We start from the raw sequence: 53,218 nt of genomic DNA, 5'->3' as shown, positions 1-53,218 counted from the left end.
ACAGAAAAACTGGATAGATTGCTGTAAAGGGATGGTCTGTATGCCAGACTTGTTTTGTGTGGTAAAACTACATGAATGGGTAATATTCTTGATATCTAATGAAGTTTTACCATAATGGTCACATTCCAGATACCTTGACTGTAGGAAATAAAAGTGGTCCTATATATGTCAGTATTAACAGGTGTAATTTAGTATTGTCTCCATAGATTTCTGATTTGAAGGATCTGGGAAAAGTGAAATCATTTGCTGTGAATCAAAAAGTCATTGCAGCCTTCCTTGACTGAATGTTAGACTGAAGTGTTTCAGCTGGGAGGTACCCAAAAGCCTGTCTCTCCCAGTTAGAGGCAATATGAGGATTCTGAAAATAGGTGCTATTTATATGACTTTTGTTGATGTGAATTTCTTTTCTTAAATTGGAGAGGACCATTTCTCAAGGTTTCTTCATGCATGCACTGTTCACATGGCAAAGATAAAGCAAAGTCTTTGTTTTCATAATCCGGTAGTAGAGAGTAGGTGGAGTGAACATGCATTTTCTGACAATGCAAACTGTGCATGCTGAGTGTGTGTGAGCACATTTTTCACTTGTACAAAGTTGTTTCTCCTTGATTGAGATATAATTAAGAACCACAAAGAGAATGGTATCCCCACAGATGGTTCCTGTTAAATGAGTATATAGATTGTCTGGGTGGCAAGGTAGTTACTGTTTTAGAAATTTGCTTTGTTGTATGCTCATCCACCTTCTTTGCAATTCTGTGTTATTAAAATATTTGAGCAGACATTCCAGCATACACCTGTAAAATAAAACAAACAATGCAAAATGGTTCCTATCTGTGACAAATTTAGCCTAAGAATGGGTATGGTGAACGCCTCTCCTCATTTGTATGCTAAAAACATCACATTTTTCTTTGCCTAGTTAAAACTACAGTGCACCATTTTCATGAGTATTGATGATGGATATGGAATTGTGTGTATGCTCTGTGACACTGGGGGCAGAAGTAATTTTTTAAAAATGTTGTGCTAACAGAGGACATTGTTCACTTGTCTGTCATCTGTGCACATTTCTCATTTAGGTTCAAACTGTTCAGAATGTGACATGATTCAGTGTTGACTTAGACCAGTTTTGTTGAATCAATGAAACAGAAACTACTTTGCTTCTTTTCCTGTATAGACCTGTTTTAACTGTCTATATATAATATTATATATCTAAAAATATATAATATTTTCAGAGAAATTGTTGGCAAAATGGAGGAAAGTAGAGGTTAAATTACTAACATTGAATCAATTTTTAAGTTCCAGGCTTTGTATCTTTTATTTACTGTCAAGAAACTTCTTTTCAAAACTTCTCTGACAAACCCAAAGTGTCTTGAAAAGAATTTCCAACGTGGTGTTACAAACTATCAAGATGATACTTTAGTGATCACAAAAATAAATAGCTACTGATCTTCCAGGGACTGGACCCAGTTTCTCATGGCTCAAAAATGAAAAAAAATCTATGTATAGAATGCTTATATTATAAGCCACCGAAGAAAGGGAAGATAGCTTTGACATGGGAGAGGAGTCAGTTATCTCTTACTGATGAGTAGGGTGACCACCTTGGGCTGAGACATGGGCAAGGAGAAACAGAAGAAAGGCTGATGAGAAATTTGACGATGGTTGAGAACCTAAGGCCGATGAGAAGAGGTGAGAGTTTGATGTTTCATCTGTATTCATTTTATAATTAAATCATGAGCTTCCTTTTTACTACAAATAGGCCCTCTCACCTTTCTTTCCAAAATCAGTGGAATTTAAGTTTTATGTAGCAGTCTTTAGTCTTGAGTTTTATTCAAATGTGTATTTAGAACTGCCAAGATAATATCTATAATATTTCCCATATTCTATGGATTTTATTCCCCATATCCACAATAATTTAGTTCCTAGGACAACATAGCCCCATTCAACTCCACTGTATATTGATTGATTGATTGATTGATTGATCCATTCGTTCTTTCATTTATAATAAATTTTAACCTTTCAGGAGAACCATAAGATCCTAGGGTTTTGGTTCCAAGCTACTTTCTGTGGTGACAGAGGTGTCATAAATAATTCAGTTTTCTCTAGAAGATCAAGTTTGTCTTGTTATTCTTTGAATCTTTGTGCTTCAAGGACTAAATGGCAAAAATTATTGTTGTAACTGCAAGGCAATAAAGAGGACTAGAATAATGTTGTTCATAGCGGTTTTTGTACATTAATACTGTGGAAATTCCTGCGAAATCAAATGGGTGTGTTAAAATAAATTTTGTAGAATAATTATGAAATTAAAGTACTTAGTGGCGATAAAAAATATCCTACTTTAAAGACATAAAATAGATGAAGTTTGAGTGGCTGAAAGAGTGAAATAGACTTTAAGATATCTTTCTGCATTGCACATAAATACACCAACTTTTTGCCTCTACAGAGAGGGACATATTCATCCAGACATAATATATAGGACTTAAATAACCACATTTAGATATATGTTTAGGTGTCTAGTCTTATCCTGTATCCTACATTTTAAAACATAGCATCGTTGGATTCATCCACAGATGGTAAACATATTTGCAGTTTTTTAATTTGCTTGTTTTCACAATTTAAATGCTGTGTCTCCAGGTTTCTTTGAATCAACACAGTCTCAAAGTCTTTCTCTTTTTGAGACTCTAGGGAACTCTTAGAATGTGAAGGACTCAGGAGGGAAGACTCCTCATGCAGACTTCATTGGTTCAGTGAGACAAATATTTAGTACAAACAAAATGAGTGTCTTCATTCTTTTCTGTAGACATTTAATCATATTAATGGCTCAATGTAAAAGGAATTTTTCTTGGGGTTTTCACAGATCAGAAGCTGAGCATATCTTAGAACTTCTACTCAAGATTCCATAAAGCCTAGGTGTATGTATTGGACTTCATCCTTCTGTGACTTTGTAAAGCCTGTAACAAATGGAAAATGTGATGGGACGGCATTCTATTGTCAGGCTCCATTATATTGCACAATGGTGGGATACCTATTTTCATCATTCCCAGTCGTCAACAGGAGCTCTTCCTATGGCATTGGAAGAGTAACTGCTTTAACTGGAAAAATTTGTGAGAGGTTACACAACCACATCTAAGGCTCTCTGAGGACTGAGAAGACTAGGTGAAAATCTCTATGAAAGCTAAAGTCTTGGTACTACAACTCAAAGAAAATATCAATATCTTCACATTATTAAAGGCAGAAACCTTCAAGTAAATTTAAATGGTGTGACCTAAGTCACATTTTCTTTGACTCAAGAATTGGAAAGCTTTATTTTAACCATGTTTGTATTTGCTCAAGGTCAGGGCCTAACATTTCCAAGACTATCTTTAATAATACCAAAGAAGAGGCAAAGTTATTTGCATTGGCCTTTTCATTTTAAATCTTTTTAAAAAAATCAATTTTTTTCTATGGAGGTGATTGTGATGACAGAATAAAAAGATCTTCTGAAATAACTTTATAATATTCAAAGTACTAGTTAAAATTTTCCTATTCAAGAGATTTATTCTCTCTCTCTCTCTCTCTCTCTCTCTCTCTCTCTCTCTCTCTCTCTGCTCCCCCCACTCTCTCTGTTTGTGTGTGTGTGGTATAAATATATTTTAATAAGGGAAAAGTATGTGCTAGTTAGTTCATTTTACATTAAGCATAGTAATTTTAGTTCAAAATGGCAAAATATTATTTTCATATTAACCAAAGTGTATCGATCAAATTAACACATAAGCACTATTCCAGTTTTTTTTTAAAGACAGATCTAAATCTATAGTTGTTGATGTATAAAAGATCTACAAGTAGATAATCTGTAGTTCATTTGACCTGTGACAGGTGAATCAAAGATGATTGTCTTCTCTGTGGCTTATAAGAAATTTTATGTTCATTGAAACCCACATAAAGAAGAAGAAAATAGATTCCAACCTTTGTGTTAATAGTAGAAGTTTACGAAATGGTTTTGAGTTTATAGTGTAAACATTCCTTAGTTTGACTGAAAACTGTGAGAGAGAGTCTTCTCCCTTCTATCTATTAGTCTAGGTGTGTACAAATTTAGGATTTTTATTCTATACTTAAAGACCTCTGAAGAAAACTTAACCATTCTGAGCTGTGTCTATGATACTATCAGAACTTCATTGATCAATGTAAAGTCTTTGAACTTTACATACCATGTAAATGCAAATGCCTCTCAATTCACATCATCATTACACAAAAATTTTTACCAAAGAAAAATATTGAGTCATGTATTCTTTTACTAACAGGAGATACAACAAAGTTTTGATTTGATTAGAATATCTTTAATCATTGGTATAATCTTTCTAATGTTGTAAAATCTCCTGATTGTGTTTTTGCAATATTAAAATAAAATATTATTTTTATTATTATAAATTAATATTGCAATATTAAAATAAAATAGTTTAAGAATAAAGGCAGAGAGCATAAGCACAAATTTCAGAAGACAACTAAATTAAATTGAGTTTTAGATACAAGAAATCCATGTATATCTCCTATGATTTATTTTACAATTCTCTGTTACACTCAGCTGACAATTTTCTTTTTGAGTATTTAAGTCCAAGCCATCTGGTAATCCTTTAGATAAATATTTTAGCTTTTGAGTAGTTAATCAGACAATCAGATAAGCTGATAGTTCTGGCTAGTAAGTTAATATGGTCGCTGAAGGAAACATCTATAGTTGATTCTGTTATTAAGACAAAAATTAAGCAATATTCAAACTAAGCAACAGGAAAATTATAAATTTTGGGTGAGTGGCATTATTCCATGCACAAATTTAGCAGGAAAATTCTACCCATGACTCTTGTAACTCAGGTGTTGAAGCTCTGTGACCTTTTGCTGACATGCTGCTGGTCATCAAGGATTCTCAGTCTGCCCAGGGAGTTGCAGTGGGCATGTGGTATGGGAGGATCCTTTCCATTACTGTCATCCATGCCTGGCCTGTGGGAGGAACCCACCCTACCTCAGCCAATGTCTATTTTTTGTTTACCCCTTGGAAAGTAGACTGACAAAGGAGACAGGTACATATGGCAGGGAGTTGTGGGAGTTACAGTGGGTCCAGGCCTGGGATCTTGTGAGCGAGAAGCTGGGTTAATTGTGTCTCAGGCTTGAAGCTGGTGGAAGTGCACTCAGTTGCACACATTGCTGAGCAGTGGAACAGCCTGTTTAAATTTTTAATCTGACTTTAGGGGAAGCCAGCCCCAGAGGGCTGGAAATCAATTGGAAATGCCAGGAATTCCAGAATAATCACAGAGTCAGGAGTAGAGGGAATGGCAGAGCTAGATGAGAGATTAATTAGTATTTTCTCTGATTCAGGATTGGGGGGGAAAGTCAAGGGGTTTTGTGGAATTACCTATTTTATTTTATTTTATTTTATTTTATTTTATTTTATTTTATTGGCAGAGTTGTGAAGAGTACACCTTTGCTGGCCAGAGGAGGAATGTGTAAAGGAAGCCCTGACTGGGGAATAAGGTATGTCTACTTTCTAATGGAGTCCTGCAGAGAGCAGAGTCCTTGGGTGACTACAGGGGAAGCAGATGGGACTCAGGGTCCATGTAGTATTTTGGTGACTTTCTTTATGGGTGATTTAAGAGGACCCATAATTTCCTAATCTGAGGAGTTTTACATTTGTTGTTTCTTTGGTTTGTTTTTGGTTTGGTTTGTTTTTATGTGATGAAGCATTACCCATGATGAAAAAGGAAAATAGACATCTGTTCCAAAGAAGAACTTTTCAGCAGCTTTTCATTTTTGACTTTTTGAGGAGAAAATATATAAATTTGTGCCAACACCTGGGCAGGCTAAGGGGTCAGGCACAGAGGTTAAGGGACCATCGGATAGTACAGTGAATACCATGATCAGAGGAATTCTGTTGGCCTTTCAACATGTATGAATTGAATGCCATGGCATAAACCAAAAACAGAGAACTAAGAAATAGTCTGCCACCCCTCAGTATGTGGAGACTTGAGCCTTGGGCTAATGCTGAAGACAGTGGGCTCTCACCTTTCCTTGCTCAAACAGGAAATCCCTGTTGACTCCACGTGGGTACCAGCTTCCAATTTTGGTTATGCTTCAGGTCTGGGGGTATGTAAGCTGGAATCTAGGTAATAGAGTATAGCTGGACAGGTGTGTTCCATTAGATCTCAGCAATCATGAGAACTGGAATAAAAAAATAGCCTTTTCAAAAATGGTTTTCAGTAAAATAGATCACCTTTATTGGGGGTAATAAGAGCTATATAAACCTTGGGGAGTTAGTAGGCATTTGGGGGATGAATTTATATTATTGGCTGTTGCGGAGGTGCTGGGAATGCCTTGTTTGTATGAAAAGGAATTCCAGGTGCTTTCTGGAAATGTCCTTACAAGAAGGGAGGAAGTTAAATCTATGATTTGGCCACCAGACTATGTGACTTCATCAAGGATGCAGAGGTGAGTGTTATCCCATCTCTGTTCACCTGATGAAATAGGATCAAAAGAAAGGAGGAAACAGGCCTAACTCCTGCCAGTCTAGGGATAATATTTCCTGGTTTTTGACAGGAAACTAGATGGCAGAAACCATCCAGAGTATGATGTGGCAAACAAGTGATCCTACTGGAGATGGCCCAGCATTTTTTTTATGGCTTCAAGGGGTGTGTTCTGTGAGGCAAGAACCCCAGGAACATCATCTTAGGATTGATTCTTGATGATATGCTTTCCATGTCTCCACTGCTGTATCCCTCAAATATGTGATATGGCCTAGTTTGTTTCCTGGGTTTATACCCATTTGGGTGGGCAGCTTTCCTGGAGATTCAAAATGAAAATGTACTTTCATGTAATAATGCTATTTAGGAAAAAAGGTCTAAATAAATGATGATTTCATAATTCCTGATAATGATATTATAGAACTGATGAAATGATTCAAGTAATTGTAAGTGTTCCGTATCATTAGCTAATTGTACTAGGAAAAGAAAATATTATTAGTACAAATTTATGGTCAAGGAAATCTTTTCTTCTAGGTTAGAAATGAGACCACTAATCTTGATAACTTCAGGTCATAAACTGGGAATTAGTATTCTTATGGGCAAATAAATGCAGAAAATAAATAATTGACTAATTTTCTAAGACTTCAGAATAATAAGGCACAGGCAAATGACCTCTCTCTAGGCAAATCCTTGTTGATTTTGACATAAGAACTATTGCTCTAAGCTTATAATTGACATGTCGAGCTAGAAAACAGATGAGGAATATATATCAAATATGATGACTCTTTTTTATTGAAAAGGGAAGTAAAAACACTTTATGATAACATTAAAGATTTACATGGAAAATATTTCAGATAAAATAGAAGAGATACATAGAAAAACACTTTAAAATTGAGAATTTTCATGGAAAATTAAACAGTAAAGTAGTAGACATGTAAAACATTGCTAAATTAATTGAAATACGAAATAGAAACATTTTATGATAGAATTGAATATTTACGTGGAAAATATTTCTGATAAAATTGTTGAAAATTTTAGGTGTTAAAATTTTTAAACATGTTAGAATTGAAGATTATCATGTAAAATTTTATATAGCTATAATAATGGTAGACATAAAAGTATTCCTAAGTTGATTGAAAGTGGAATTATAAATATTTTTCTGATAAACTTGAATATTTACATGGAAATATTTCTGATAAAATTGAAGAAATATATAGAAAACATGTTAAAATTAAAGTTTTTCATGGAAATTATACAGATAAAGTAATAGGCATAAAGATAATTCTAAGTTGATTGAATGTGGAACTATTAATATTTGCAGATAAATGAAAAATATTTCTGGTACAATTCAAGAAATATATAAAAACATGTTAAAATTGACTATTTCATGGAAAATTTTACATAAAAAATGGTAGATATAAAAATACTTTCTAAATTAATTGAAGGTGGAATTAGAAACATTTGTGATAAAAAAGATTTACATTGAAAACATTTCTGATAAAACTGAGGAAATATATAAAAGACATATTAAAATTGAAGAATACCATGAAAAGTAATGCAGATAAAATGGTACACCTAAAAAACATTACTAACTTAATTAAAAGGGTAATGGCAAACATTTTCTAATCAAACTGAAGATTTGCATGAGAAATATTTCTGTTAGTCTATGTCTTTTTATTGGGGAGTTGAGTTCATTGTTGTTAAGAGATATTAAGGAATAGTGATTGTTGCTTCCTGTTATGTTGGATGTTATTTATATGTTTGTGTAAGTATCTTCAGACATTGGGTAAATTTGATTTTATAATAGAATATCTTGGTTTCTCCATCTATGATAATTGAGAGTTTTCCTGGGTATAGTAGTCTAGGTTTGCATTTGTGTTCTTTTAGGGTCTGTATGAGGTCTGCGCAGGATTTTCTTGCTTTGATTGTCTCTGGTGAGAAGTCTGGTGTGATTCTGATAGATTTGCCTTTATAAGTTACTTGCCCCTTTCCCTTACTGGTTTTAATATTCTTTGTTGAGTGAATTTGGTGTTTTGATTATTATGTGACAGGAGGACTTGCTTTTCTGGTCAAGTCTGTTTAGAGTTCTGAAGGCTTCTTGTATGTTCATGGGCATCTCTTTCTCTAGCCTAGGGAAGTTTTCTTCTACAATTGTTGAAGATATTTCCTGGGCCTTTAAGATGTAAATCCTCGCTCTCATCTATACCTATGTTCCTTAGGTTTGGTCTTCTCATTGTGTCCTGGAGTTCCTGAATGTTTTTGTTATGAGCTTTATGCATTTTGCATTTTCTTTGACTGTTGAGTCAATGATTTCTATGGTATCTTCAACACCTGAGGTTCTTTCTTCTATCTCTTGTATTCTGTTGTTGATGCTTGCGTCTATGACTCCTGAATTCCTTCCAAGGTTTTCTATCTCCAGAGTTGTCTCACTTTGTGATTTCTTTATTGTTTCTACTTCCACTTTTAGATCCTGGATGGTTTTGTTCAGTTACTTAACTTGATTGTTTGTGTTTTCCTGTAATTCTTGAAGGGATTTTTGTGTTTCTTCTTTAAGGGCTTATGCCTGTTGACCTATGATCTCCTGCTATTTCTTTAAAGGATTTTTGTGTTTCCTCTTTAAGGGCTTTTACTTGTTGACCAATGTTCTCCTGTTTTTCTTTAATGGAGTTACTTAAGTCTTTCTTGAAGCCCTCTATCAGCATCATGATATATGATTTTAAATCCAACTCTTGCTTTTCTGGAGTGTTGGGGTATCTGGGACTTGCTGTGGCAGGAGAACAGGGTTCAGATGTTGCCTTGTGGCCTTGGTTTTTGTTGGTAGGGTTCTTGTGCTTGCCTTTTACCATCTGGTTATTTCTGGTGCTAGTTCGTATTGTCTGGCTGGAGTTTGTTCCTCCTGTGTGTCTGTAAGACTGTGTCCTTACCCTTCTTAGCTCAGAAGTGAAAGCACTCCTGGGAGATCACTCTCTCCTAGCAGGCTGTGCACTTATTTAGTAAATCATGTAATCAACTACCCTGCCATATTGATTTTACCTGTATTTATGCCAGAATAACAAGAGTTAATTGCCAAAAGCCATAAGCTTTTGGCTCTTGCCAATTTTACATCCCACCTCAGTGCATGAATGTCAAGGCTGGTCCTTGCACTCAGCCTCATTCATGTTCAGGATCTGGCTCCCCGAGTCACATGGCTTTCAGGCCCCATGCCTATGAATATTGTGAATGCCTGAAGGTAATGCTGAATGTCTTGCTCTGGAATGATTCTCTAATTGTGCCAACTTGCCACGCTGCTATGATTCTGCTGTGTCTTCCCAGTGCTGGGGATGCAAGCAGATACAGAGAAGCCCTGTTTTTTACATGGTTGCTTAGAATTCAAAGGAACGTTCCCAATTTTAGGAATCAAATTTTATACCCATTGAACCACGTGTGTTTGATAGTTCTATACCAATACCACACAGGTTAGTGTCATTTGAGAAAAGAAAAACTGAACTGAGAAAGGGCACCAATGAGAGCAACCAATAATTTAGACAGAAGTGCATTTTATTGATTGATGATTAATCTTGGAGGATCCAAGTAACTGTGGGTGGGGCAATCCCTGGGAAGGAAAATTTTGAGTTGTGAGAGAATGAAACTGCATGATGTTATGAGGATCAAAGATAGAAGAATGGTTCCTCCATGCCCTCTGCATTGACTCTTGCATCCAGGATGCTGCATTGAGGTCATGCCCTAATTCCCTTAGTGATAAACTGATATATAGGACTGTAAAGAACCAACCATCTTCTCTTTAATTTGCTGTTGGTCATGTTATTTCATCAGAAGATTAGAAACTGAGTAAAGCACCCAACCCCAAAGAGAGTTTTTGTTATTTTGTCTTGTAATATTTTTATCTTGTTTTATTTTGTTTTGTTTTTAAGAATGACTTATTATACTTCAATAAAAATCAATAACTTTCTGTTTTCTTGAAAAGAAAGTAGTAAGACACTTAAAGTGTTGACATCTGGAAATAATCAGGAGAATAACATGGGAGAAACTGAGAAAAGAATTCTAACCCAAGGGATCAGATGTTTTTCCAAGATCAAGGTATGGATTGTTTCTATGTATATTCCTGGAAATCTTCTTAAACAATCATTGAGAGTGTTCATAATATTACTCAGCTTTCATGAAGTTTTATAATATGAAAGCAAATTTATCCAATAAGTTGTTAATTTCTTGCCTTAAAAATTTAGTTTTATAATTACATATGCTTAACCCTGATTATTCATCCAGAAAATATTATAAAAATGATTTACAGCATTGGATCTCAACCTGTGGCTCACAACCTTTGGAGTTGTCAAATGAGCCTATCAAAGGGCTCACCTAAGACTATCAGAAAATACAGATATTTACATGACAATTCATAACAGTAGCAAAATTAATTTTGAAGTAGCAGCAAAAATAATCCTGTGGTTAGGGTCAATACAACATGAGGAACTGTGTTAAAGGCTCACAAGAACTAAGAAAGTTGAGAACCACTGATTCTGGTGGTCTTTTTAAAATTTTATTTATTTATTTATTTGTTTATTTATTTACTTAATTACTTTACATCCCAAAAGCTGTTCCCCATCCGAGTTGCTTACTCATACTCCTGTCCTCCATCCCCTCCCCTTCTTCACTATGAGGGTGGGCACCCCCTCTTGGGTATCCCTATACCCTGGGACATGAAGTCTCTCCCACTGAGACACAACAAGGCAGTCAGGAAGACTTAGCTTATTGTCTGATATATATGGGCTGGCAGCCTTGTTCCAGCCCCTGCCTGTTCTTTGGTTGGTGGCTTAGATTCTGAGAGCTCCCAGGAATCCAGATTTTATGACTCTGTTGGTCTTCCTGTGGAGTTCCCAACCCCTTTGGGTCCTTCAATCGATTCCCTAACTCTTCCATAAGTTTCCTTTATCTTCATCTACTTATTGGTTGTGGATATCTGTATCTGTTTCATTCTGCTGCTGGGTAGAGCCTGTCAGAGGACAGTTATGCTAGGCTCCTGTCTGAAAACGTAACAGGGTATCATTAATAATGCTAGGGTTTGCTGCTCACCCATGGGATGAGTTTCAAGTTGGGATGATTATTGGTTTTCCTTTCCTTCAGTATCTGAGCAAGGTAATTTAGACCTGAAAGAACATGGATGGTATACACTCACTGATAAGTTGATAGTAGCCATAAAATGCAGGTTATACATGAAACTCCCCACATGCCCAAAGAAGTTAAACAAGAAGAAATGCCCAAACAAGGATACTTGAATCACAGTTATAAAGGGAAGCAAAATAGTCATCGGAGGCAGAGAAAGGAAGGAAAACTGGTGGGAGAGGGAACAGAGCAGAATGGGAAAGCAGGATCAGGTCTGGGGGGAGACAGAAGGGAGAACCAGAGGGCCAAGATAAAAATAAAATCTGTAGCTGCAGGATATGAGAAGGAGGTCTCAGAGACCTGGGGTAGGGGAGGATTTCAAGAGTAAATTCACGTGAACTTAGCTGAGGTGTTTAACACTGAGAACATGGAACATGAAGAGGTTATATCTTGTAGCCCCAATGAAGGGATAAGCAAAACAACCCCTACACAAAATATTCCACTCAAAAATTGTCCTGTCTAAAGGAAAGATATGGATAGAGTAGAGGATCTTAAGGGTGGGGTTTAATACGTTTTAGGTGTTTAGTGTATATTGTATTGTGGTAGATTTTTGCCTCTGATTAGCCTTCCTTACAGAAGGTGGGGGGGGGGTCACGTCTAGGAAACTGTTTCATGACAGAAAAACTCTGTGGATTAATATGTAAAGATGGCTTTATTATCTAGTCAGAAAAATATTCTCCTCTAATGTTGGCAAAAACAATTACTGCTTATAGGATAAAGTACATTCTGCTAGCTCCTTGATAGGAATTTTGTATTTTAGAGACAATTATTGTTCTAATGACTGCAATGGCATCCTTACATCACAAAAGGTGAACTTAGAGTTAGGTTTACATTACAAAATGAGAATTTATATTAACCCAGGAAATTTGAGCCTGGCCAGTTACTGTAGAGTCTCACAGAGGCTCCAGAGAGTCTGAGGATAAATCTAGCTGAGACTTCTATCAGTGGAAGATATGGAGCCTGAAGTATCCACCTCTTGTAACCAGGCAGGACTTCTTATGGAGGGATAAGGACAGCAACCCACACACAAACCTTTGTCCCAAAATGTGTCTGGCCTACAAAAATGCAGGGATTCTGAGGAGATTTTGAGAGAATGGCCAACCAATGCCTAGCCCAATATAAGACTCATCCCAGGGACAAGAATCAATCTTTGACACTATTAATGATAGTTTGTTATACTTGTTGAAAGCAGCCTAACATAACTGCTCTCTGGGAGGCTCTACCAAGCATCTGACTTGTAGAAAGTTGTAGAAATCCATAGCCAAACATTACCTGGAGCCCTGGGAATCTTGTTCAAGAGATCAGGGAAAGATTCATGGACAAGGAGGGTATAGGGACTCAACAAGACCAACAGAATCAACTAACCTGGACTTTTGTATGCTCCCAGAAACTGAGTTACAAACCAAAAGGCATACATGGGCTTCACTTAGCCCCCCCCCCCATATATAAGTTACAGATGCGAAACTTGGTCTCCAAGAGGATCCCCAACAAATGGAACAGGGGTTATCCCTAATTCTGTTGCCTGTCTTTGGATCCTGTCCCCTAACTGGAATGCCTTGCTTAATCTTACATGGGTGAGGATGTGCCTAGTTTTAGAGTGAATTGATGTCCCAGGGCTGGTTGGTACCCATGCAGGGACCTCCACTTTCTCAGAGGAGAAAGGGAGGGGAAATTAGAGTAGGGCTGTATAAGGGCAGGACTTGAAGTATAGGGAGTCACTGCAACTATATCTAATGTGAATAAATAAAGTAATTATTAGAAAGAAAGAAAATAAAAGAAGATAGAAAGATAGAAAGATTGGAAGGAAGGAAGGAAGGAAGGAAGGAAGGAAGGAAGGAAGGAAGGAAGGAAGGAAGGAAGGAAGGAAGGAGGGAGGGAGGGAGGGAGGGAGGGAGGGAGGGAGGGAGGGAAGGAAGGAAGGAAGGAAGGAAGGAAGGAAGGAAGGAAGGAAGGAAGGAAGGAAGGAGGGAGGGAGGAAAGGAAGGAGGGAAGGACAGGGGAAACCATGGCCTTCAGAGATTTCAGCCATGCACAACTGGTGACTTCATCAAGCACCAATGCTTAGTTCTAATCTAGTGGCTATCCAGATAACCTTTGTTAAGCCATCTGTGTCAAAAAAAAAAAAAAAACCCAAATCAAAACCCATGAATCTTGGAAAAATAATTACCAGGACTGAGGGTTTTAATGGGAAATTTAGGAGAAGAATAAAGGAAGAAAATAATAATTTAAGCATACCACATCTGTTTGAAATTACTGATCTGTATGAAATTATCAAAAAGTATTTTAAATCAATACAACGTACTAAAGAAAATAAAGGAGTAAAACCTTAAGGGGATTTGGAAGATGCCTTGGTCAATAAACCTAGAAAGCATGGGAACCTGAGTTTATTCCATAAGGTCTGCATAAAAACCGGGCACAGCAACCCATCAGTATAACTTCATCATGGAGAGATGGAGTCAGGCAATACATGGGGCTCACCAATGAGAAAACCTTGACTCAGGTGAATTCCAGGCTGGTGAGAGCCACTGTTTGTTTGCTTGTTTGCTTGTTTGTTTGAAGTATAATTCCTAAGCAATCATATGTACAAAGGCATACATGAACTCATCACATACAAACATGCATACACATACACATAAAGACATCACGAAAGAAAAAAGGAGAGGAAAAATAAAGAATACTCCCTTCAAAAGTAGGAAAAGACTACTCTAAAGGAGATGGCCTCAGATTCCAGAGTGCTGAGGCAAAAATTCAGTAAGATTAGATTTTTAAATACGGGTGTAATATAGCAGGAGACATGAATAAATATGGCCACTGGCTTCCTTTACTCTTGAGAAATAACATGCGTCTCTTCAATTATTTAGCTCTCTTCTCAAAACATGAAAAGATTTTTTTTAATTTGATAAATCTTGCTTTTAAAAAGAGGATCTGAATTAAAAAGCTCATGTGAAAATTATTAAGTCTTAGTCACATTTGCTGAAAGATTGAGAGTGGGAAGAGAAAACATCTCTGCAAATGACATTTGGAGTTAGAAGACAAATGTATTTTTGAACTACACTGAACTTTGTGTTCATATTTTCTCAATTTTTTGAAATGTTTCTGCTCAGTTTTATCCAAGTTAATTGGTGATTGTCAATAAATTCATAAGTAGGAAGTAGTAATATAACATAGTGTAATATGAGTTCATATCCACCCCTCATCCTGCATACAAGGAATTCCAAAAATGTTCTGCTCTGAATATCTCTGCATTGTACATGACTTGGACTTCTGAGATTAAAGTTTATAGAACATATTGCATGAGAAAAGGAAAACATAAGTAAGTCACTTTGCTGAGGCCATTGAAATCTGTTGAGAGAGAAACTGTAGCTTGTTGTGCCCAATAATGCAATAAAAAAAGAACAAAGTATGGAACGGGCCCAGGACATCCAGAGAAGTTTCATTCCTGCATAGAGAACATAGTACACTTGCTGTAGACACAATGCTTTGGTGTAGTTCTGTGTTCTTTTCCTTCCCTTCCTTAACAGGATAACACTTGTCCTGAAGATAATTGTATAGTGCTGAAGACCCATAAATACCTGTGTCTTACATGGAACAACTCCATGTCTTCCTGTATGAATAAGGTACACTGATAAAAGGGCAAGGCCATACCTATCATCAACAACTGCTAACCAGCTATTCTCCCTGCATGTGCAGTGAGCACAGTCTAGCAGAAGATTACACTATGAAGTCTCTTGCGTGTCCAAAGGCTATTTATATTGAATACAATTGACAGCATCAGGTGGAGGCCTTTTGATCAGTAGAGGACAAATTCACAATCAGAAAACAACATTCTCAATTTCATGAACATTTTTTCCTAGGTGTTTCTTTTGGCATTAGCAGGTGCATATGTATCCAAATCACTAACAGGAAGTTACATGAATTCCATGCTTTTACAAATAGAGAGACAATTCGGTCTGCCCACATCTCTAGTTGGGCTTATCAGTGGGAGCTTTAATATAGGTGAGTTATTATACACTTACTTATTTTATATGTTGATATTTTCTTCTTATTTCATACTTTACACCATTTAATCTGACTGAGATCCATGCTTTCTGAAAAATCATAGATAGCCTAGTTTGATGTGAAGGGGTCACTTATTTAAGTATTCTCATGATGTCAACTAATGATAGCCACATACTCTGACAGCATCTCTCTTATTTTTCCTGAGGATTGGCAGACAGTTTAAAGTATTGATATCTAATTGTCTCATTTTATATTTCAAAGAGAAGCTACAAAATTTTTGTGGCCATCTTAGAAGTGTGCTGTGGGAGCCGGGGTTGTTTATGTTCCAAGGAAAAGAGCAAATGTTTCTTTCCCTACTCTCTCTGTGAGGTTGATGACTGTCTACTCCTAGTCACTAGTGACTAACTGTCTACCTCCTAGTCACAGGAAATATGGGGAATCTTCCTTATGTTTAAAGTCTGTAAGACACGATTTTAAAGAAGAATGGATGAACTCCAACTCCTAATTTGGTGTTGAGAATAAACTTGGATATGAGAACATAAAGTGTTGAAAAGCGAAAGATTCCCTCTACCAACCAAGTAACATAAAACCTTTAGTGCCTCTTGTTTTGAGTTTAATTATAGTTTTTACCTTCTTCCAGATGAACTTGTCTTTAATATTTTCTGATCAAAATAGCAAAGAATGTGCTCTCTAAGTTGCCCAGGCTTGTCCTGAACTCTCTCTGTAGCCCAGACTGACTTTGATCTTACAGTCTTCTTCTACTGGACTTCCAGAAGCTGCAGACAGAGGGTCTGTACTACCAGGTCCAACTTGTTCTTTCAATTCTCAAACATTTAAAAAATGTCCCTTTTTTTTAAAAAAAAAATGAAGCTTTCTACTAAAGCAGAAAGATACAAAGATGAATTTTTGATTTGACTTTTGACTCCCACAATGTAAATCTAAGTTGGATAATAAGTCCTAGTTGGAACATTAGGACTCTAAACAGTATCATCTGGTCTAAGAAAAGAAGTGACAATACAAGTAGGCATCCAGCTACTTGCCATGTTGAGCAATAATTTGTTTTTAAATAGTATGTTTAAAAACATGAACCCATTTTAATCTGCATAAAACAGGCATAAGTGGATAGGGCAGATATGACGCAAAGGCCTGCATCTGCTTTTGTATCCTATCACAAGGACAGGATAATCCTGAGTAGAGACTTTTAATATATTCCAGAGTGGAAGAGATCCTTTGTTTAGGATCACAAATAACTTACATATTAAGGCAATATGAAAAACATCCTAAGCCCCTGTCCCTGTGTTCTTAATTTGTGACACCTAGACACCAAACACTTGAGAGGCTGTTGACTAAGAGTTGCTAAAACTTTATTGAAAAAAAATCTCTCTCTCTTTTTAAATTAGAAAGGAAGAAATAAAAGTATTTTTATTTGCAGATGATACAATATGCATAAATAAACCAAAACTTCCCAAAGTCAATTCACAGAGCTGATAAACACTTTCAGCAAAGTTGGCAGATACATGATTAACTAAAAAAGAAAAAAAAATGTAGTGACCTCCTTATGTACAAATGAGTTTGCAAGTGCAAATAAAATAGAGAGACATCATAAAGTTTGAATTGATTGTTGAAACTTGTCATGTTTTTTTCTACATAATAAATAATCTTGAGTAACTTACTGTATGCTCTCATTTTCCATCCCAGGAAACCTTGTATTGATTATACCCGTGAGTTATTTTGGAAAAAAATTGCACAGACCTATCATGATTGGTATCGGTTGTGTGCTTATGGGCCTCGGGTGTTTCATAATTTCACTACCTCATTTTCTCATGGGCAGGTGAGTATTCTACTCCTTGATATTTTAAATTCACTTTTCACCTACAGGAAATGAGCTTCAGAATTTCCTCTCTGGGAGGAATCGTGCTCTCTCATCTTACTGAAGTCTAATGTGGAAATTAGAGTCTTCAGCGTGACAGTATAATTTGTGAATCTTGTGGCCTCGGTTCCATTGAAGTTCCTATCCAGTCCATTTGTTAAGAGGAGGCTAGAGACACCTCTTCCATGAAGCTAAGACCGATGAACTGATTCTCTGAATCTGCTAAAGTTTGTGCTGCCTCCTTCACAAGGACTATTTAGATATGTCAGTTGAAAGAGGTCTACAGTGACATAATCATCATTTTTAAAAGGCTGATTTTTATTTTCAAGTTTATCAAAGTAACTTACACAGAATATTCTAAAAGTGTAATTACATTGAGTTATTTCTTACCTTCTTTCCTGATTTCTGGGGACATTTTTCAGTTTTTTTATTTCTTTGCCTGAGTGTCTAGTTAGGTTTTAATACATTAGTGCTAAGTGATTAAAATCTATTTTCACTAGCTTGACTAAAAATGCTTTTTACCATAGAACCATGTTCTTCTTTGCATGCAACTCAATTTTTTAGTTGATTTTTATACATTGCTCATTTTTTTCAATTTAATTGACTTTGTTTGTACCTCTCAATATCTCACAAGTCCCTTGCCACGTAGCTGGGTAAATATCTCTTAACACACATTAGGGGCTTCACAGTGGTCGTGGGGATGGACTTGTCTCCTATACCCCTCATGATTGTGAACTACAAACTTATAGGTCATGTTAGTGCCATCTCCTTGGAGTTCTCCATAACTATTTTATAAATGGATTTGTTTTTATTCTTTCCCTCAACTTCCTCTTTACTCTGCCTACCCTTTTTTCCATCTTTCTTATTTATTTCCTTTCCAGGTCTTTTATCTATTTAATGTATATGAATGTTTTACCTGCATATATATGCATATGTATATGTATACATGTATAGGTGTATGTATAGTATATTACACACACACACACACACACACACACACACAGGCATGCATGCACACACACACACACACACACACACACACACACACACATGTTGGAACCTTGGAATGGAATTACAGATAGATGACAGCTACCATGTGGGTGCTGGAAAATGAACAAAGATCCTCTTCAAGAAGAGCAAGTATCCATATCCACAGAGACATCTCTCTAGTCCCACTTTGATTATTGGTTTTAAAACATGGCTTTACTATTTAGCCCAGGCTTGCCTGAAATTTGCTATGTAGCTCAAATTTAACTCAAACTCTTTGTGATCCCTTCTTCAATATTCCAAGTGTTTCTATTCCAAGGAGGAGTTATAATAACTACCATACCTTGCCTCTTCTCTTGCTCTTATTTACTCACAGGACGAACACCCTATCCTTTGTTTTGCTGTTCACTTTCCCACACATCATTCTATAGAGAGGAAAAAAAAGATCCTTACAGATTTTAAAGATATTATCTCAAAGTTTGTGGATTTTGGAATTGGAATTTGTATTTTAATCCCTGTGACCATTTTCATTTTTAGCTTTTAACTCCACAGTCTTAAACTGCTGACTCCATATAAATACCTTGCCAGCTCTATCAGATGCCTGCACTCAGGACATTTTTCCAAGTTTATTGTAATCTTTTCTTTTCATACTGTATTCTTCCCTCCCTCCTTACCCCTTTATGCACCTGCTATTTGGGCAATGGCACCGTATATTCTATTCATATTTTGATAGCTTCATTTTCTCACGTCATGTCTTCTCATCTCTTTGTTACTTCCTGGGAGATTAAACTTTGTCCTACAGTCTGATGAATGGGCATGCCACTAGTATTGTCATATTTATAAATTTTTATTATCAATGATGCCTCTCTACATTGACTATCTTTCTAGGAGAACATCTTGTTATTTTGTCAATAATTCGGTGTCTTTTTCTGTGTGAGTCTATCCTTATGTCACCTTTGTCATTGGCTACTTCAGGTGTAGCTTTGTTTGTCTTTGACATTCCTCTAATAGAGTATCCCCATGATAGCCTTTGCTATTTATTCATATAAAAGACAGAATAACAACAAAATAATAACTGGAAATCCATATACAAATAGAGACTTGGTTAATGGGGATCTTTTGGCTTTTTAAGAATGATAACTCAATTGGTGACCGAATATGGACTGTATGATTTTGAGTTTTCTCTGAAAACAGAATAGCTTGTATATCTAGGAATGCATTATCTGTTATTGCCATAAGGAGTTGAAACTTGGCTACTGTGATGTATTCTGTCATCTCTCTTTGTGATGTGTATTTTTCTTCTACTCAAGTTATTGAAAATATTAAATAATGATTGAATTCACAGAAAGGAAGGCTAGGGACACAGGTCAGTGAAGCCAGAGTAGGTGTCTTGTTTTGTGTTATTTGTATCTCTCTAAAGATTTTGACTCCTTAATTCTACTTTATTGTGTCTCTTTTTCTATTTTTGATTTTGCTCTTTATCTCACACCAATTATTTCTTGGAAATAGTCATTCAGAAATCATAGAGTTGACAATGGAGAATCTGAAATCTATGTGAGCTACATGTATGGTCTTGAAAGCTAGCTATAACTATTTGGTACAGTTTCCATGATATTTCCTACTTATTTTATTCATTTATTTTTGTGGGTATTTTCTTTGAGACAGGTTAACATGAAGCCTAGATTGGCCTCATCTTGCTGCAAAACTGAAATACCAGAACCTTGTGCTTGTGGCTCTGGTATTTCCATCTTTGAAGTGCTTCAGAGACAGTCGTGGACCTCCACACCACGCAGTTCTGGAATGTAAATCTAGAACTACATGTCCAATCTATTAATATAGATTTCTGTTTCTAATTATTTATTTACTTACTCATTTGTGTATGTGTGGTGTGTATGTGGTGTGTGTGTGTGTGTGTGTGTGTGTGTGTGTGTGTGCGTGCGCGCGCGTGTTTATACTTATATATCCGAGGACTATTTAGGCAGTCATTCCTCTCCTTCCCTTTATTGTGGGTTCCAGGGTCATCAGGCTCGTGCAGCAAATGTTTCACCTAGTGCACAGTCTTGCTGGTCCTGCCATCAGAATCATAGTTATTAGACTGAGTGCCATGGAAACGATTTTGCTGCCTCTGGACACCCTCTTATCAGAAAAGAAGGAGTCAGTAATCTGCAGAAGCATTCTGCATTTAACACCTCACAGTGAATGTTTCTTGTGTTTACACAGATATGAATGTGAAACAACTATTTCACCAACAAGCAACTTGTCCTCAAGCAGTTTCTTGTGTGTCGAAAACAGATCCCAGACCTTACCAACACAAGACCCAGCAGGTTAACTCATGCTTCTCATTGGTTTTATGACAGAGACTCAGCCAAGGAATGTCCTTTTAATATGAAACTGTGTTTAATAGATATGTAACATAAATGAACAAAATTCATTTCTCTCTTCAAAGAAGGGAAATGTCTAGTAACCAACAATACTCTTTCTCCTGAATTCGAATATACTTATTAAGAATCCTTTGTTTCTTAGGCAACACCATAGAGTTAGTCTCCCAAACAAAAATAACTTAGAAAGATATATTTAAAGATATGATATGATCTATGTTATTGGTCTATTTGATTTTCTGTTGCTGTCATAAAACACTGACTAAAAGCATCTCAGGCAGGAAAGGGTTTGTATAGCTTACTAAGTATACTCCGCCATGAGAAAAGCCAAGGCAGGAACCTGCAGCTGCAAACCAAAGCCGAGACCACTGAGGAATCCTGCACACTGGTTTGCTCCACTAATTTTCTCTGCTACCTCTCATATACAGCTTAGGCTTTCCTGCTAAGGGGTCATAACACACACAGTACTCTATATCATCTCCTATTAATTATCCAAGAACAGTCATCATAGACATATCCACAACCCAATATGATAGAGGCAATTCCTCAACTGAGATTCCTTCTTCTTGGGTGTGTAAATTTGTGTTAAGTTGAAAACATAATCTATCACTGTGATTATGCAAATAGTTAATAAAGGCAGGAAAAAGCTTCCCTGGATCTGTGATGTATACCATGGGTAAGTAGGTACCTATGTCACATCTCAAACTTCCTTCCTTAGCCAGTAACTTGTCTCTGAGTTTCCTTTTCCCTCTTCGACAGAGACATTACTTTGTAGTTCAACCAGACAGTGATAGCCCTGTGATACTGGCTATAGCCCATTCCAATGCTGTATTAGTTACATTTATATCACTGTTATTAAAATCCAGAGCAAGAACTCAAGGAAGGAAATTTTTGTTTTCCCACATAGTTTCAGAGGGTTTAGCTTGTGGTCACTTTGTCCCATGTTTATTGATAGAGTATCATGTTGGCAAGAGCCGTGCTTGACCCTGGTCTTTACTCCTTGGTGGGCAGGAAGAATAGAAGATGTGAGATATAGTCTCTGTGACCATGCAACCCCCACAACCACATTATTCTTAATAGGCCTACCTCTTACTTTTCAGGACTGCTCAATAATGTAAGTCTCATGACTTCATCAACAAATTATTCTATTGATTATATCAGAGCCATAATGGCATGACTGTGAACTAGTGCTCACAGACAAAGCAAGATGCTGTGTAAAAGTACATGCTAGAAGTATTAATTGCTTCTCTTTTATTCTGATAGACACCATGATGAAAGGAACTTACACAATGAAGAATTCATTTATATTTATGGTTCTAGATCAGTGCTTCTAAACATTCCCAAGGCTGCAGGGCTTTAATACAGTCCATTATATTGTGTTGACCCCAACCATAAAAATATTTTTTGCTACTTCATAACTGTGAGTTTTTTACTGTTATGAATAATAGTGTGAATATATGATATTTTAGATGGTCTTAGTGACCCACTAAATTTATAGAGGGATAAGGAACAACCATAGCAGGAAGGAATAGTGATGAGAGCAGTGAGCTCAGAGCAGAGATCACAGCTACTAGCATAGGACAGAGAAAATCAATCTAGAAGTAGAGCGAGGCTTTGAGCTCTTGAAGCCTGCCTACCATGGCATTCTTCCTAATCATCCCAAAACAGCAACACAAACTAGAGACTAAGAATTTAATACAAGAGCCTCTGGGAGGCATTTCCACTCAAACCTCCACAGCATTCATATAGAGGGCCTGCTTTGGCTCTAGCACTGATATCAGGGTGCTCACAAGCACCTGTAAGTCCAGTTGTGGGGAATTGAGTGACCTTTTTTGTCACCTTCTTGGGCACCTGAACATGCGATGAGCATATTCTCATGAAGGTGTACATATTTTTACATTACAAAGTGTTATTAAAGACATATGATAAAATATCTTACACATTTTCAGAATATTTAATCTGGAGCTGGCTCAACAGAATCACCTCAAGCCAGAACATCTCCATTTTATGCTGTATTCATGCCACAGAAATTATAGTAGTGGCCAAGTCTCAGAAAGTCATTCTTCTTAGGGAATCTATGGAGAACTAAACAATTTGAGAGTCAAAGAGCAGCCATGTGTGGGGCTCCAACTATGGAAAATTCATAAGCACAGCAAAGTGATTTAACTCTGTGTGCCTGTGTAAGCTCGCCCCAGTTCCTGAATCAGGATACAGAGTCTTCTTAAGAATGCTTATGACCTTAACTTGCCTTGATCCATGACTAGCTCTTAACTTATTTTAACCCATTTATTATATTATATTCTATATCTACTACAAGGCTTGTAGCTTATAGCTACCTATCCTTAGTTTCATACATCTGACTTCCTCTGCGTTCAGGTGGGCAATCTTCATGTGCCTGACTCTTTCCCAGCATTCCTATATCATCCTGCAACTCTCACCTACTGCTTCCTGACTTTGCTCTAGGCTATCACATTTTTGTTTTATCTAATCACAAGGTGCCTTAGACAGGTGAGGAAGGCAAGAAAAACATCTTCATACGGTGTATATAAACATTATCATCCCTACAATGTGAGACAGTAACCTCCACACTAGCTCACTCACTTCCTAATTAGATGGTTACCTCATGCTAATGTTCTCACCTCCTGAACTGAATTTTGGACAGCCTTACCTTGTTCTCCTTGCATTGCAGTATGTGACTTAAGATTTCCCAATGTATCACTTCTCGGCCTTTTGGCTAAGATCAAGTGCAGATTTCCCAATGTGAAGAACTACAGAATAACTCTTCATTCTTCTAGTGGCTGATACTTTCAACTTTACCTTAGAAGAGAACTGAGTATCTCCCTGTAATCTCTAGATAGAAGTCATCATGTCTATCAAAAATATGAATCTGAATACCTAGAGGTAGAAACTGATTTTATTGAACTAGGAGTGAATGGGAGTTAGATCTCATGGCCCAGTTGTGCTTAGGATCTTTATGGACAATGCTGACTAGTCCACAGGAGAAGATACATTCTCCTTCTTGTCCCTGAAAACATGATGTCACAGCTTCCCTAGGAAGTGGCAGTTCATTTAGTTTAGAATAAACTCGGGAAGTATGTACAAATATTCAAAGTGTTCTCCTTTTACCTTTCAATTACCTTTGGCCAGTTTTTGTTATTCTACTGATCACCTGCTACTCTAACTGCTGGAGAATTTTATTGATAATGAATAATAAAACTTATAGAAACAATATACATTTACTATTCAGTCAAAATTTGTAGTTTGTACAAAGTAACTTAGGCCATAGAAAATTCAAACTTCTACCAAATTGATGTCTGTGTTGTATAAAAACATCAAAATAGGTTGTAGACATATAGAATTGTGTGCTTTTTCCCCTTCCTCAAAGTATTAGAGGATTTGAATGAGATAGAACACCTACTAGCTGACTGGACATCTGATTCCTGGAATACTGAGTCCCTGTAAGTGAGCTAAAGTCCTAGATTTTTCTTTTTGTCTATTTCTATGGTATAATTCTAACAATAAGTGTGTTGTCACTAAAGGCTGAGTTGGGAAAGGCGTGATCTGTAGATTCATCTCTCTCACCCAAATTGGAATTGGCTCCATTATGGCACTTATACTCCATTGTTAAGTATTCTTTCAAAGTACACAGTAGAGGTAAGACACTGATTCAAACACAGCATAGTAATGTGAATTCTTGAATGGTCATCATAGGCTTATAACCTGACAAATGCATAAAAAAACTTTAAAATTTACTGTTAAGTATCACTTGACTATCAAATACTCATGTTTTTCTTTGTTTATTTTAATGCAGAGTGTGTACGAGAAATTAAATCACTAATGTGGATATATGTACTGTTGGGAAATATTATACGTGGAATTGGTGAAACTCCCATCATGCCCTTGGGTGTTTCCTACATAGAAGATTTTGCCAAATCTGAAAACTCTCCTTTATACATTGGTAAGTTTGAAAAATCAGCATTGGGGTCATTTTTAGGAAAGCACATTCTGGGGTCATAGAAATTGATTTTTTGATTTGGATGCTTTCTGGTTTTCAGATCGTGAGCATAGTGATACTAGGGATCTGCTTGTAACAGGGATCCCAAAGTGTAGCTCTTCACAGTTGATCGTTTCTAGCAGGGGTGTGGTAGGAAAGGACTCCTTTAAGAAGCTGTCACTGGGAGTTTGGCCAAGCTCCAGTGAGTAAATGGCCATCACAAACTTGACTTGGATACCCCCTTTAGGGGGAGATCACAAGAGGGTGATATATCTGAAAAAAACTGAGAAGTGAATGAGATCAAGTGAAACTTCCAAATAATTAATACAAAAAAACCCTCCAAAAACTAATAGAGGAGAAAGTGGTCCACAGTGGAGGTGACTTTTAGTTCCAGGAGAGAATCTTAGTATCAGGAAGCATCTGACAAAAATGAGAGACACACCACATAAGGCAGGAAAGAACTCAATAAAACTTGAAGATCATGTAGCAATCATGGCATAAACAGAAACAGCAGGAGACATTTGAGAAAGCAAGAAATATACAAGGGTTTGTTATTGAGAAGTCAGGCACACAAAGGAAGACAAAGCCATAAAACCACAGAGAAGGAGGAAAAGACAGAATCTAAACTGAAGAGAAGGAAGTTGACACTGTTCATATGTGGATTTTTGGTGGATAAAGATATTTCAGGAGAGATTTTGATGTACAGATACATTGGGAAATGATAGACATGGTTTCAAAGAAGACTTGTGTGGTTGGACAAAGTAAAAATAACTATAAGATCAGAAAGGTGATAAGGATAACATCAAAGACAAGTTCTATAATGAGAACACATTCTTTCTGTGGAAGGAAGATTCCAGAGGAGAACTTTGATGAAGCTGCAATACAAGAAGTTCAATACAATATACACTGCTTTACAAGCAGTGTTAGTTTCATTTCTGTTGCTGTGAGAAAATGTAACTCTGGAGATGAAGGGTTTCATTTGGAAAAAAAAAAGATTAAATTTGGCTTAGAATCCTATCACAACAGGGAGTCACAGTTGCAGTATCTTGAAACTGCTCGTTGCACCAGAAAGATCAGAGATAATGACTATTTGTGTTTTCTGTCTTTGCTTGCCTGGTTCTGTTGAACTATTTCTCCATGCATACTCAGTGCAGAACCTCCCTAGGGAAAGGTGCTGCTCACAGTGGGCTGGGTCTTCTCATATGAAATATTTGATACTGATACATTTTGTAAAATGCTTTATGTAGTGGGAGGGTTGATGTAGCAGGCCCTTGCTGAGGCATCTTCCCAGGAGGTACCAGCCATACTATGATAGGTCTACTATAAAATAAAGTTTATTTTGGGTCATGGGAAGGGGATTGAGAATGGAGTAGCACCACAGAAAGTGAGAAGGTGAATAAGAGAGGGAGAGAGGAGACAAAGAAGAGAAGAGAAAAGAAGAGGAGAGGAGAAGAGAGAGGAGAGGAGACAGGAAGGGAGAGGAGGGGGGGAGAGGGAAGGAAAGAAAAGGGAAGGGAAGGGGGAGAGAAAGAGAGGAAAGGGGAGAAAGGGGAAGGGAGAGAAGGAAAGGGAAGGGGAGGGGAAGGAAGGTAAGGGGAGGGAAAGGAAGGGAAGGGAGAGGGGAAGGAGGAGGGGAAGGGAGGAAAGGAGAGAGGAGGGAGGGAAGGGAAGGGAGGAAAGGAGAGAGGAGGGAGGGAAGGGAAGGGAGGGGAGGAAGAGGAGGGGAAGGGAAGGGAAGGGAGAGGAGAAGGAAAGGGAAGGGGAGGGGAGGGCAGGGGAAGGGAGTAGAAGAAAGGGGAAGGAAGGGGAGGAAAGGGGAGGGGATGGAAAGGAAGGGAAGCTGGCTAGGAATTCAGAGAGAAAGACAGAGACAGAGAGACAGAGACAGAGTAGAGATGGAGAGGCATCAGAATCAGAGAGCAAGAAAAGGTTCAGACAGCCAGAGAGAGACCAGTTCAAATAGTCTTTTTATAGCAAGCAAGGCTCATACCTGTACCTGGCTGTTGCTAGGTAACTGTTGGGCAGAGCCTAGAAGAAATGTTAACATACTAACAAATACAATCTCCTACTGATGTGTCCACAGGTAAACCCAATGTATAAATTACTTCATTAAGACACTCCTCCCAGGTAGTTCTGTGTTTTCAAGTTGACAATGAAAGCTAGCTATCACAGAGACCCTCTGAAAACATGGCTATGTAAGCATTAAAGGGTCTAACTCAAATCATGGCTTTAATGAGTTTACCTGTGATAGTACAGCCTTACCTTTACTGGAGCATAAAAGAGTATTTGAAAGATGGTTTTAAGTAGGAAAGTATCTGTGTCAGTCAACTTTCCTCCCCCTTAATAAATACCAGAGTTAATCATTTATAAAGAGATAAATTTCATTTCTCCCACATATTTGGAGGTTTTGGTCTATGTAACTGGACAGTGTGGTGTGGTATCCTGTCATGAAGCAGTTCATTATGATGAAAGGATTGGTATAGTAAAACCATTCATGTTGTGACTGGGAAGTAAAATAGAATTAGGAAGGGGATATGGCTCTACTCCAGATAACCTGAAGACCCACTACCATGCACTGAATGACAGCTATCTATCAAATTCTAGTGATGCCTCTGGGAAATAATTCTGTAAGAGGAAGTTCTGGGGAACATTCCATATTAATACAATGGGATCTTATTTCTTATTATTTATACAAAACAATACAAACACAGGTAATATACATATGTACATGTAACATATACATATATACATATATATGAAACATGTATAATGCGCTTCATTTCTTTATATGCTGAATATGTAAAAATATCTGACATAGTAAGCTATGTAGCTCCATAATACAGTAGCCAACTTGGCAAAAAACAAAAAGAAATCTAGGATAAAAAACCTCTTGGACTAATATTCACTTATCAGTGAGTATATACCATGTGTGCTCTTTTGTGTCTGGGTTACTGAACCCAGGATATTTTCTAGTTCTGTTTATTTGCCTGTAAATTTCATGATGTCATTGTTTTTAATAGCTAAGCAGTGCACTATTATGTAAATGCCCCACAGTTTCTGTATTCATTCTTTTGTTAAGGGATATCTGGTTTGTTTCCAGCTTCTGGCTATTATAAATAAGGCTTTTATGAACATAATGGAGCATGTGTCTTGTGTGTGGGAGCGTCTTTTGGGTACATGCCCAGTAGTGGTATAGTTTGCTCTTCATGTAGAACTATTTCCAGTTTTCTCAGGAATCATCAGATTGATATCCAAAGTGATTTTACCAGCTTGCAGTCCTACCAGCAATGGTGGAGTGTTCCTCTTTCTCTACATCTTTGCCAGTATTTGATGTCAGCTGTGTTTTTGATCATAGCCCTTCTGATTGGTATGAGATAGAATCTCATGGATGTTTTGATTTGCATTTCCCTCATGACTAAGGATGTTGAACATTTCTTTAAGTGCTTCTCAGCCATTGTAGATTCTACAGTGTAGAATAATCTTTTTAGGTCTGTACCCCATTATTTAATAGGGTTATTTGGTTCTCTGTTAGCCTTCTATTGGATATACAGTTGTTAAAGATCTTTTCCTAATATGAGGCTTACTGTTTTGTCCTATTGACAGTATTCTTTGCTTTAACTGAAGCTTTTCAATTTTATGAAGTCCAATTTGTTAGTTGTTGATCATAGAACATGAGTCATTGGTGTCCTGTTCAGGAAATTTTTCTCTGTGTCTATGTGTTAAAGGCTCTTCCCTACTTTCTTTTCTATTAGAGTCATCATATCTTGTTTTATGTAGAGGTCCTTGATCCACTTGTACTTGAGCTTTGTACAAGGAGACAAGAATGGATCAATTTGCATTCTTCTATATGCTGAGCACTAGTTTAAACAGCATCATTTGTTGAAAATGCTGCCCTTTTTTTGTCTTGGATGATTTTAGCTTCTTTGTCAAAGATCAAGTGACCATAGGTGTTAGGTTCATTTCTGGTTCTTCAATTCTATTACATTGATCTACCTGTCTGTCTCTGTACCAATACCATGTGGTTTTCAGCACTATTAATCTGTAATACATCTTGAGTCAGGGATGGTGATTCCTCCAGAAGTTTTTTTCTTGTTGTTATTGTTGAGAATGGTTTTCGCTATCCTGTGTTTTATTTTATTCCCAATGAATTTGAGAATTTCTCTTTCTAACTCTATGAATAATTGAGATGGAAGTTTAGTAGGGATTGCATTGAATCTACAGATTGCTTTCAGCAAGATGTCCATTTTTACTATATTAATTCTGCTGATCCATGAACATGAGAAATCTTTCTATCTACTGAGGTTTTCTTTGGGTGGATGAGGGACCACCATCATAGAGGCAAAAGGGAAGGGGGAGAGGGCAGATATGGGATGAGGGGTTTGTGGAGGGGTAACCACAAAGTGGGATACCATTTGAAATGTAAAGGAAGGGAATGATTAATGACCAGCCAGTAGCCCCAGAACTCCCAGGGACTAAACCATCAACGAAAGAGTACACATGGAGAGACCCACGACTCCAGCTACATACATAGTAGAAGATGACCATTTCAGATATCAATGAAAGAAGAGGCCATTGGTCCTGTGAAGGGTTGATTCCACAGAAAAGAGAATGCAAGTCACAAAATTGGGGTTTGGGTGCAGAGGGAGGGGGAATGGGATAGGAGGTTTTTGGTGGGGTAACATGGAAAGGGGTTAACATTTGAAATGTAAATAAAGCAAATATCTAATTAAAAAAAATAAAAAACCCTCAAGGCTTTTTTTTCCCAAGTAAATTCTTTAAGTAGCTACGTAACTTCTTGTCTTTGTTTACTTTTAGGAATTTTAGAAATAGGAATGACCATTGGCCCTTTGATTGGATTTACCTTGGGATCTCTCTGTGCAGACATTTATGTAGACACTGAGTCTGTGGATACAGGTAAAACATGCATATTATTTATACAGTACAGTCTCCAGAATGTGGGAGAATGCTCAGGAATGCTAATCTGCTGCCTTCTTTGATCCTTAGTTATATTATCACATTAGAGATGGTAGAACACAGGGGAACAAAGGAAAGGATAAAATGCCACCTTCTCCTTCAAAATCCAACATTCTCCAACCACATTTAAAATGCAAGTTGGTTTCAAAGATGTACACAAATGGGTTTTGCTCAATGAGACATTCAGAGTGTATAAAGAACTGGATTTTTCAGTTACATGATAGTCATCAATTTGCAAAGGTTTCACATGACAGAAATACTTATTTATTTCTGGAAAATGCATCACCACACACTGCATCATAAAATTAGTTAATTTACTTGATAAGCATACAGAACACAAAAAGTAATTAGATACCATGTATTTTATTTTATTATCTGTATGTATAAGTATGAGCGTGGGAGGGGGGGTTATGTGTGTGCTTGCTAGGTCAAAAGAGGTACCTTATCTCCTGAAATCAGAATTACAGGCAGTGGTGAATATTCATGTATGTGCTAGGAATAGAATGCAGGACTTCTGAAAGAGCAACAATGACTCTCAGCAACTGAACTGTCTCCCTAGCACCCAGTCTCACCAACTGTGATGTTTTGAGACCTTACTACATCAGGTTAAAGCTAAGCTCAACTCCAAGTGGATCAAGGACCTCCACATAAAACCAGACACACTAAAACTAATAGAAAAGAAACTGGGGAAGACCCTTGAGGACATGGGCACAGGAGAAAAGTTCCTGAATAGAACAACAATAGCTTATGCTCTAAAATCAAGAATTGAAAAATGGGACCTCATAAAATTACAAAGTTTCTGTAAGGCAAAAGACACTGTTAAAAGGACAAAATGGCAACCAAAAAATTAGGAAAAGATCTTCACCAACCCTACATCCAATAGAGGGCTAATATCCAATATATACAAAGAACTCAAGAAGTTAGACCCCAAGGAAGCAAATAACCCTATTTAAAAATGGGGTACAGAGCTAAACAAAGAATTTTCACCTGAAGAAATTCAGATGGCTGAGAAGCACCTTAAGAAATGCTCAACATCATTCATCATTAAGGAAATGCAAATCAAAACAACCGTGAGATTTCACCTCACACCAGTCATAATGGCTAAGATTAAAAACTCAGGAGACAGCAGGTGTTGGTGGGGGTGTGGGGAAAGAGGAACACTGCTCCATTGCTGGTGGGAGTGTAACAGGAATGGTACAACCACTCTGGAAATTAGTCTGGCAATTCAGAAAACTGGGCATGATACTTCCAGAGGATCAGGCTATACAATTCCTGGGCATATACCCAGAGGATTCCCCTGCATACAATAAGGACACATGCTCCATTATGTTCATCACAGCCTTGCTGACAATATCCAGAAGCTGGAAAGAACCCAGATGCCCCTCAATGGAGGAATGGATACAGAAAATGTGGTATATTTATACAATGGAATACTACTCAGCAATTAAAAACAATTAATTCATGAAATTTTTAAGCAAATTGTTGGATCTGGAAAATATCATCCTAAGCGAGGAAACCCAATCACAAAAGAATACACATGGAATGCATTCACTGATAAGTGGATATTAATTAGCCCAGAAGCCCTGAATACCCAAGACACATCATTATCAAATGACTCCCATGAAGAAGTAAGGAGAGGGCCCAGATCCTGGATAGGCTTGATCCAACATTGTAGGGGAGTACCAGGACAGAGAAAAGGGAGGGGTGATTGGAGAATGGGTAGGGAGAAGAGGGCCTATGGGACATATGGGGAGGGGGGAATTGGGAAAGGGGAAAGCATTTGGAGTGTAAACAAAGAATTTAGAAAATAAATCTTAAAAAAATAATTCTCAAATCCTGTTTCTGACTTTTTGAATTTACAGTTTAAACTATTATGTCACATGGCACTCCAGACACATTTCTTCTTATTTAATTTTAACTTCACCCAATTGGTCAACCATAAAGACTTTTTCTAAAGGTCTGAATTAGCAGAGAGGGGTAGCAGAGGCTAGTAATTTCAGGATTGAAGAAAAAGGAGAAGGAAGAGGAAGAAGAGGAGGAGGAGGAGGAGGAAGAGGAAAAGAAAAAGGAGGAGGAGGAGGAAGAGGAGGAGGAGGAGGAGGAGGAGGAGGAGGAGGAAGAAGAAGAAGAAGAAGAAGAAGAAGAAGAAGAAGAAGAAGAAGAAGAAGAACAACAACAACAACAACAACAACAACAACAACAACAACAACAACAACAATAACAACAAGAACAAGAACAAGAAGAAAAGTAGAAGATCATCACAAGGTCAAGTTCTCACACAAGAAGAACAAATAATGAATAAATCACAAATGATTTTATGATAAACAAAATGATATATTTTAAATGATAAACAAAGTTTTTACTTAGATGGAATTACATTGATTAATAATTTTATACAGTTTACACAGGAATGAATGATACAAGCTAATACAACATCTTATTTCTTTGCAGATGTCCTGACAATAACTCACAATGACACACGCTGGGTTGGTGCTTGGTGGATTGGCTTTTTGGTCTGTGCAGGAATGAATATCCTGACCAGCATCCCCTTTTTCTTTTTCCCAAAAACACTCCCAAAGGAAGGATTACAGAATAATGTGGATGGAATTAAAAATGCCAAAGTGGAGAAGAATACAGCAAAGGACAAAGAAGAAAACCGAGGTATCACTAAAGGTAAACAAGGAAACTAAACTCGGTTTGGTTTAAGATGGGTCTGCTGTTTGTGGACACCCATCACTTGTATTGTGATAAGACAGTTTGTCATTAATCATCACTAATCAGTTGTGTTAAATGTCTTCCACAGTCACCACTGGAAACAACTGACATAATAGTAAACCTGACTTAACTTAAATTAGACTTTATGAGAAATTCAAGTCAATTTGAGTACTTGATGAGCAAATATATTTTCCCACCTATTTTGAAAATCCTATTTTCCAGAAAATATTAGTTCAAATTAAACACACACACACACACACACACAAATAACTAGAAATTCAAGCTAAACATAAAATGGTTACCATTGTATACTATCACATCATCTACAAATAATGATGCTTTAATTCTTCCTTTCCAATTTGAATCCCCATTATCTCTGTTTTCTTATTGCTTTGGCTAGAACTTCAATGACTATATTGAATGTATATGGAGAAAGTGGACAGTTTTGCCTTGTCCCTGATTTTGCTTTGTGTTTCTCTTCACTAAATTTAGACTAGCTAATGCTAATGACTTGGTAAATATTAACGTCATTGGGTTTGGTATGACCATTGTTTCCCTGATAGCTCCAAGACTTTTAACATGTGAAGGCTTTCTCAGCATCTAATGAGATGATCGTGCACATTTTTCTTTCAGTTTGCATATATGGTGGAGTATGTTGATGGATATTGAGCCACACTTGCATCCCTGGGATGAAACTTACATGGTCACAGTGGAAGATATTTTTCTTGTATTCGTGTATTCAATTTAGTTTTATTTTCAAGCAGACTTTCAAAGAGTAGCTAATACCAATACTCCTCAAACTATTTCACAAAATAGAAACAGAAAGAACATTGACTGAATCATTCTTTGAGACCATAGTCACTGTGATACCTAAAGCATTCAAAGATTCAAGAAAGAAAGAGAATTTCATTAATGTTAATAAAGGAAAATGGTCTGAAATTCTCTTTATTTCTAGTTTTTGAAATTGAATGAGAAGTATTGGTATTAGCTACACTTTGAAATTCTGATAGAATTCTGTGCTACAACCATTTGGTGCTATTTTGTTTGATTTGTTTTGTTAGGAGACTTTTGATGACTGCTTCTATTTCTCTAGGGGTTAGAGGACTGCTTAGCTTAGATGGCTTACCCGATCTTGATTTAAATTTGATAAGTGGAAAGTAGTAAGAAAATCATCCATGATAATAAGGTTTTTCAAATTTATGGAGTATATTGTTTTGAAATAAAACCTAATGATTATTTGGATTTCCTCATTGTCTGTTATGATGTGCTCCTTTTCATTCCTGATTTTTATAATTTGGATAATATTTCCTCTCCCTTTTTCTCTCATGTAGTTTGGCTAACGGTTTGTCTAGCTTGTTGATTTTCTTGAAGAATCAGCTGCTGGTTTCTTTAAAATTTTTTCTTTGTTTAAAGTTTATTGATTTCAACTATAAATTTGATTATTTCTTGTAATCTGCTCCTATTTGGTATATTTGCTTCTTTTTGTTCTAAAGTTTTCAGGTGAAATGTTAAGTTGTTAGCATTAGATCTCTCCAATTTCTTTATGAAGGCACTTAATCATATGAACTTTTCTCATAGTGCTGCTTTCATTGTACCCCATAGCTTAGGCATGTTGTTCCTTAATTTTCATTGGATTTGAGAAAGTCTTAATTTGTATCCTTATTTGTTTATTGATCCAGAAGTCTTTCAGTGGCATGTTGCTCTGATTCTATGAGTTTGTAGGCTTTTTAATGTTTCTATTATTATAGAAATCCAGCTTTAATCCATAGTGATTTGATAATATGCAAGGAGTTATTTCAGTCTTCTTATATCTGTTGAGGCTTGCTTGGTGACTAAGTACATGATCAATATTACAGAACATTCTATGAGGTACTACAGATATTTCAAAGGCATTTGTTGCTATGAAGTGCTTATGAGATGATGAGGTTCTTTGGGCTACAACATGATTCCTAAGCTATTAGCGTATCACTCATTCATAAAGGAGTGATAGTATCAGTGTTTGAATTCAAACTTCATCAAAATGAATCCTGCAAAGATTCTAAAGGATGGACTAGTCAGTCTCTAAGGAATACAGGGAATAGAAAGAAAGAACAGAAAAATAAATGAAAAGTGTGTCCACAGATATAATACTTCTTATACTTTTTTTTTCATTTGATGGCATATTGTGATCTCATTCTTATATAGCCAGTATATATCACTAACTTACAGAAGTGACTAACAGAAATACAGATCTCTAGCCCCTCAAGGGTTATGGTTTTTCAAATGTGTGTTTATCACAGCATAGAATCCATGAGATTTTAGAATTCTAGACACAAACTGCAAAGCCAAGTTGACTTGGTGATCTCTACATGTCTTTGTTTCAGATTTCTTTCCATTAATGAGGAGCCTCTTCTGCAATCCAATTTACATGCTTTATCTCCTTATAAGTGTGCTCCAGTTCAATGCATTTTTCAGTATAATATCTTATGTTCCTAAGTACCTGGAACAGCAATATGGAAAATCATCTGCAGATACAATTTTCCTCCTGGGTATGTAGTTTCATTATTTCTTTAGTAGTATTCTTGCACCAGGGAAATTGACCTTGTTAGGATCTTACAGCTGTAAAGAGACAGACACCATGACCCTAGCAACTCTTATAAAGGCAAATATTTAATGAGCAGGCTTACCATTTCAGAGGCTTAGTCCATTATCATCATGGCAGGAATTATGGAGGTAGCCAAGCTAATGTGGTACTAAAGAAGGACCAGAGAGTTCTGCATCTTGATTTGGCTGTGACAAAAAGAAACTGACTCTTCCTCAATGGAAAGTACCTCAGAACCCACCACCTTCACTGATACACTTATCCTAACAATACCATTCCTACAAGACAGCATCATACTTCCTAATAGTGCCACTTCAAATGGCCAAGTGTATTTTAACCACTACAATCACGATAGGAGAATCCTCAAGAGCAAGATAAAGAGTTAGATAAAAAGGAATATAGTCTTAACTCAGTGGGATCTGTATCATACTCCCAGCATTTTATATCTTGCCTTTAATTCTTGCTCTCTAAATTACTCCTAATTCAGTTGCTCAGACCCCAGTTGGTATAGTCATACTCTGCTTTTCTTGTTAGTACACTAACCCCTGGGATCCTGCTTTATCCATGAAAACTGCCATCATCCACTTTATCTATAATTCTCTGAAAGTTCAAATCCTAGGCAGATTTATAAAAATAATGCAGTTGTGTGAAGCTGTAAAGAATGGTTAAATTCTTCCAAACCCAATTCTATGTTGTGTGAATCTATCCAAAGAAGATTTTGCTCTTACCTCTTCATTTTTTTCTTTACTTGTTGTCATCATTGTTGTTGCTTCTTTTTCCTCCTCCTCCTCCTCCTCCTCCTCCTTCTTCTTCTTCCTCCTCCTCCTCCTCCTCCTTCTTCTTCTTTCCTTCTCCTCCTCCTCCTTCTTCTTCTTCCTTCTTCCTTCTCCTTCTCCTCCTCCTTCTCCTTCTCCTTCTTCTCCTCCTTCTCCTTCTCCTTTTCTCCTTCTTCTCCTTCCCCTCCTCCTCCTCCTCCTCCTCCTCCTCCTCCTCCTTCTTCTTCTTCTTCTTCTTCTCCTTCTTCTTCTTCTTCTTCTTCCTTCTTCTTCTTTCTTCTTCTTCTTCCTCCTCCGCCTCCTCCTCCTTCTTCTTTTTCTTCTTTGATTTTTTTATGAGGAAAGGGAGTCAGGGAACAACATCAACAATGCACAAAATGACAATGCACAAAATGTTCTGTTGTTGACAAGCATGGACTCAGATGCAGCTTTCAAAATCACCCAGAACTGAGTCAAATTCCCAATGTGAAATCAAAAGAAATGTATGAAACACCTAATTTTTAAATTTATTTATGTGTATGTATGTGATTGAATGTGTGAGTATATGTATGTGTATTTGTGTGTGTGTCTCAGTCTGTGTGTGTGTGTGTGATGTTTATAACATGTTTATAGATTTTAATACCCTGAGACAAATGAATAAACACTAGTAGTGTTTTAAGTGAATTGATATGCATTTGACAACCTCCCTTTATGTAACATGTTAATAAATAGGGGTTAGGATCATTGTATATTAGTGCTAAGTAGGTTTTTAAGTAAGATAAAGTTTAAAGTGAGATAAAGACTAGATAAATTCATACTATGTTTTTATGTGCTTTCTTTTATCAATACTATTTTCCTTGCAACTTTAGGTCTTTATATGTTACCTCCAATATGCCTTGGATATTTAATTGGTGGTTTGATTATGAAGAAGTTCAAGATTACTGTCAAAAAAGCTGCGTACATAGCATTCTGGCTATCCCTATCTGAGTACCTTCTAACTTTCTCTAACTATGTGACAACCTGTGATAATTTCCCAGTTGCTGGCTTAACTACCTCTTATGAAGGGTATGTTTTTTTCTTAATGAGCATCTATGTCAATGACATCTATGACATTCCTATGTCAAAATCATAGCATAGAGACCACATGTTGATATATGGATGATTTGTGTTTTCGGGGAGAACTGTGATTATTTCTCTCTGTCTCTCTACATCTCTCTTTCTCTACCTCTCTGTATCTTCTCTAACCCCCCCATTCCTCTGAATTTTTTCATGTGATGCACATGCTGATATGAAGAGATGAAAATGAAGTGCTTGAGTTGGTTTCTCAGTATCCTTAACATTATTTTAAATCATTTCAGAGTTCAGCACCCTCAATATATGGAGAATGAGGTCCTTACAGACTGCAATACAAGGTGTAACTGCTTAACGAAAATATGGGATCCAGTGTGTGGAGACAATGGCTTAGCATACATTTCAGCCTGCCTTGCAGGCTGTGAGAAGTCTTTTGGGACTGGAATCAACATGGTAATAAGCCTTTTATTGTTTGGGTTAATGTGTATGTATTGCAATAACATGTGCTATGTCCTAAGCCTATGTCTGCTAAATAGAAAAAAGTAGTCCTTGCTTAAACTAGATTAGTATTCTTTTTGAACAATTCAATTTACTCTGTATATACATATTTGACCTTAAAATTCAAAGATACTATGTAAAACTGTGACAGAGTCTGAGGATTATTTCATGATTTCAAATAGTTGAGATCATTGTCTAATATCTGAGCTACAATGCTCTGGACTGGTTGGAAGGATAACTCAGCTATAGAGAGCACTTGTTGCTCTTTCAGAGGGCATGTTTAGTTTCCTAAGCACACAAGTTACAACTCACAAATCCAGCTCCAGGCTATCTGACAACCTCTTCTCCCTTCCTCATGCACCAACATGCATGTGTTTGTATATACATAGATAGAGAAGCATATGCTTAAATCAATATTATAATTAAAATTTTAAGTTATTCTGGGCAGAATCTGAACTTTGTTATAATAGGACCTTATGAAGCCCAGGTTGTCCTCAAACTTACATTATCATTAAGGTGTACAGAAACTTATCATTTCTATGATGAGTTTTGGTGTTTTGTTTGTTTATCTATTTATTTATCTATTCATTTAGTGTATGTTGGGTGAGTGCATATAGGTGCATGTACCCATGGAGGTCAGAGAGGAAAACAGCTGTTGACTCTCAGGACCATGCACTTTGCACTTCTGAGGCAGGATGTTATTGGCCTGGAATTTGCTGGTTCAGTTAGACTGCCTTGCAAGTGAGCCCCAGGGAGTTGCCTCCTCCCATCTTCAGATCCAGGGTTGGAAGCACATCCTTTATTTATGCATCTTTCACAGGTGTGTTAGGATGAGGACTCAGGTCCTCATGCCTGTGCAGGATGTTAATGACTCTTTCATCAACCCAGCTCTCATTATTATAATTCAGCATGATAAAGAATCACACATTTTCCTTGATATCAACATGTTATAATACTTAGAAGTGGTTGATAATAAAAATGAAATATGAACTTTGTTTCTTCATCAGACCTGACAATATAACAAGTCAAAACTACTTGCCTTTATTGTTTAAATAAATTCTCTTCTTTAGGTAAACTACTTTATTTATTAGTAAGCATCTAATTATTCCATCAACATTCTGAGATAAATGCTGCTTTAGTACATAGTATTAGGTTAAAGCAAAACCAAGCCATATTTATTTATTTATTTTAAAATATTAGGTGCAAGCTATATAGTTGTCTCACTGGGTACAGCCAATGACACCAATTTAAATCCTGGGATCCACATAGAAAGAGAGAACTAACTTAACTTTTCAATTCTATAAGAATGCTATGGCAAGTAGGTAGCAGAGTGGTGCAGCGGAAGTGTGCTGGGCCCATAACCCAGAGGTCAATGGATTGAAACCATCCTTTGCTATTGGAGACTTTGTTTTGCTGGGCGGTGGTGGTGCACGCCTGTAATCCCAGCATTTCTGAGTTTGAGGCCAGCCTGGTCTACTGAGTGTGTTCCAGGACAGCCAGGGCTATACAGAGAAACCCTGTCTCGAAAAAACCAAATCCAAAAAAAAAAAAAAAAGAAAAAGAAAAAGAATGCTATAGCAACCGCATGTCCACATATAGGCACACACATGTACATGCATGCACACAGATGCGTACATGCATACACATAAACAAGAAAAATCAAGCAAATAAAATACAATTTCATTCAGGATAATTGAATATTTGCAAATTTACTCCATATATTGAAAAATATCAATTATTTAAATCCATGCATTTATATTTAATGACAGAATTCAGATAGCAAAAGAATGATGGAAATAAATGGGGAAAAGATCTGCTATTTTAATTATTTAGTGCTTTTTATTCAATTGTGTCTGTGCTGAAACTTGAGTCTTTAATCAGATTAGGTGAGTGCTCTTCCTCTGAGTCATATCATTGTTCCCAACACTCTCCATTTTGAGCCAAGTAGCTGTGCAGAAAATAATAAAGGTATAGTCCTAATAATTTCTTCCTTATATAGAACATTGTTTCATTTTGTTTTTGACAGGAGTTTCAGACTTGCAGGTGCATTCGATCATCAGGAAATTCAACTGCAGTTCTTGGACTGTGTAACAAAGGCCCAGACTGTGATAACATGCTGAAGTACTTTATAATCATGTTAGCAATTGACACTTTTATCTTCTCGGTATCATCCATACCTGGGTACATGGTTCTTCTGAGGTAATAAGTAACTCCTTCATTTAGATTTTAATCTGCCCTTCTTCATAGTGTGTGCACACACTTGTTTGTGCAGGTACTTGTGTATGTACATGACTGTGCCTCTCTGTCTGTTCTGGGTATGTGCATGGTTTAAGCTCCTGTGATTCTCTAGTAGGTCAGAGAACAATGCTGGGGAATCAGCCCTCTCTATTCATAATGTTTTTGAGGTTGGATCTCTCTTATTTCTGACGTTGGGCTACGTGTGTTTTCTAGCCTCCCTGGCTCCCAAAGTCCCAAGCAATTCTGATTGCTTCTACCATTTCACTGTGGGAATTTTAGGATTGCCAATGCTTGCCATTGAATTGGGCTTTTATTTTTTAATATTTTACGTATGTTGCTGGGTCCTGGGGATTGTGCTCAGGTCATTAAGACTTCCTTTACCCAATGAAACACCCCATAGATGTCATGTAGTCAAATTTTTGGTCACTATTAAATCCTTTTCCCAATAAAGGCCCTTAGAGTCATGGTTCCTAGGACCTCAATACTCTAATATACCTTAATGAAAACTCTAAGCACCGCTTTACTAACTACTGGTAAATTTACCAATAATTCGAAGTTTGCTGGAATGTTCCTTCCCCTCCCATTTTCTCTCTTTTTTAAGGATAAGCGAATGGATGTATTATTTTGGAATGAGAGTAGTTGCCTAGTGCTCACTTCCTGTGGCTTAGCTAACTAACTGGCAGAGGGCGAAACTGTGTAACAGGGAAGAGGCTCCCTTGACATCCCGCCCCCAGTCTATCTTTAAAACTACAAGGTGGAGGAATGCAATAAATAACTGGTCCATTTTAACAAGGAGATACATGAGGTCACCGATCAGTATTTAACTCTGTCGCATAAAGTAAGAAAGTCGCAACAGAGTTGATTTTCAAAGTTGTTGTTATTATTGTTGTTATATTTGGTTGTTAGCAGCTACTCTGTCCATTCTAACAAACTTGACACCCACTAACAAGTGAAACAGTTCAGCCCCACTTTTTCTGTCTCTATGGAATTCAGAAGCAAAGCTGAGTTAATCATAATTGTAATTTGTAGCGTTTTACCCTTACACACTGGACCAAGCTTTCACTTCTCCCTTCCTTTTCAAACACCTTCTCCTCGCCTCCTTTTCCAAACCCATTTTCACTTTCTCCTCTGCTTCTCTCTTGTTTGTCCGTCATTTCTCTCCTTCCTTCCCCTCCCTCTACTCTCCTCTCCTCTCCTCTCCCCTACCTTCCCATCCTTTCCCCTACCCTACCATCTCTTCTCCCCTCCCCTCCCCTCCCCTCTCTTCCCCTCCCCTCCCCTCCCCTCTCCTCTCCTCTCCTCTCCCCTCTCCTCCCCTCCCCTGCCCTTTCCTCTCCTCTCCCCTCCCCCCTCTCCTCTCCCCTCCCCTCCCCTCTCCTCCTCTCTCCTCTCCTTTCCCCTCCCCTCTCCTCTCCTCTCCTCTTCTCTCCTCTCCCTTCTCCTCCCCTCTCCTCTCCTCTCCTTTCCTATTTCACCATTTCCCCACTCCTCCTTCCTTTCACCCTTTCGCTTTTACTTTCACTCTCCTGTTTCAACCCAACATACAACTCGCTAAAATGAGCATGATTTTATACATTCATTTTCCAGTGTAAGCTATAATATTGTTAATTCCTCCAAATGGAAATGTGATATATGCCTTGTTTTTGTTCATGGCTTCATGGCCAAAAAAAAAAAATGAATCAAATATCTCCAATGAATAAGGCTTAAGACTTATTGTTACACGTGAGGGACATTTGGCTGTCACATCTGTCACCCCATCACCTGCCAGGGTGATTCAGATGATGTGGCTAAATGGTGTTTCCCTTCTCCCTCACTTTCCAGGTGTCTTGGTTACAAAGCTTCATGCTCAGTTGATAAGAATGACCTTTCCTCATAGAAGAGGATGATGATAGGTGAAGAGCATATAAGCAAGAGAACTTCCCTGTTACAATCTCCAAACGCATGCTGGAGAGGTGCTCTCACACCTACTGCATGCCTGTTCATTCACACTTCCATCCCTCACACCTTCACAATCATCTTACTTTCTGTTTCCACTGGGTGTTAAAATACAGCTTATTGATACTTAAACTGTGATTCTACAAAATACTTTGTGTATAAGTAGTATGTGTGAATAACATAAGTGTTTCTTGTGTGAGTGTGTATGTGAGTGAGTGTGTGTGTGTGTGTGCACGCTCATGTGCGTGTGCGCGCTTGTGTGTGTGTGGCTTTGCATACCATGGCATGCATGTTGAAATGAGAAGACAGCTCATAAGAGCTGATTTCTGCCCATTATGTTGGTTCCAGGAATTGGACTCAGTTTGTCAAGCTTAGTGGTAAGCAACTTTACACACTGAGTCATCTTGGATGCCCTAATGAGTGATTTCTTGATGTAAGGAAGTTAAGGCTATTTCTTTTTTTAATTTCTTTCCTCATTTGTGCTGAACTTGATCATTGTGATATCAATGTTAGGTGATATAATGCTACTATTTGCATGCTATCATTACTCTTCTAGTCTATTCTATTTTCTTGAAATCTTTCATGCAATTGCTGTCAAAATGAACTTCTAATAGTTAAATATATTATGCATTTCTTGCCTAAAGGTGTATTGATAGGAAAGACCATATCTTAATAGGACTTTCATATTCCTAATTTGTAAGAATATTTTCACTTTTTATCTTAGATTCTTTAGAGGCCCAATTTTGTATGTAATTATCAAAGTCATCACATCTATTTCTGTAGGTAGTAAAGGAGAGACAAACGTCTACAGTTGTTAACTCCATATAATGTAATAGCTTACATGATAAATTCTTTCTATGTCTGTCTATGTCAACCACTTTTACAATATGCTGATTTTTTTGTATAACATGGTTATCTTTTTATCAATATGATGAAATGCCTGGCAAACAACTTAAGAAAACAAATATTTATTTCATTTGTAGTTTCACAGGTTCGGGTCCATGGTAGTGGGTGTGGCATGCTGATTCCTATGGCAACCAGAAAACTATTCATCTAGGTTGGCAGACAATGAGTAACTGCTAAAGGAGTAAGTCCTGATTTAGGTGTAAAGAGATCAGAGGACAGCTTTTCAACGTCCTTATTCTCCTTCCTCTGTGCGGGCTTATAAGAGATAGAGCTGTATCACAAGCTTGAACATTAGAACTATGAACTACCACTACCATTGGAAGGATGCTAAGGCAGACATGTATTTACATGATGTACTTTTATATATGTGTGTATGTATTCCATATGTATATATGTATGTATGTATTTTTCAGGTGTATCAAGTCTGAAGAGAAGTCACTTGGAATTGGATTACATACATTTTGCACAAGAGCATTTGGTATGAAGAATTTTCCAAACATACCAAACCAATATTAAGTATTTAGTAAACCAATTGATTTCCTCTGAATAACAAAATAGCAACTATATTTTCAAACCAAACACACCTCTCATGTTAATGGGATGAAATGGGTCATTCTTGAATCAAACATGAGTCAACAGGACATAGGATCACAGATTTGGGTTATCCAAAAGTCCTGTTCCAACACAATGATAGTTGATGTTTGTAGTTAGAGAACAAAGGAATGTATAAATGAGATTCATGTCAAATATATCCGTAATGACAACAGATAGCTTGGTTACAACAAGCATGGAATTTTGTGCTGTAGACTCAGATTCTATCCATTGGCATTCTTAATGTTTATTTGGGTAGATGTTAAGGACCATTTAAGATAATACAACCCAAACTACTTCATATGATAGTCACATGGACTATAAGGCCAGATACATAGATGGGCAATGAATGATAAATAAGAGAGATAAACATAATTAGTCTCCATATCTGTGATATCACAACAGTCCACATCCAGAATGTACCATGATCTTGTAGCATCAGTAACCGATGTCTTCTGCTCACTTTACCTGAACTTCAGTATATAAGCCCTTCTTGTATGTAGTAACTATGAAGGTGAAAAAAATGGTTTCATTTGTTCTTAAATAAATTACCTTGGTTAATTAAACCTTTTGTCTTTTCATAGATTCAAAAATAAAATGAGAAGGAAATGGATGTGTTAGAAGGATAAAAAAGCATCACAAGATATTTCAGAAAATTCATTTGGTTCATGATTGTGAAGAATCGGTGAATACTTTCTTCACATCTTATAAATAGTTTGCATTTGGTTTGATCTAGAAAATTTACATTAACTTACAGTTCCTAAAAATAAATTTGGAGCATTTGATGTACTATTAATTATATTGATTTTTAATAGGGAAATTGAAGTACTTTCAAGGAAATATAAACACGTCTCTCCTTTGTTTTTCCAGTCAATGAGCTGTGTGTCTTTTTCTCTCTTCATTGCAGCTGGCATTCCGGCACCTATTTACTTTGGTGCTTTGATAGACAGAACCTGTTTACATTGGGGAACTCAGAAATGTGGTGAGAAAGCCGCATGTAGGATGTATGATATAAATAGTTTCAGGTAAAGATAACTTTGAGACCTAATTGTATAGTGAATAAAATGTCTCTGTTCCTATCTAACATGCTCTTAAATGATAATATGATGTTTGCCTTCATTTTCAGAATGGGTGTGGATGATATAACTTCATTATTTATATGATTTAATATTTTCCATTATTTCAAAGGGTATATATACATATGTACATATGTATGAGTGAATGCAGGGTGTCTGCATAGAGGCCCTAGAGCAGTTGGGGAGAGCTAACTAGCATGACAAAACACCAGAGATTTAAAAAAAAAAACAACAAGAAAGCAAGATACAGAGAGAGACATGGGACAACATTGCTGTGAGAAAAACATATCTTAGCTCTGTCTACCCAATATTTATGGACAGACAAGTAGGACTCTTTCCACCTGCAGTGGTCTGGATGACAGAGTCTCGACATATTCAGGTAGCACGTATTCTGGTATTCAAGCTCCTGGAAAGTTCACCGAACTCTTCTGCTTATAGCCACACTAGATGAAAATCCTCAAATATTTCTAGTAGCCTCTCAGCTTAAAAAAATTGTGCTGATAGCTGTCTGTAATTCCAGTGCCAAGGGAACTGCACACAAATGATGCATAGACAGATATCCAGGCAAAAGGCCAATACACATACCATAATATGATCTTTAAAAAAATACTACAGCATCCTAATCTTACTGATTGTTATCTTAAGCTGTTTATTTAAAACTTACAACATTATGAAGCTTACTCAATGCAAACATTTTCAATGACTTAATTTCTGATTTTAAGTTTGTGCTGTTACTTGGTTCAGCTATTATCTGGTGCTGGGAAGTGTATCCTGGGTTCCTGATGCAAGTATTTACCAGTGAGATACACCTTCTAACTCAATTATGAACTCAAAATTATGTTTCCTAAAATTTCCCCCTTTATAAGCCACCACGTGGGCACTGTGAATGGAACTAGTCTCCTCTAGGACCAGCTCAGTCCTCGTAAGAACTGAGCCATCTCTTTTACATGACAAAAATTTAAAGACCATAATAGCATCCTTTTAAAAACTTTGGAAAAGAGGGGTGATATAGGTCTAGTCAAAGACAATTTTTTAAAGTATTCTGAAAATTTTTTATTTTAATTTTAACTAGGAAAGATGTGAAAAGAGTAAAACAAGTTTGGGAATTGTTGCAAGCAATGCAACATCTCAGGGAGAGCACAAAGTACACAGCAGCTCTACCCAGACAGCCTTCTTCTCAAGGCCGATCTGAAGCAAAGACTGAAAGAAATTTGCTGTTTGGAAATAAAGAAGTAGTGGGAAAGACAGGAAACAGAAATTTGGTTTTCTCTGTAAGACATTTGGGGAGAAATAGCATACTAAAAGTTTTCTGATGCACCTTCAACTCTTTCTTCCCCTTCACACAGCACATGGTTTTATTCGACTCTGAAGTATTTTACTCTTTCTTAGTCACATCACTTCACACTAGTTTATTTTTCTATTTTTAAGATGTCTTTTCCTCTGCCCCACTTTGTCCATGTGAGCACACTCCATTGTTACTCTGAAGTAAGGTATAGTGTACTTTTCTAATACGTGAATGAATAGAAATAGCATTTTTTAAAGATTTATTTTTTTATGTATATGAGTATATGTTGCTGTCTTCAGACACACTAGAAGAAGACATCAGATCCTATTACAGATGGTTGTGAGCCACCATATGGTTGCTGGGAATTGAACTCAGGACCTCAAGAAAAGTAGTCAGTGCTCTTAACAACTGAGCCATCTCTCCAGCTAGAAATAACATTTTAAAAAATATGCTTAGTGCCATTGACAGAACCTATCTTCAGAAGTTACCTGTGGTCTACATTTGTCAGCTGCCTCTCTGTCTCTCTAAAACACTAAGAGACTCCCCACCACACTTAGTAGTTAACTGCCTTGTGAATACAACTTGGCTCAATAGAAGGTTAGCCCACAGAGAATGTCACAAAGGCAGAGGATGTTACCACATGTAGAAATGCCTGGAGCTGTAACTCACAAGAGCCAGGAGACCAGTGATCTGGACCCCTGAGATCAGGGTGTATCCAGTTGTGTGTGGTTTCATGCTGCTGCTTTGACTTAGAACACTTACCTACATGCTTTCCCACCAGACTAAGGGCTGCATAGGCAACAGTCACTGACACTATAGGGAAAGAACTATGGGCTCCCTGCCATCCCAACCCCAGGCTTTATGCCAGACTCATCTTGGGCTAGACTCTTACTGTTGCCTTGCTTGCCCTCTAAGGCAGCAGGGCCTAGGAAATTAAAAGAGAAACTTTGTTTGACACAGGCTGCACTGTACTTATCCTTGCTCCTAAAACCCCTACAACCAGATGGAATTTTGCCTATTTCTAGATATTCTCATCCATTCTATGTTACTAGATCAGCACAATACTGGAAATACCTATGAGAGAAGAGTGCTGGCCATTTCCCTTTCTACAAGGGTGTATGGCTGAGGTGTCTGAGATACTATTCTAGCCTGGCACACCATACAAACAATGTGGTGGAAGGAATCAACACAGTGGTGGACTATAACACAGATTGTGAGAGAGTTATCACTTTCTGAAACTGATATTTTTCAGTGTCTTTTATCACAATGTCAGGAAAATAAACTTGCATATTTGTTAATCTATTCTCCATCTAGAGAAAATTTTAATTGTGTTTCTAAACTCTTATATCCGAAGTCTTAAGTATCTACTTAAGCATCTACTGTCCTCGTACTTTCCCGCTGTAGAAATAAATATTATTATTTTCTCTATGCTTTGGAAGTCCAAGATTTTCTGCCTAAAGAATGGTGCCACCCACTGTGAACAAAATAATTTCTATTACATCAATGTGGACAAAATAATGTTCTAAGAGCATGTTCACAGGTCAACATTATCCACACAGGCCTTAACTAGACCTTACTTCCAAGGGATTCTAGCTTGAATGAAGATGACAACACTATTCATCACAGCAGATTTTACTATAAATATGTTGAGAACACAAAGCAATACTTTCATAGTTACTTATAAATAGTCATAGTTTAAAAATACCTATTACCCAAACATTAATTGCAGAATTTTAAGATATATTTTATTCAATTTATGAAGAAAATATGCTCAAAACTGTATACTAGTTATTCTGCAAGTTATTCTAAAAAGGGTGAAAGGGAAAATAAGCTTATCTATTTCTGGAAGCTTGTATAGCTTTCATGCTTTAACAGAACAAGTTCAACAAATGAAAATAATGTGGGGCTAAGGAGTGACTCAGGGTTTAAGAGCTTTAATTGTTCTTGCATAGGTAATAAGTTCAATTCCCACAACTCATACTGGGAAAATCATAAAACCTGCTTAGTACAACTCAGATATCCAGGACCACACACCCATACCGAGACATACACATAGTTAGAAATAATTTTCTAATTATTATTTTCTAATAATGATTTTCTAATAATTTTTGGGGGAGGGAGAACCAGGAAAGGGGACAGCATTTGAATGTAAATAAAGAATATAACTAATAAAAAAAGAAATAATGTTAAAATTATCAGCTAAGTTGGCTGCTATACATGCCAAATTAAGCGTGAAATTAAAAAAAATAAATCTACTAATATATAAAAATGAATAATATGAATAATTTTAGACACCCAGGGATTTCAATAGCACAAAATCTATTGTTTTAACACAGCATACAGATGATGAAAATGAAGAAAACATGAAAATAACTCTGTAATGCTTTATGCATATGTGAGCAAACTGAGCAAAAAAAAAAAAACAGTAGAGTTTCTTTAACTTGATATAGGGTTTTATAGACTCAGTATATAAGAGAACAGGCAATCATGGCAGAGGAGACATGGTGGTGGAGTGGGAGAAGGCTGGTCATCTTGCATAATTTGTCAGGAAGTTCCAAGTGCTAGAAGCACAAAGTATGCTGTTCACATTGATGGTGGAAATCCATTGTCATCTAAACCTTTTTAAAAGCATCTTCATAGACATACTCAAAAATGGATTTCAATAATGATCTAAAATCCAGTCATGCTGACAATGAAAACTAGCCATTACCCAAATGAAAAAAAAAATACATTAAAATATTATGATGGAAAAATTTCAACATTTTAACAAACAATTAATAACTCATGAAAGAAGATCATATAAAGTACAAGGAGAAAATAATCACCAGATACTTTTAAGAGGAATAAATAATCTGTAAGTATATGCAAGGATAGCTTTCACAGAACATATTAAGATTTAATGCAGATTAGTTCTTTTCAATAGGCAACTTTACCTTGGATTGCCTGCTGCACTAACCGGATCAAGCTTCCTCCCTGCCTTCTTCATTCTAAGAATTATGAGGAAATTCCAATTCCCTGGGGAAATCGACTCTTCAGAACCTGAACCTGCAGAGAGGAAGCTCATAGAGAAGGAAGACGATTGCACAGATGTGCACAGAATTTCTAAGCTCCAGAATGATGAAGAAGAGGAAACTAAGCTGGAATGAGTTTTCACCTGCCCTGTGCAAGGCCATGGACAGAATGCCCACATCACTTCCTTTGAATCATGAGATGTACCATAGCTTATCCTTAAGGGCCTCAAAATTGTTTTTTCTCATTATAAAAATATTTCCTGATAATATTTTCAGAGGGTTGGTGTAGCACCTAAGATTTCCCCAGGTTAGACTTGTATGGCAACTTCCATGCTGTGCTTTAAAGCTTCCTTCATTGTCAAACAGCATTTTTCTTTTAACTCAAGCAAGGGAAGTGTGTGTTTCTCACACATCTTCAAATAGATTTTAAGCTTTCTTAGCCCTAAAGATTCATTTAGATGTTTTGAATTACAATTCAATTCTGGAGGTATTGAGAGATCAAAATATGCATTCTGGTGGTGTCACATTTGTTTAGATTTATCTTTTGTATGTGAAAGATGCCTGCATATGACCTTATATATTTATGAGTGGTTCACTCTTCTTGTTTTAATATAATCAAAATGCTTCCACGATTAGACGTCTCCCTCATGTGTCACTTCCTGGTCTTCATCCCTTTTGCTTTACTCCTGTCATACAGTTGATCATTTTGTTCACTTCACTGAAAACTTTTAATAGATTATTAAAATTCATGTAGCAAAAATGATTGGAACTCTTTTTTTTTCCCTAGCAAGTCCATACTGATAAAGAAACTCTTCCTTAAAATCAAGAATGGGAGAACACTAGTCCTTTAAAAGGATCTTTGTAGAGACAGGCTGTATCTCAGTAGAACAGTGATTCCCTAATTCAAATGAGATGCTGGATTTAACCACAAAGTACTGATAAGTTAACTAAAAATGAAATAAAAATAAAGTTAAGACTGGGTACATTATCAGATGTTCTGAAGAGGCTAATGCTCATGTTTGGGGGTCTTCTTTGGCTCAGTGTTCATTCTATTCCTGTGTACCCAGAGGATATGACTATTAACATTCTCCTTTTATTTTATTAGATATATTCTTTATTTACATTTCAAATGTTGTCCCCTTTCTTGGGTTCCCGAGAATCCCCTGACCTCCCCAGCTCCCTGTTCACCAATGTGATAATTTGACTTCTTCCTTTCCAATTTGTATCACCTTGACCTCCTTTTGTTTTATAATTGCTCTAGCTAGAACTTCAACTACTATATTGAACAGATAAGGAGTGAGTTTTCAGCCTTCTCTAGTCTCTGATAGTGGGATTGCTTCAAGTTTCTCACCATTTAGTTTGATGTGGGCTTCTGGTTTACTGAATATTGCTTTTACTATGTTTAAGTATGGGCCTCGAATTCTTGATCTTTCCAAGACTTTTAACATGAGAGGATACTGAATTTTTCAATTGCTTTTTCAGCATCTAATGAAATGATCATATCATTTTTTTCTTTGAGTTTGTTTATATAGTGGATTACATTGATGGATTTCCATATATTGAACAATTCCTGCATTCGTGGGATGAAGCCTCACACAATTATTGTGTGAGGTACAATGTGTGCTTTAAGGTTTAGTAAAGTTTCTTTTATGAATGTGGGTACCCTTGCATTTGGAGCATAGATGTTCAGAATTGAGAGCTTCTTGGTAGATTTTTCCTTTGATTAGTATGCAGTGTCCTTCAATTTTTTTTTAAATGACATTTGATTGAAAGTCAATTTTTTTAAAATTTTTTTTATTCGATATAATTTATTTACATTTCAAATGATTTCCCCTTTTCTAGCCCCCCACTCCCCGAAAGTCCTGTAAGCCCCCTTCTCTTCCCCTGTCCTCCCACCCACCCCTTCCCACTTCCCCGTTCTGGTTTTGCCCTATGCTGCTTCACTAAGTCTTTCCAGAACCAGGGGCCACTCCTCCTTTCTTCTTGTACCTCATTTGATGTGTGGATTATGTTTTGGGTATTCCAGTTTTCTAGGTTAATATCCACTTATTAGTGAGTGCATACCATGATTCACCTTTTGAGTCTGGGTTACCTCACTTAGTATGATGTTCTCTACCTCCATCCATTTGCCTAAGAATTTCATGAATTCATTGTTTCTAATGGCTGAATAGTACTCCATTGTGTAGATATACCACATTTTTTGCATCCACTCTTCTGTTGAGGGATACCTGGGTTCTTTCCAGCATCTGGCAATTATAAATAGGGCTGCTATGAACATAGTAGAGCATGTATCCTTATTACATGGTGGGGAATCCTCTGGGTATATGCCCAGGAGTGGTATAGCAGGATCTTCTGGAAGTAAGGTGCCCAGTTTTCGGAGGAACCGCCAGACTGATTTCCAGAGTGGTTGTACCAATTTGCAACCCCACCAGCAGTGGAGGAGTGTTCCTCTTTCTCCACACCCTCTCCAACACCTGCTGTCTCCTGAATTTTTAATCTTAGCCATTCTGACTGGTGTAAGATGAAACCTCAGGGTTGTTTTGATTTGCATTTCCCTAATGACTAATGAAGTTGAACATTTTTTAAGATGCTTCTCCGCCATCCGAAGTTCTTCAGGAAAGTCAATTTTAACCAATATTAGGATGGCTACGCCAGCTTGTTTCCAAAGACCATTTGCTTCGAAAATTGTTTTCCAACCTTTTACTCAGTATAGCAGTATAGGGCAATAAGAGAACAGGGAAGTGGGAAGGGGTGAATGGGGGAATAAGGAGTTCCAGGGCCCTTAGACAAGTACATGAATTATTTTCTTTGATGCCTCAATCTCTGGGAGTGCTCAGGGGTACAGTTTAGTTGACACTGTTGGTCTTCAGAGCCTCAATCCTTCTCCTAATTCACCCATGGGGTCGCCAACCTCCATCTAATGTTTAGCTGTGGGAAACTAACAGATGCATTTTCTTGACAATGCTTATTCTTTAGGCTTCATTTTTGGTAGCCTTATATTTCATTTATCAGATATTTGAAAAGCTCATTAATGGATAATCCATATTAAAAGTATAAGACATCTATTACAAAACCATTAGGCTCCCATTTGCCCAGGTGTCAGAAATGAATCTTTTTTACCCATAATTTATTTATTATTATTTTCTATATTCTTTGTTTACATTCCAAATGCTTTCCCCTTTCCTGCTTTCCCTCTCCCCATAAGTCCCATAAGCCCTCTTCCCTCTGCCCATTACCCAATCACCCCCTCCCAATTCTCTGTCCTGGTACTCCCCTACAGTGCTGGATCAAGCCTTTCCAGGACCAGGGACCTCTCCTTCCTTCTTCTTGGGAATGATTTGATGTGGTAATTGTGTCTTGAGAATTCAGAGATTCTGGGCTTATTAATATCCACTTATCAGTGACTGCATTCCATGTGTATTCTTTTGTGATTGGGTTACCTCACTTAGGATGATATTTTCCAGTTCCAACCATTTGCCTAAGAATTTCATGAATTCATTGTTTTTAATTGCTGAGTAGTATTCAATTGTGTAAATATACAACATTTTCTGTATCCATTCCTCCATTGAGGGACATCTGGGTTCTTTCCAGCTTCTGGCTATTATAAATAAGGCTACTATGAACATAATGGAACATGTGTCCTTATTGCATGCCAGGGAATCCTCTTGATTGAAATAACATCCAGATTGCAGCCCTACCTCTCTCCTCTCCTCTCAATCCTGTTCTTGCAAATTTCTCGCACCATTTTCCATCCTCCTCCACTCTGAGATGGATAAGTCCCCTCTGTATATCACCCTACCCTGGGACAATTTCTAAGGTAGGGTTTCCATTGCTGTGAAGAGACATTATGTCCAAGAAATCTTATAAAGGATGTGCAACTGGGACCAGCTAACAGGTTCTGAACTTCAGTCCATTATCATCAAGGCAGGAAGCATGACAGCATCCAAGAAGGCATGGTGCTCAAGGAGCTGAAAATTCTGCATTTTCCCTTGAAGACTGCTAGGAGAAGACTGACTCTCTTATGACTAAGATGAGCGTCTCTTAAAGCCCATGCCCACAGTGACACACTTCCTCTAACAAAGCTACTAATAGTGTCACTCCCTGGGCCAAGCATGTTCAAACTACCACAGACATCTTGTCCCAGCAAAACTAAATATCTCCTATCTCACTGAATCCAAGCCGGCAGTCCAGTTAGGGGAAGAGGGTCCAATGGTAGGCAACAGAGTCAGAGAAAGCTCCTGCTCCAAATGTTAGGGGACCTGTATGAATATCAAGATGCACATTTGCTACAAATGCGGGGGAGAGGCTAGATCCAGCTCCCAAATTTTCTTTTGTTGGTGTTTCATTCTTTATGAGCACCCATGAGCCCATGTTTTATGACTGTAGGTCTTCTTGTGGTATCCTTGATTCATGTGGCTTACTCAATTCTATCTCTCACTCTTTCACGAGGCTCTGCCTGATGTTTGGGTATGGGTCTCTGCATCTGTTCCAAATATTGCTGCATAAGGCATCTCAGGAGACAGTTACATTAGGTTTCTATCTGCAAACATAGCAGAGTATCATTAATAGTGAAGGGATGGCTCTCTCCTACTGGACGGATCTCAGGTTGGGCCAGTCTTTGTTCCCTCAATCTCTGCTTCATCTTTATCCCTGAGCATTTGTAGTAAGGACAACTTTGGGGTTGAAGGTTGGTTTGATGTCACCTTCCCCCCTGCCTGGCT

At 37.2% G+C, this 53,218-nt stretch overlaps 1 protein-coding gene across 1 annotated transcript; it reads left to right on the top strand.

Annotated features, from left to right (window-relative positions):
- The first annotated feature begins 10,493 nt into the window (after positions 1-10,493).
- LOC127677741 (solute carrier organic anion transporter family member 1A4-like) lies at positions 10,494-44,154 on the top strand. The gene is made up of 13 exons (XM_052172756.1): positions 10,494-10,553; positions 15,488-15,629; positions 17,331-17,463; positions 20,710-20,813; positions 24,679-24,825; positions 29,677-29,775; positions 32,287-32,508; positions 34,914-35,078; positions 36,756-36,951; positions 37,245-37,410; positions 39,482-39,654; positions 42,948-43,012; positions 44,033-44,154. The coding sequence occupies exons 1-13, from the start codon at positions 10,494-10,496 to the stop codon at positions 44,152-44,154; spliced, it is 1,794 nt and encodes a 597-aa protein (XP_052028716.1).
- Positions 44,155-53,218: the final 9,064 nt, after the last annotated feature.

This window comes from Apodemus sylvaticus, chromosome 2 (genome assembly GCF_947179515.1).
Source record: "Apodemus sylvaticus chromosome 2, mApoSyl1.1, whole genome shotgun sequence".
NCBI lineage: Eukaryota > Metazoa > Chordata > Mammalia > Rodentia > Muridae > Apodemus > Apodemus sylvaticus.
Note: the sequence above shows the minus strand (reverse complement) of the source record. Positions and strands in the feature narration are given on the sequence as shown.

Bases quoted from the DNA above. Each gene is read 5' to 3' on its own strand.
- LOC127677741 (XM_052172756.1), top strand. From the start codon at position 10,494: ATGGGAGAAACTGAGAAAAGAATTCTAACCCAAGGGATCAGATGTTTT. The intron at 15,630-17,330 runs GTGAGTTATTAT...TTTCCATCCCAG, and splicing joins CAGTGGGAGCTTTAATATAG to GAAACCTTGTATTGATTATA. The intron at 35,079-36,755 runs GTATGTAGTTTC...TTGCAACTTTAG, and splicing joins AGATACAATTTTCCTCCTGG to GTCTTTATATGTTACCTCCA.